We start from the raw sequence: 72089 nt of genomic DNA, 5'->3' as shown, positions 1-72089 counted from the left end.
ACAGAATGGAGAAACAAGGCATAAAGTTCTTATTTTGACATTTATTTTGGTTGATGATTTTAAGACATCATTCACTTACCCAAAATATTGAGCAATGACTTAGTTTCAGAGACTCTTATATAAAAATGTCACGTTCCTTTCTTTTCAAGGAATCATAGAATTATACAGAAGGCAAATAAACCAATAATCACAATGTGTTAATCTGTACTATTTTTAGAATACACTTTGCTGAATTTAAATCTTAGCAGGCTACTTAGTTTTGAAGGCAGTGGGGAGCATTTGAAGATGTTTACAAGGATGTGATTATAATTATGGAACATGGCACCCATTGCCTACTAAATAGATTTAAAACTCCTTAGCATATTGTAATTGTCATTTATGATCTGTTCCCTCATCTCCCATTCACATTTCCCCAGCTGTGTATTCTTTCCCATGCAGGGAATTATTTTTCTTGTTTTAATGTGTTTGTGTAAACTGTCTGTCCTGCTCTGTTCCTTTCTCCTCTTCTGCAAGATTCAGTGAAGCCCAACTCCTACTCATTCATCCAGACTAAACTCATATGTCATCTCTTGAGAAAAGCGTTTCCTGACTCCATTGTTTCTGCCTGCTTTGCCAAGCTTAGTGAGTCACTCCCAAATCTGGTCCCACAGAACTTGGGACATATTACTATCAACACTCATCACATAGCCCTGTAATTATTGAATCACATGTCAAACTCAACAGACTGTGAGACAAAGGCTCTTATTAATCTTTTTGTCAAAACATATCAAAAACATAGGCACTCAGAAATACTTTTTACTCAGAGAAAAAATACATATATTTTGCATCTTTGTTTACAGTATTACATTACAATACCATGAATTTGCATTGTGTTCCATAAGCAGCAGCCAGCCATGGGGACTTTTGTAATGTATCAGATTTTGTGAATTCATTATTCTAGCAATGAGATGTGAGAGTGGGCTAAGAACATTTGTCAAACACTGATTGAAAAAGTAGATGCTGTCAAATCAAGTTATTTAGTCCAGGAATTCCCTTATTCCCCTTACAAACCAGCATGATCTTTCAAATAGTGTGACTTTCTATTCAGCCAAGGATGCAGCATATACACGAAAGAATGACTAGACCAGGAAACATTAAGTAGTCACCATGTTAAGTACTTGAATGCCTCTCTCTACCCATAATGTCTCTGTTATCCCATTTTTTTCTCCTGGGGCCTCCTTCCTGCTAATAAATGAACAACCACAATGTTAATATGATACTCAGCAAGGAAATTCCAAGATTCTGTTCCAAAACCCCAGGCAGCAACTTTTCTGAGCAGTACATGCCAAAGACTCCTCAGTGTTAAATATTTTAACTATCACTCCTGGTTATGTAAGTAATTCGGACAACATAACACTGTACTGGGGGCAACAGCTTTGTATATGTTAGGTTATTGTAATACACAAGAAAGTGACAATAACCAAACTGACACATCAAATGAGGTGGAGACTGTAGAGTTAGAAATGAGATGCAATTCTAGGGAGAGAAAAAGGTGCTAAATATCCCACACTTAAGGACAAAATACTAGGTTCAGAATGAGGCAGGAGCTTAGTTAATAAGAATGGGATATAATATGTCTTGATAGGTTAGCAACTTATTGTCTGAATCTTAAAATGTCAGGATAAAGTTCCAAAAATAATTCTAAATTTAGATATGGTCCTTGAATATGAAGTGGGTGTAACACTATACATATAGGATGAAGTATCAAACTGCTTTGGGAACAGTAAGATGAGGATATAAGATACCAAGCAAATTCTGACAGTGATTTCATGAGAAGAATTTTAATATCCATTTGTAGAGATAAATATAAATCCTTTCTGTTGTAGAAGTCAGTAAGCGAAAAAAAATATTGTCCTAGCTAAAGGGGTTATGCCTGTCCTTTCAAATAACCAAGTACATAAGTTTTTAAAATATGTATTATCTGACCAAGAGAGAGAATTTAACATGCAGTATCTGAACTGAATAATAAACTGCTGCTGCTAAGTCGCTTCAGTCGTGTCCGACTCTGTGCGACCCCATAGACGGCAGCCCACCAGGCTCCCCCGTCCCTGGGATTCTCCAGGCAAGAACACTGGAGTGGGTTGCCATTTCCTTCTCCAATGCATGAAAGTGAAAAGTGAAAGTGAAGTCGCTCAGTCGTGTCCGACTCCTAGCGACCCCATGGACTGCAGCCTACCAGGCTCCTCCGTCCGTGGGATTTTCTAGGCAAGAGTACTGGAGTGGGGTGCCATCGCCTTCTCCGAATAATAAACTATCTACTATTAAATATTAGACATGTTTTAGCATGATTCCTTTTTTTCTTGTTTCCTTTTTCTTAATGGGCTTCCCTGGTGCCTGAGAAGGTAAATAATTTGCCTGCAATTGCAGGAGACCTGGGTTGAATCCCTGGGTAGGGAAGATCCCATGGAGAAGGGAATGGCCACCCACTCCAATGTTCTTGCCTGGAGAATTCCATGGACAGATGAGCCTGGTGGGCTACAGTGAATGATTTAATATAATTGATATCTCTATTCTAGTCATACTAATTCAAAGTTTGAGAATCATCATGAATTCTTTTTCCTCCTTCACCTCCTGTATCATAAGTTTTATCATATCTTACTGCATGTGTATCCAAAAGTGTATGGCCACCACTCCTTTTCAGAGCTATGTGCATTTATGGATCTTCATATATTTCCTGACCTGTTGCATTTTTCTTTTAGGTGAAGGTATTTGCAACAGGTCCCACATATTCTGATTACTTTTCATCATAGTAGCAGACTCATTTTGCTAACTAAGCTCCAGCTCAAATTATATCACAATTCTGAACTCTTACCGTTGAAAAGTTTCTCCAGCCCTGCTTGGAATCCTCAAATGTATTCCTATTTTAGGAATAGGGAGGTTTAGGGTCCATATCTTTACTAGTTCTTATCCATATCTTTCTCACTAAACTAGCCATAATTTCTGACCTCTTCAAGTGAAGCTGAGATAGAAGGAGGAGAGTGAAAAGGATTCTCCTTGACTGGTACAGTTACAGTATGATTCAGGTTGCTTCTGATAACAGATGTACAATTTCAGGCTCGTTAACTTGTAGGGCATTTTTAAAGGCTCCTCATAGAAACTTCTACTGGGAAACTCCAACAGAAAATGATTTGATATAAATAATGTGACTCTACTGGCTGTGCCTACTATTGATTCTCCACTATCCCCAAAGCCACAGAAGGCCCTTACATGTGATTAATCATCTTGTGTGAGATTACTTTTTAGATACACAATAGGCAGCATGGTTCTGATCAAGTTAGATCTCCCAGTGCAAAACTCATCATACCTAATCCATCTCCAAGCCATCTAGCCTCTGCAATGTCCCCTAAGAATAGTCTCAGTAAAGTTAGACCCTATCTTTGTGGCCCCCTGAAGTCCAAAGTTCAAATCAAGTTCTCTAAGCATTTTTGTTGAAGCCCCTCAAACTTATGTTGGAGAAAAAGTACTCCCCTTTCTTTTATGAGGGAAGGTATAGTCTACTAAGAACATTCTCCAAAGAACACTGTTTTCCAATCATTTCCACTTTATTTTCAAACTTGAAGGCAGATGAAGAGCTAATGTTGTTAGAACTATGTTCATCATCTTTCAACATGTTCCTTTCGAGTAATCTGATGCTTTCCTTTACGTGTATTGTTCTCGGCCTTTGCTCAAAGCTCACAGGAGAAAGAATCTCATTTCAATATTGTATTGCAAATATATCTTTCTCGCCAAGTACAGTAGAACTTCTTGAAGTCAAGAATGAAGGCAACATGGAGAGCTGGTTAGTAGCATAGATACAGAGCCAGATGTGCTTTGATTCAGATCCAAATTCTGTTACTTGTCAGCTAGGGGACCTTGACCATATTTATTTACTTTCTCTGGGATCTGTTTTCTTTATCTGTAAATGGGGCTGAAAACCTTACCTTATGTAATAGACATAATTTGTTAAATCCTTACTAAAATAACACTTATTTAGCACCGTGTCAAAAAGTAAGTAGGCAAGTGTCCTTATATCTATTGCCTCATGTGTACAAAATGGAAATTGTAATTTTCCTGGATTTGCTAGTGAGGTATGTGTGTGTGTGTGTGTGTGTGTGTGTGTGTATATATGTTAATATATATTAATTAACCATGCCCATATTTAAATAACCTTTTTAGCTTGCACAAATGACAGAGCCTGAATCTAGAAATTTCTTTTCCAAAATTCATGCCCATTATGATAGATACACTGATAGCCAACCTTACTGGACTGTTGAGAGAAATTATATGAGATAACTGCTTGAAAGTGTTTATCACTGTGCCATTAATAATTGATAGCTACCATTATATAATTCAATTTTATTCTTCTTTCAGTCTTTCATAGTTATAAGCCTACTGTCTTTTTATGGCTACTAACAAGCATTAATTAAATAGGTAAGTAAAAATGTAGTAATCTAGTATTAATATATGGTGATAAAATTTTAACCTTGTATTTTTCCCCTTTTTAATATAATGCTATTACTATAAACATTAAAGCTCCTTTTTGTATATGAAATTAATAATGTTACCATCATACCTTAGCTTCAAGTTTCAGTATTATTTCATAAATGTCCTCCTCAAGGAAGGAAAATAATTGAACTTCCAAATAAAAATAGAAAAAAGTAGCTACCATATTCATTTTGTTTTAGAATTAGAACTCCTCTCTCACATGTTTAGCTTATATAATCATTTTTTTCAAGTTTATAATAATTATTTTGTAACTATAGTACCACACCCTCATTAACACAGTACTTGCTGTGAAGTAAATGTTTAGTTAGCAATTAAGTGAAATAAAAATATTTCTTATTATCATTTTACATAAGAGGAAATTGATGTACATAAACATTAAATTGTCTTATTTCACAGATCTAATAGGCATTTTTCTCAGACTTCAAAAACTAGCTTTTCTCACAGTATGTTGAAAAGTGTGAGGATTCAAAATAGTGGCTGAGACTGGCAGGGGGCACAAGTAGGACTTCTGAGGTGCTGATTCTGTTCTTTCTCCTGAACTCAATTCTGGTTATATCACAGTGTTCACTTTTTGAAAAACTACCAATTTACACACTTAGGATTTGTGTACTCTTCTGTATTTATGCCATATTTCAAATACAAACTTTACGTAAACTATCTCTATTGATCTCATATCTCCCTCCAGCTACTGATGTTGGAAGAAACCACAGTAGAGAGGGAAAAATGGACATATACATTTTTCACTAGAGAGAAAAAACATTGTCATAGCAATGTCCTTCAACAGATGAGAGGAGACAGAAGTAGTACAGAAGAACAGTTTGGCCATTGATAGCAGCATGGGTAAATCATCCATTGTGTCTGGGGAAAGTGACAGTGCACAGATACAGGTACAAGTATGAGAGTGGATTCTTGTTGTGGTGAGAGCTTTCAAATGTCTATATTGATCGCTTTTATATTCAACATGAAATCTGAATCATGATTAAATCAGATTAAAGTTAGTTAGTTCAGTCACTCAGTCGTGTCTGACTCTTTGCGACCCCATGAATTGCAGCACGCCAGGCCTCCCTGTCCATCACCAACTCCCGGAGTTCACTCAGACTCATGTCCATCGAGTCGGTGATGCCATCCAGCCATCTCATCCTCTGTCATCTCCTTCTCCTCCTGCCCCCAATCCCTCCCAGCATCAGAGTCTTTTCCAATGAGTCAACTCTTCTCATGAGATTAAAGTTAGGAAAGGGGAAAATATTGATTATTTAATAAGAGAAAAGGTAAAAATATTGTGTTCAACTTTTTGCAACCCAATGGACTGTGTAGCCTGCCAGGCTCTTTTGTCCATGGAATTCTCCAGGCAAGAATCCTGGAGTGGGTTGCCATGCTCTCCTCCAGAGAAATTTTGTGACTCAGCAATCTAACCCACATCTCCTGCATTATAGGCAGATTCTTTACTGCTGAGTCACTGGGGAAACCCCACAGCTATATGTGTATATATATATATATATATATATAGGCAAATAAATTTAGTGATTAAATATAGAACTTAATCTACATTAAGTTGTATGTGAGGACATGAACAAAGTAGTAGTGAAAGGGTGCTAAAACAATGGAAGCTTCTTAAAACTTAAGATGTGAGATAAAAGACAAGGACATGATGGTTAGGAAATCAAAATTTAAAATACAGATATTGGCACTTAACACTGTAATGATGAGGTCACATGTCATGCCATGCTAATAAGTTAGCAAGAAAGATGAGATCACAGGGACAGAAGAAGTAAAAAATTTGGAAATCAGAATTTTGGTAAAATCATCTATTTGACTTAGAATTTTGTATTTTATAAAAATGGCTTGAAAACCAAAAACGTACTGTCTCAATGTATTTTTTACTTAAATGGTCATTTTACTTTGAAATCTGAAATGCTTTCATAGTTACAGTGTATTAGACTTATTCCTTTGCTTTGATTATATTTATGAGGGAAATTTCAATTCTGTTCAATATAAGTTTATATGAATGTAAATGTCCATTGAGTAAAGATTTCTCAGAAATATACAATGTATATTTTTTAAATAAAAGTAACATTTGATATAATTTTCCCCAAGAAGAGGAAGTTTATCAAGATAACAAGTAGAAAATCATACTAATATTTAGGAAGATAGTTTGCTTCTCTTATCTGACTACAACTATGGCAAATACCTTCAAAATGTCCTTAAAATATTTCAGTTTCTTTTCTTAGCATGTGTTTAATTTTGGAGGCTTATTTTTATGAATTTTTGTGAGATAATTAAATCACTAGACAGTTGTTTCATCCGATTATGATATCCTTGCAAATATACATTTCAAACAGTATTCTGAATTCTTTACATATTATACTGAGATGTTTAAATTTATATAAAATGTAGACCCCTTCAGAAGAACAGTTGAAATATACTATTTATTTATTCTCAAGGTCTTTTCTAAGAAACAGTGAAAGACTTCTGTACAAGTTTAATGCATTTTAAACTACTCCAACTTTTTACAAAGTTTATTAAATTCCTCTTCCATTAAAGCTACTGATAAATTACAGAAGCTATTCAAGGATTTCTAGGACTCTATAGAGGTTCCTCAGAATGCTGTAGGTTGAGCAAAATTGGGCAACATAACTCTTGGCTATCACATCAGCCTTAACAGCCTGTTTTATCTGTTTTGCATATTGGCATTTTGCTTAAGGTTATGATTGAAACAATAATTTATACTAATGATAAAAATAGCAATTAAAAATACCTGATATTCCAAAAATTGGCACTAGATCCCATGATGGGTTTTGTCTGTATACAAATTCTGCCTCTTGTGAGTCTGTTGGACAGCAGGAAGATCAAACCAGTCAGTCCTAAAGGAAATCAACCCTGAATATTCATTGGGAGGACTGATGCTGAAGCTGAAGCTCCAAAACTTTGGTCATCTGATATGAAGAGCTGACTCACTGGAAAAGCCCCTGATGCTGGGAAAGATTGAGGGAGGAGAAGGTGTGACACGGGAAGAGATGGTTGGATGGCATCACCGACTCGGTGGACATGAGTTTGAGTAAACTTCAAAAGAGAGTGAAGGATAGGGAAGCCTGGCGCACTGCAGTCCATGGATCACAAAGAGTCAACTTAGTGACTGAACAACAAATAGCTCCAAGAATTCCATATTTTTCTCATCAAGATCCAAATAACTGAGTGTCTTTTGTAAAGTGACTTAAGCATAAAGTGAAAGATAAGAAATTCAAATTCCACTTTTGCCAACTCTAAAATGTGGTTCATTCCATTTTGGAAAATGGAACTATATCCAGTAAAATAAATAAATAAATATGGAAATATTTTGGCAGAGCAATAAAATTAACTTTAAAAAACTTCACTACAAATAAAATCCCTGTAGCAAGAAAATAATATTAGCATAGAATACCACCATAATTCTGATCAATGGACACAGAAAAACAGAGTTTCAACAAAGCAGATTATTTTATTATTAAGAAAATACTGGAAATGCATACTATAACCCCAATACAATGTCATTGTCCATATCTGTGCAATTATTCTAATAATGACAGGTTACATAAAAATGTAATTTTCCTATAATAGATTTGCAAACCAACTTTACAAGTCAATCATATTTAACTCATCATTTTATGTCTTCCTAAAGTTTCAATTTCAAAAATGCCCTGACTTGCTGAGTAAATATAGCAGAGCCATAGAAGAATCATTCTCTCTTGCTAGGAACTTTTACACAAAATCAACGATGAAAATAAAGTCCTAGATCTGCTATGATTGAGGGGAGAAAAAAGTCCTAAGCAAAAAAATACATATTTCAGATAATAGTCAATATTAAATAAAATTCACCATCAAAGTAAATGTCAATTTCAGACAGCATTAACAAAACTACTGACCCTGGAGTGCAGACACATAACCTAACTGGTGATAAAGCAGTGGAGACAGAGTTGTAGAAGAAATTTCTCCTGGGCCTGATTTGGCTCAGACAGATACAAGGAAATATAGAGTGCTACTTGTGTGAAGACAGTGTCTGTCTTTGTAGCATATTAGGAGGAATTCTTGGATTTTAAAATCTAAAAAGCTACTACTCCTTCATCCACTATTGGAAAATATTGCAAATGGCATATTTGAACAACTGTCATCTTGCTTATTTAACTTACATGCAGAGTCCATCATGAGAAACGCTGGGCTGGAAGAAGCACAAGCTGGAATCAAGATTGCCAGGAGAAATATCAGTAACCTCAGACATGCAGATGACACTGCCCTTATGGCAGAAAGTGAAGAGGAACTAAAAAGCCTCTTGATGAAAGTCAAAGTGGAGAGTGAAAAAGTTGGCTTAAAGCTCAACATTCAGAAAATGAAGATCATGGCATCTGGTCGCATGACTTCATGGGAAATAGATGGGGAAACAGTGGAAACAGTGTCAGACTTTATTTTGGGGGGCTCCAAAATCACTGCAGATGGTGACTGCAGCCATGAAATTAAAAGACGCTTAGTCCTTGGAAGGAAGTTATGACCAACCTAGATAGCATATTGAAAAGCAGAGACATTACTTTGCCAACAAAGATCCATCTAGTCAAGGCTATGGTTTTGCCAGTGGTCATGTATGGATGTGAGAGTTGGACTGTGAAGAAAGCTGAGCACCAAAAAATTGATACCTTTGAACTGTGGTGTTGGAGAAGACTCTTGAGAGTCCCTTGGACTGAAAGGAGATCCAACTAGTCCATTCTGAAGGAGATCAGCCCTGGGATTTCTTTGGAAGGAATGATGCTAAAGCTGAAACTCCAATACTTTGGCCACGTCATGCGAAGAGTTGACTCATTGGAAAAGACTCTGATGCTGGGAGGGATTGGGGGCAGGGGGAGAAGGAGACGGCAGAGGATGAGATGGCTGGATGGAATCACTTACTCGATGGATGTGAGTCTGAGTGAACTCTGGGAGTTGGTGATGGACAGGGAGGCCTGACGTGCTGCAATTCATGGCGTTGCAAAGAGTCAGACACGACTGAGGGATTGAACTGAACTGAACTGAATTCAATTTTGAATGGATGCTATAACCTTCATACATAGGTAAAATAATCAAGAAAACAAATGTAACACTTTTCAAAGGATTAGAAAAAACACAACCTCATGGGAAAATGTTGCCATACAGAAGATGAAAGTTGTAGACATTTCACTATTAGTGCTGTGCAAAGTGTTCACTCAACCAGACCACTTAATGATTCTGTGTCAATTACAATAATATTTCTCTCACTGTTTATGAATATTCATACAGTGGTATTTTTCTGTGTTACGTCTGAACCACCTGATGCCTTCTTCTGGTATTTATAGTAAGAGATATGCAAGCCAGATTTATGGATGAACTCAAATGCAGATCTCAGTTTATGTCTTATAAGTAAAGCACCTAACTCAGTGAACTTTCCCAATCATTTTCACAGCTAGGAGAAAACCAGCTGTTTTCTTAGATGGCAATCATTTACATGATTATTGGGTGTTCTCTAGCAAATTTTTCACAGTGGGAGACTTTTTATCGATAAGAAATTCATCAGTGATAGAGGAATAGATTGCAAAGCAGTCTAGTTAAATGTTATTATAGGGAAACTGCACATTTTGTCTATTTAAACATTATTGCTTTGTTTAGGAGTATAGGTCTGAATAAGTTTTAGAATATAAACTTTCCCAAGAAGTCATTTCCTTTAAGAAACTAGCTGGGTTAAAAATAAACTTCTGTCAGCAGAAAAACTGTTTAGCTGTTTGTAATCCTTAACAGAAGAAGAGCAAGGGGAATCAAATTCCATCAATTGTGTGATAAATAACCTGTGCTATAGAACTTTCAAGCAGAGGGTAGTCGTGTGAGAGAAGCACACATGCTAGACAATATTTTTATTCTTTAAATTAGACTCATGAGATTAGGGGGCCGACAAGTTGAAGTAGAGGGCAAAGTCTTTAGACTTTAAAAATGTCCTTTTAGCTTTATTTTTACTTTAATTCAGGCAGTGAATAAATTCAGAAAAGCTCCTCTTACCCAATTTGTATGGGTGTAAATAGCTGAATCCTAGGGAGATAAGTTCAGTTGAGCAGCTTAGCTAATTGAAAAACATTGACACCCACATTGACCTGTTCCTTCTTACCTCTGAGGCCACAAGCCTCATATTGGCAGGAGCAGCTGGGATGGCACATAGAACACATCAAGTTTGTGTTTGAGCATAAGTAGTTTTTAGAGAAAAGGAACCAAGGATAAATAGCAAATTATATCATGTAAAAATGATCAGTGGTACTTTGGAGTACCCATGATGTTATTTTTCTCCAAAATTTGCATTTAAATAACACCCAGTTTTAAATAATTAAAAAAATAATGTACATATATATTTATGTGTATGTTTAGACTGCAATTTTGGCAGAATAGACCATAAGCTTTTGATGTATTTTGTTACTTTTAGTAAATTTGGTTGACTTAAATTTTGAAATGTTTCTTAGATTTTTAGAGCCCTCTGTATTCAAAAATGTTTGTTGTATATATTGTTATTCTTATTTGTTAACTAAAATTTTGTTTTTAGGACTTTCATTGAATTCAGTTTAACATTCTGAACAAAAAGTATACAATAAGGTTTGTAGTATATATGCAATTATAATGAAAATTATTTTTGTAAAGGGCAGAAAAAAATGTAAAAAAAGTGAGAAAAGAGAATGAAAAAGAGAAAAAAATAATTTAGCAGTGACACAAATAGACATTAAAATATAAGAATGCAAAGAAAATGGGAATTTTATTCTCAATATATCTCCTTCAACCACTGATACACACTTAGCACTGTGATATGTCTCTCATTTTAAAAAGAAATGTGAGCTTGAGACAGAGAAGTGGAATTTTTTTATGAACTTCCTCCAGCTAATTTCCGTTACTTTAAAATTTTATTTTATGGAAGTCAAGTGTTCTTCCTCCATCTTTCTCTAGAGCAAAATGCTTTAAAATGTGACCGATACTCATTTTCCCAGTTCCTCTTCTGTGATTGTCTCTTGGAACAATTACAATCAGACTTCCATTCACATCATTACACCCAGATAGCTCTTGTTAAGGTTACCAGTAAACCTTCAGTTAAATAAACCTACTGGTAATATCTCAGTCTTTATTTGATTGACTGATCTGAAGCATTTGACAGTTGATAACATGCTTTTTCTTGGAAATGTATACTTAATATGCCTTCATGGCGTACACTACTACTATCTCACTAGTCCCCTTTTCTCAGTCCCTTTTCCAACATAATTCTTATCTCCTATTTTTCTCTTAAGTGGGTTACATCCTGCAGGTTCGATTCTCTACCATTTTATTAGAGTAGGTAGTACATTTACAGTTATTATAATGTTTATATCATTATATCATGAGTTTGAGTAAGCTCCAGGAATTGGTGATGGACAGGAATACCTGATGTGCTGCAGTCCATGAGGTTGCAAAGACTCAGACACAACAAGTGACTGAACTGAACTGATTATCTATTCCTTTTAGAAATTATAATGTAAATCCTTAAATATATCCTTGTATTTAATATTAAACCATCTTATAAAATTTAAAATGCTAAAAACAATAGCATGATTTCATTAAAACTCTCCCTGTTTTTTTGTTTTATCTATATATATGGCTGTTTTATCTAATCTATATACATCGACATTCTAGGAATCAGCAAACTAAAATGGACTGGAATGGGTGAATTTAACTCAGATGACCATTATATCTACTACTGTGGGCAGGAATTCCTTAGAAGAAATACAGTAGCCATCATGGTCAACAAAAGAGTCTGAAATGCAGTACTTGGATGCAATCTCAAAAACAACAGAATGATCTCTGTTCGTTTCCAAGGCAAAGCATTCAATATCACAGTAATCCAATCCTATGCCCCAACCAATAATGCTGAAGAAGCTGAAGTTGAACAGTTCTATGAAGACCTCCAAGACCTTTTAGAACTAACACCCAAAAAAGATGTCCTTTTCATTATAGGGGACTGGAATGCAAAAGTAGGAAGTCAAGAAACACCTGGAGTAACAGGCAAATTTGGCATTGGAGTATGGAATGAAGCAGGGCAAAGGCTAATAAAGTTTTGCTGAGAGAATGCACTCGTCATAGCAAACACCCTCTTCCAACAACACGACAGAAGACTCTACACATGGACATCAACAGATGGTCAATACTGAAATAAGATTGATTTTATTCTTTGCAGCCAAAGATAGAGAAGCTCTATACAGTCAGCAAAAACAAGACTGGGAGGTGACTGTGGCTCAGATCATGAACTCCTTATTTCCAAATTCAGACTTAGATTGAAGAAAGTGGGGAAAACCACTAGATCATTCAGGTATGACCTAAGTCAAGTCCCTTATGATTATACAGTGGAAGGGAGAAATAGATTTAAGGGACTAGATCTGATAGACAGAGTGCCTGATGAACTATGGACAGAGGTTTGTGTCCTCTATGTACAGGAGACAGGGATCAAGACCATCCCCATGGAAAAGAAATGCAAAAAAGCAAATTGCCTGTCTGAGGAGGCCTTACAAATAGCTGTGAAAAGAAGAGAAGCCAAAAGCAAAGGAGAAAAGGAAAGATATAAGCATCTGAATGCAGAGTTCCAAAGAATAGCAAGGAGAGATAAGAAAGCCTTCCTCAATGATCAGTGCAAAGAAATAGAGGATAACAATAGAATGGGAAAGACTAGAGATCTCTTTAAGAAAATTAGAGATACCAAGGGAACATTTCATGCAAAGATGGGCTCGATAAGGACAGAAATGGTATGGACCTAACAGAAGCAAAAGATATTAAGAAGAGATGGCAAGAATACACAGAAGAACTGTACAAAAAAGAGCTTCACGACCCAGATAATCACGATGGTGTGATCACTGACCTAGAGCCAGACATCTGGAATGTGAAGTCAAGTGGGCCTTAGAAAGCATTACTACAAACGAAGCTAGTGGAGGTGATGGAATTCCAGTGGAGCTATTTCAAATCCTGAAAGATGATGCTGTGAAAATGCTGCACTCAATATGCCAGCAAATTTGGAAAACTCAGCAGTGGCCACAGGACTGGAAAAGGTCAGTTTTCATTCCAATCCCAAAGAAAGGCAATGCCAAAGAATGTTTAAACTACCACACAATTGCACTCATCTCACACGGTAGTAAAGTAATACTCAAAGTTGTCCAAGCCAGGCTTCAGCAATATGTGAACCGTGAACTTCCTGATGTTCAAGCTGCTTTTAGAAAAGGCAGAGGAACCAGAGATCAAATTGCCAACATCTGTTGGATCATCAAAAAAGAGAGTTTCAGAAAAACATCTATTTCTGCTTTATTGACTATGCCAAAGCCTTTGACTGTGTGGATCACAATAAACTGTGGATAATTCTGAAAGAGATAGGAATACCAGGCCACCTGACCTGCCTCTTGAGAAACCTATATGCAGTTCAGGAAGCAACAGTTAGAACTGGATATGGAACAACAGACTGGTTCCAAATAGGAAAAGGAGTACATCAAGGCTGTGTATTGTCACCCTGCTTATTTAACTTCTATGCAGAGTACATCATGAGAAACGCTGGGCTGGAAGAAGCACAAGCTGGAATCAAGATTGCTGGGGGAAATATCAATAACCTCAGATATGCAGATGACATCACCTTATGGCAGAAAGTGAAGAAGAACTAAAGAGCCTCTTGATGAAAGTGAAAGAGGAGAGTGAAGCAGTTGGCTTAAACCTCAACATTCAGAAAACTAAGATCATGGCATCCAGTCCCATCACTTCATAGGAAATAGATGGGAAACAGTGGAAACAGTGTCAGATTTTATTTTGGGGGCTCCAAAATCACTGCATTTGGTGATTACAGCCATGAAATTAAAAGACACTTACTCCTTGGAAGGAAAGTTATGACCAACCTAGATAGCATATTCAAAAGCAGAGACATTACTTTGCCAACAAAGGTCTATCTAGTCAAGGCTATGGTTTTTCCAGTGGTCATGTATGGATATGAGAGTTGGACTGTGAAGAAAGCTGAGCACTGAAGAATTGATGCCTTTGAAGTGTGGTGTTGGAGAAGACTTTAGAGTCCCTTGGACTGCGAGGAGATCCAAGCAGTACATCCTTAAGGATATCAGTCCTGGGTTTTCATTGGAAAGACTGATGCTAAAGCTGAAACTCCAATACTTTGGCCATGTCATGCGAAGAGTTGACTCATTGGAAAAGACCCTGATGCTGCGAGGGACTGGGGGCAGGAGGAGAAGGGGACGACAGAGGATGAGATTGCTGGATGGCATCACCGACTCGATGGAAATGAGTTTGAGTGAACTCTGGGAGTTGGTGATGGACAGGGAGGCCTAGCGTGCTGCAGTTCATGGGGTCACAAAGAGTCGGACACGACTGAGCAACTGGACTGAACTGAACTGGTATGTGGCTGCTAAGTCGCTTCAATTGTGTCTGAGTCTTTGTGACCCTATAGACCATAGCACTCTATGGTTTTCTGTCCACTCGATTCTCCAGGCAAGAATACTGGAGTGGGTTGCCATATATCTATATGGGAACCCCAGGTGGTGCAGTGGTAAAGAATCTGCCGACCAATGCAGGAGATGCAGAAGATGTTGACTGGAACCCTGGGTTGGGAAGATCCCCTGGAGTAGTAAATGGCAACCCACTCCAGTGTTCTTGCCTGGAAAATCCTATGGACAGAGGAGCCAGACAGGTGACAGTCAATGGGGTCATAAAGAGTCAGAGATGTTCTTTTCTTCTCATCAAATTAAGTCTTATTTTATTTATCTGTCTTTATCTTTTGGGTCTTCATGTATTTATTTATTATGTCTATTTTTTTATTCAAGTAATTAGTCATATTTATAATGACTGTCAAAAAGTCCTTGCTTGTCCTTACATGCAGTCATCTCAAATTTCATTTTAGTGACTTGTTATTAGTTTATAATGGGTCATATTTTTCAGCTTCTTTTCATATATAAAGTATTTTATGCTTGACATTGTGAATTATACTTTGTAGGATATCTGGATTGTGTTGTTTTCCCTCAAGAATTATTTTTTTGTCAATCTTCTTGATCAAATCAGATTTGGTTTTCTTCTTTGCTTCAGCATGCCTATTTGTTTCCTTTTTTTTTTTTTTTTTTTCCTAATTCTGTGCTTTGTCTTCAGTCAAGGACTTTGTACTAACTTCGGGTTGATATGGATTTTTGGACTCTCAAGTGAGAGGTGAACTTCCTAGCCAGTCTAATTGTCATTGGAAAGTTAAGAATTCTGTTATTTTTCCATATGTCATGACCTCTGGATTCTTTGTTCTGATCTCAGCTTCCTAGCAGCTGCTCTCTCTTAGATCTCATAGGAGCCTTGCCCTATATATGCATAACTCAGCCCTCAGACAAATAAACCCAGGGAATATTTGCATAGTTCTGTGTCTCCCTCCTGTGTACCTCTCTACTCTTTAGTAATTTGTTCCACAAATTTTAACCACTTCAGCAGATTTTGCCTTCTTAGCTCAGCAAGCCTGTCATTTCTTTAGGCATACAGAACATACCCCCAGGCAGAAAGATTGGTTGAACTCAGGGTTCATAGGAGTTATTATTTTATTATGGATCACAGCTCTGTGATACATATTGTCCAGTGCTTGAAAACAGGTTCACATATTTTTTTCATTTTTATATAGTTTGCTTTAGGAGTATGGGTCTCATACCAATTACCCTCCCATGACTAGAAACCAGTCTGACCTTACACATCTTGGCATGCAGTTGTCTTCTCAGTTACTTTTAATTTCTCATCATTATTGGCAAATGTACATTCTTCACAATTAATGGCAGTGCTTTGCTTCTAGTTGCTCAGACAAAATCTTGGAGTCATTTTAACCCATCTCTGTCTCTCATTCTCTGCATCTAATTTGTCAGCAAATTCTAGTTTTACCTTCAAAATATATCCATAGTATTTCCACTTTTATGGCCTTGATTACATCAAGGCAGTATATTGTCACCCTGCTTATTTAACTTATATGGAAAGTACATCATAAATGCTGGGCTGGATGAAGCACAAGCTGGAATCAAGATTGCTGGGAGAAATATCAATAACCTCAATACACAGATGATACCACTGTTACGGCATAAAATGAAGAGTAACTGAAGAGCCTCTTAATGAAAGTGAAAGAGGAGAGGGAAAAAGGTGGCTTAACACTTAGCATTCAAAAAACTAAGATCATGGCAAATAGGTGGAGAAACAGTCACAGATTTTTTTTCTTGGAGTCCAAAGTCACTGCAGCCATGAAATTAAAAGACACTTGATCCTTGGAAGAAAAGCTATGACCAACTTAGACAGCCTATTAAAAAAAGAAAAAGAGAGAGAGAGACATTGCTTTGCCAACAAGGGTGCATCTAGTCAAAGCTATGTTTTTTTCCAGTAGTCATGTACAGATGTGAGAGTTGAACTATAAAGAAAGCTGAGTGCTGAAGAATTGATGCTTTTGAACTGTAGTGTTGGAGAAGACTCTTGAGAGTCCCTTGGACTGCAAAGAGATCAAACCGGTTAATCCTAAAGGAAATCACTTCTGAATATTCATTGGAAGGACTGATGCTGCAGCTGAAACTCCAATACTTTGGCAACCTGATACAAAGAACTGACTTATTGGAAAAGCCCCTGATGCTGGGAAAGATTGAAGGCAGGAGGAGAAGAGTATGATAGAGGATGAGATGGTTGGAAGGCATCACAGACTCGATGTACATGAGTTTGAGCAGGCTCCAGGAGTTGGTTGATGGACAGGGAAGCCTGGTGTGCTGCAGTCCATGGGGTCGCAAAGAGTCGGACATAACTGACTGATTGAACTGAACTGCACTGCAATAGCTTTCTAACTGGGTTCTTCCTTCTGTCTTTGATCCTGTTACAGTTGCCATTATCCTGTACAGCATTTTTGCTCTTATTAGAAAAAGATATCACCTGTCATGAAAACTTTCACCAGTTTTTCATCTTAGGAAAAAGTTCCGAGTTCTTTCAGTAGCCTGAGAGGATACAGAATCCGACACATGGGCTACAGATGCATCTTCATCTCCTATCACTCCTCCCTTTGTTTACTCTCTTTTTGTCACACTGACTTCTTTCTTGTACTTACAGTGGGTAAGTTTATTTCTACCTCAGAACTTCTGCATAGAATGTTTCCTTTGACTAGAATTATGTTCTCCAAATATGCACATTGGTCTCTACTTCAATACCACTTTTTAATGTGAAGCTATATCTGATCTACTCATTTAATGTGAAGCTATATCTAGTCGACTCATTTAAAAAAGACTCTTGAGTGTCCCTTGGACTAAGTGTTTTCTCCAATCAAATCCCAAAGCCATAAACACCACCTGGGAATCACTGTCCCTTTATCACAGTCTATTAAAAAAATAATAAATAGACAAGTAAGTAGTATGGTAAATAACATCTTGTTACTTTTGATATATACATTTTTTTCTATCTGGTATAAGATCTTTAATTTTTCTTTCAAAGAAACACCTTTCCAAATTGGGCATTGCAAGTTCTGGAGCCCAGCTCTGTGTTACAGACTGCATAATACTATCCTTTACTCAGTATATTGCTAGATCTATTTGTAAAGTCATCATTCTCTTACGTCTCTTGATTCTCAACATATGCAGTTTATTTTAACAACCAGAAGCTCTATAATTTTAAATTTCATTGCTTTTTATAGAAGTACTTATTTTCTTACCATTATGAAGTGACTCCTGTCTCATACATGTGGGCTAAAGTTCCCTCTTCTGACATCTTGTCTTGATAAGATAAGCCTTATCTAAAATATATACCAAAAGTATCTCTCAATATTGATAATATAGTCATGCAGAAGCATTAAATTAAGAATTTATTGTTTTCAAATATTAACTAATTTCCCATTATTAAACATTGTAAACATTATAATATTTAATGTAATATGCCTTATACATTGCTGTTTTTCTGTGTCTACTGTGCTTTAATTCCTCAAGGACACATTTAGTTCTAATTTGCTGTGTCTGGCACATAGTGTGTTTGGCTTGCTAAATATTATTGAGATACCCACAGAAAATGACAAGATCTGGGTTGAGTTGTTAAGAAAATATTTGATGATAGGTCAAGGAATTTAAGGGTCTATTTGCCTATGTCATGGCCTAGATAAAAGTGACTCTAGAAAAATAAATTAGTGTTTTATGGGGAATAAAATAAAACATAAAAGTTTGTCTTGGTTTAATGTGTTTAAATAATAGATAAATATTAAAAAGTACAACATTTTAAAAGGACATTGGAAAATAGATCACCTTAATACAACCTGTTGTCAACAATATATGAGAGAGATGAAATATCTAGTCATTTAATATTTTAAAGATATGATAATGAAAAGAAATAGCAGCCAGAAATTAATGTATATACCTATGATGCGTGTACTATGAAAGTGCAGAAGAAACCTCCATGGATAGAACTTATGGAACTTCTGGAAAGCAAATAAGGAAGGGATTTTGATTTTATGAAAATATGTAAAAACTAGCTAAGAGATTATTGTATACGGGGCATGTAATTTTTCCTCTGGCAAACCCACCAATAGCATAAATAAACTGGAGTAAGCACTCAGCATTTCCTATGTCTTCTACTTGTTAGTTTCACTGAACTTAGCTGCACTGACAGGTGTCTAGAGGGTAAATAGCACAACACATCCCCTTGATGTCTGCCCTCTTTATTAATTACCTGATTTAGGATTTTTATGGCACCCCACTCCAGTACTTTGCCTGGAAAACCCCATGGATGGAGGAGCCTGGTAGGCTGCAGTCCATGGGGTTGCTAAGAGTCGGACATGACTGAGCAACTTCACTTTCACTTTTCACTTTCATGCACTGGAGAAGGAAATGACAACCCACTCCAGTGTTCTTGCCTGGAGAATCCCAGGGATGGGGGAGCCTGGTGGCTGCTGTCTATGGGGTCACACAGAGTCGGACACAACTGAAGTGACTTAGCAGCAGCAGCAGCAGGATTCTGCTACATCAGCTAATCATCCTTGAACTTTACTCTTGACAACATAAGTTGACATAAAACTAGTAAGGTATAGAGAAAGGCCATGAATTTGCATCTATGGTATAAATAGCAGTTCACAAAGTGTGATCCTCAGACCACTGGGAATCCCTGAGACTCAGGGCATTCATAAAGTCAAAATGCATTATTTGCTCATTTCATTGTGTTGACATTTGTATGACAGTACAAAAGCAATTTTGGGCTAAACTTTTGGCATCTTAGTACAAACTGAGTCAGGGGCAAAATTTGTGCTGATAGTATTGATATTCTTCACTGCCATACCTTTGCAGTAAACGAAATGCCAGTTTCACTTAAGAACATCTTGATAAAACAGTAAAAACAACATTGATTTTGTTAAATCTTGGACTTTAGGCACATGCCCCTTTTTAAAAAAAATATTGTGTAATGAAGTGTGACGTAGTCCAGTATCTTTTATATATTCAAAAGCACATTTGTTTCCACTATGCAAAGCCATTATGCAGTTCTTATATTGGTGAGCTGAACTAGCCACGTTTGTTACAGAACATCATTTTTTCTTGCAACAGTTACTGACACACAAAGTATGATTAACCAGTCATTTGAACTTATTAAAAAAATGAACATATGGTTTTAAAGAAAACCATTGAGGAAACTTGATGTCAATAATGAAATTCACTTTCAAGCAAAAATTTGAATTTTGGAAAAGGTATATCTACCACTATTAGGTTGACAGCTTCCTGATATTTGAATAATTTTTCTGATGAAATTAATGATGACATTAACAAGTATGATTTTTTTGATATCATAAGTGAAATGCATCAGCATTTCAAAGATTTGTATAACTCAGTGTACCAATAATTTTCCAAGTAATGCTTAATGTCATTAAATTATGCATACTTAAAACGTGAATTCAAAGGGCAATCTAGATAGATTCCACTGTAATTGCATGAAATGTTCCTCACTTCCTTTTGGCCCTCATCAACAGGGTTCTCAAGTCCAGAACAATCTTTTCAAGTCAATTTAGGTTCTCTTGTATGCTTCCAAAATCTCATCTACATGATACGCTCCTACCAACACCTAACCAAACAACTGGGCATCTAGTCTGGCCCAATAGACATGTCAAATTTAACCACTGCACTTTCATACTCTTTTGAAATTGGTCCTGCACATTACAGCAGACATTGTGAATGTTTTAGTGATGATAAATGTGTTTTAGATCCCGGCCAGCCATACGATGTTGCTGTCAAATAATTACTTAGAGATCCAACATTATTTACAATCCACAACAATACTTTTCTCAAAGTATAACCAGAGTGCTAGGATATTAGGATTCATTTGCCCTTCTAGTCACATAAATGGTCACAACACCTTCTCACATGGCACTAGGTCTGTCATACTAACTTGGAGTTACTAGCTTTTTGTCTTGATTTATTAATGGAATTTTATTTCAAGAATCTCTTTGACTCCACTTGTTTTTGATCAGAGAACCCCTTTATATATCACAGCAAATATGCTTAACATCGAATTAGTTCCTTCAGATAGGAAGCTCATTTCTTCTCCAGTCATTTCCATAGACAGTGTTTTTTTGTCTTTTCTATGGACTACTTTTTCCATTTCCATAGACTATTTTCTCTGACTGGAGAAGTTACCCTTTTCTTTGTTCCCCATCTTTTACTTAGTTAACTCCTTACATGTCTCTCAACTGTTACTTTGTCATAGCAGCCTTTCCTGACTACCCAGTTTAAGGCAGACTCCACATTCTTATATCCACCATTTTATCCTCTCCTATTATCATGCACTTCTTTCTTAATCACACGATTAAGGAGTTTCTTAATTTTGTGTTGTTTTGTTGTATTTTTTGCTTTTTAGATAATGATCTATTTAGCATCTGTATTCTGGGTCCAGTACAATGTTTAGATTCATGTAAGAAAGGTATTCCATTGGATCCCTGCTGTAAAGGTTCCATTCTAGTCTTCCTATTTACATTTGTGTATAACTAAATATTCTTTAAGTGCACTATTTCATATCTAAATGTTGTTAGATGTCATTTATATGAGAAAGACTAAGACAGAGACACATAAATAGAGAGTAAAAATAATAAAATAGAAATTTAGAATTCAAACAGAGAAATATTCAACAGTGAGTGGAAGCAGCCAAAAAGATTTTCTTGCCTTGAAAATATCAGTATCCATATTCAGAAGCTTGTTTCTGATTAATTTCATAATTATGTTACCTAAATGAGGCATTTTTATTTATTTTAATTTGATGCTTAGAGGCTTTTCCACATACTCTCTTTGAATTCTCCTCAAATGTTAAAAGCAAACTCTGAGACCAAATTACAGTGTCAGGTTTGCTACTTTATATAATTCCATGACGTTCTGGTAATAATAAAGGAAATTTATCTCCCATTCAGCTAACCAGTCTCTCCATAGATTACTTTTTTAGCATTAGTTACCTTTACATAAACTTGATGTGATAGTGATTAGGGTTGGGCATGGATAGTTGAGGCAGAATGAAGGGAAAAAAATCACAATAATCCCTTCTCCTGTTGGAACTCTAAACTTATTTTTCTGACAAATTGACTTCTTTGCCAAATTAAATTAAAAAAAAAAAGATAAACAGGGAAACATATTGCTATAGACATATATATTGAAATATTATTGGATTTTTTGTGTTGGTGAAGGGAATTTCAGATAAGTGAGAAAGGAATGTTTTATAAACATAAATTTATGTTAATTTAGTTACCTACACATAATAGTTTTTACTTATGTCAAATAACCCTTAGAAAACTTTACTAACTAAACCCAGATTACATTATTGGGGTTTTTATTTTTCACCATAAAATGTTTGGCCTTCGAGTACAGAATGAAGCAGGGCAAAGGTTAACAGAGTTTTGCCAAGACAATGCACTAGTCATAGCAAACACCCTCTTCCAATGACACAAGAGAAGACTCTAGACATGGACATCACCAGATGGTCAACACTGAAATCAGATTGATTATATTCTTTGCAACCAAAGATGGAGAAGCTCTATACAGTCAGCAAAAGCAAAACAGGGAGCTGACTGTGTCTCAGACCGTGATCACCTTATTGCCAAATTCAGACTTAAATTGAATAAACTAGGGAAAACCACTAGGCCATTCAGGTATGACCTAAATCAAATCCCTTACGATTATACAGTGACTGTGACAAATAGATTCAAGGGATTACATCTGATATACAGAGTACCTGAAAAACTATGGAAGGAGGTTTGTGACATTGTACAGGAGGCAATGAACAAGACCATCCCCAAGAAAAAGAAGTGCAGAAAGGCAAAATGGATGTCTGAGGAAGCCTTACAAATAGCTGAGAAGAGAAGCTAATGGCAAAGGAGAAAAGGAAAGATATACCCATTTGAATGCAGAGTTCCAAAGAATAGCAAGGAGAGAGAAAAAAAGCCTTCTTCAGTGATCAGTGCAAAGAAATAGAGGAAAACAATAGGCAAGGAAAAACTAGAGATCTCTTCAAGAAAATTAGAGATACCAAGGGAATATTTCATACAAAGATGGGCACAATAAAGAACAGAAATTATATGGACCTAACAGAAGCAGAAGATATTAAGAAGGCATAGCAAGAATACAAAGAAGAACTATACAAAAAAGGTCTTCATGACCCAGATACTCACGATGGTGTGATCACTCACCTAGAGCCAGACATCCTGGAATGCAAAGTCAAATGGGCCTTAGGAAGCATCACTATAAAGAAAGCTAGTGGAGGTGATAGAATTCCAGCTGAGCTATTTCAAATCCTGAAAGATGATGCTAAGAAAGTGCTGCACTCAATAAGCCAGCAAATTTGGAAAACTCAGCAGTGGCCACAGGACTGGAAACTGTCAGTTTTCAATCCAATCCCTAAGAAAGGCAATGCCAAAGAATGCTCAAATTACCACACAATTGCACTGATCTCACACACTAGTAAACTAATGCTCAAAATTCTCTAAGCAAGGCTTCAACAATATGTGAACCGTGAACTTTCAGATGCTTAAGTTGGTTTCAGAAAAGGCAGTGGAATCAGAGATCAAATTTCCAACATCGTTTGGATCATCAAAAAAGCAAGAGAGTTCCAGAAAAACATCTATTTCTGCTTTATTGACTATGCCAAAGCCTTTGACTGTGTGGATCACAACAAACTGTGGAAAATTCTTCAAGAGATGGGAATACCAGACCACCTGACCTGCCTCTTGAGAAATCTGTATGCAGGTCAAGAAGCAATAGTTAGAACTGGACATGGAACAGCAGACTGGTTCCAAATAGGGAAAGGAGTACGTCAAGGCTGTATATTGTCACCCTGCTTATTTAACTTATATGCAGAGTCCATCATGAGAAACGCTGAGCTGGAAGAAATACAAGCTGGAATCAAGATTGCCGGGAGAAATATCAATAACCTCAGATATGCAGATGACATCAAATTATGGCAGAAATTGAAGAAGAACTAAAGAGCCTCTTGATGAAAGTGAAAGAGGAGAGTGAAAAAGTTGGCTTAAAGCTCAACATTCAGAAAACTAAGATCATGGTATCCAGTCCCATCACTTCCTGGCAAATAGATGGGGAAACAGTGTCAGACTTTATTTTTTGGGGCTCCAAAATCATTGCAGATGGTGATTGCAGCCATGAAATTAAAAGACACTTACTCCTTGGAAGGAAAGTTATGGCTAACCTAGACAGCATATTAAAAAGCAGAGACATTACTTTGCTAACAAAGGTCTGTCTAGTCAAATGTATGCTTTTTCCAGTGGTCATGTATGGATGTGAGAATTGGAATATAAAGAGGGCTGAACACAGAAGAATGGATGCTTTTGATGTTGGAGAAGACGCTTGAGAGTCCCTTGGACTGCTAGGAGATCCAAGAAATCCATTCTAAAGGAAATTAGTCCTGAATATTCATTGGAAGGACTGATGCTGAAGTTGAAACTCCATAACTTTGGCCACTTGATGCAAAGAACTGACTCGGAAAAGATCCTGATGCTGGGAAAGATTGAAAGCAGGAGGAGAAGGGGACAGCAGAGGATGAGATTGTTGGATGTCATCACTGACTCAATGGAGATCAGTTGGATATACTCCTGGAGTTGGTGATGGACAGGGAGGCCTCGTGTGCTGTAGTCCATGGGGTCGCAAAGAATAGGGCATGACTGAGCTACTGACATTATTGGGTCTTTTATTTGTCATCATAAAACGTTACCTGCTTCAAATGCAACACACATTCTAAAGCAACACTGCTCTTCACAAAGCTGTGTACTTTTTTTCCCCCTGATCTAGAAAGTTCTCTCTCTGGGGACTTCCAAATATTTGGCAAACCTACTAAATTTTGCATTCTGTATACCTGCTATACACTTGTAAAACTTTTTCTTGTATGATGATCATTTAGAGGTGACTCAATATCTGATTTAGATCTTGCATTAAGGATTATATCCATTAAAATTATGTATTAGTGTCTTGGTCAAAGATCTATCATTTTTGATAATTGCTGTAATCTAAAAGACCAACGGCAAAAAGAAATTGCATATATGAACTGTATTCTAGTTGATTAAAGTTATTTTTCATGAGGACAGTGATTAACAATTTTGAAAGCAATAAATATGTATATATGAAAGCCATATATGCATATAAAATTAAATAAATGAATAAATGCATAGTGAACAATGGGAACCAGGTTTATCATTGTTGAACTGAGAGGTTACAGATAAGCGTGGAGGAAAGATTAAGCTATTCCACGTGTTTTGAGATTCAGTTCAGTTCATTTGCTCAGTCATGTCCGACTCTTTGCAACCCCATGAATCGCAGCACGCCAGGCCTCCCTGTCCATCACCAACGCCCGGAGTTCACTCAGACTCACATCCATCGGGTCGGTGATGCCATCCAGCCATCTCATCCTCTGCCATCCCCTTCTCCTCCTGCCCCCAATCCCTCCCAGCATCAGAGTCTTTTCCAATGAGTCAACTCTTCGCAAGAGGTGGCCAAAGTACTGGAGTTGATAATTTAGTATGAACTCATGTTTAGCCTAATATAGATACAGATGGAAGCTGTATCTAAATATTTATAGACATGTAGATATGAATATGTTTGTATACCCACATATATCTCTTTGCTCTGCCAGCTGAGAGTCCCTAGAAATAAGAACACTCCAGTAGCAGTAAGTACACCTAGCTCTCAGATCTTGGTTTCTAATATCATTCTTTAATATAAGAAAGCAAGACTTCTTGAAGAAATACTTGATTCTAGGACTGGGGAAGGAAATAAATAAGATGTGACTGAAGTTTTTTTTAGTACCAAGGGAAAAGAGCCAAGAAATACTCAATTAAAATATAATAGTGTTATATAAAAGAAACATGAGATTCAACTAAGAAAACTCCCAAAAGATAATGCTTGAAAAATCTGAATGACAATATAAAAAACACAATATTATTTCATAATCCAAGGAATAAAATAAGTAACCATAAGGACATTCTGATATAAATAAGTGGTTGATTTAATAATGAAGAATACGCAAATCTGTGCAGAAGAACTCCAAATTATTATCCCTGTATAGGTACTCCATCCTCAAGGAAAGGAAGAGTAACTCTGTATTCCTAAGTCTGTGCCTCTTATAGTTGCTTCCTTCCAAAAAATACAATACAAAGAGAAGGGTAATAACAAACAAAAGAGCCCCCAAACACTTTATAGTGTGAAAACTGTCCTGCAGAACCTCATCTAAGTGTTCAGGGTTGACACCAACAGTGATAAAATATGTTGACAATATGCATCCTTGATGTGAAGTGATAAGAATGGCTTTTTATCTCTGTCTTCCTCCAAAAAAACCCTGCATACCTGAGTACTAAGTTGCTTCAATCATGTATGACTCTTTGCAATACTATAGAACTGTAACCTGCAAGGCCCCTTTGTCCATGAGATTCTCCAGGCAAGAATACTGGAGTGGGTTGCCATGCCCTCCTCCAGGGGATCTTCCCAACCCAGGGACTGAACCTGGGTCCCTTAGGTCTCCTGCATTGGTAGAGGCGTCCTTGCCACTAGTGCCACCTGGGACGGCCACCCCCTCCCTCAAAATAAAATTCTGTAAGCATTGCCTAATCATGAGAAAAACATCTGACAAATTCCAATAGAGGACCATCGCACAGAATGCTTAACCAACACACCTCAAAACCGTCAAAGTCACTAAATCTGAGAAATTCTGAAAATCTGTTATAGCTAAGAGGAGACATGATAACTATGTGTCATGTTTTCTGGGATGAAAAGACAATAGGTAAAAACTATGAAAAACTGAAGAAACCATGTACTTTAATTTACAATAAGCTAGCAATATCGGTTCAGTGGTTTATTAACTGTGACAACTGTACCATACTAAAGTATGATATTTGTAACAGGATAAGCTGTGTGTTGGTTTATGGAAATTCTCTGCACCATCTTTTCCACAGATTTTCTATAAATCAAAAGTTGTACTAAAATTAGTAGTTTATTTTAAAATCTGCATTAAAATAAAAATAAAAGTCCAATATCCTTTCATAGAACTATTTCAATGGCAAATCAGTTTTGATTTACATAGCTCCTACCTACAGCAACTTTTCAAAGTGGCGTTCATGTAGCATTAAGAATGATTTATTCTGTAACTCCTAACAAACAATGTACTCTTTAACTAAGCTTACAATAGCCTTCCAAAAAGAAAATACATGAGGGAAAATTTTGATATTATAATTTTTGTTATACAATTCAGATCCCAGTGTTAGAAATCTAATGTTTCATTAATGTTTTAATCATTTATGAAACCATAATATCGCTTATTATTAATACAATGTTTAGATATAATGTTTAAGAGAAATACACTTTTGTTCCACAAGAAATGGAAGTTATGCTTTTACTGTGAAATATATCATCAGTTCAGTTCAGTTCAGTCGCTCAGTCATGTCCAACTCTTTGCGACTCCATGAATCGCAGCATGCCAGGCCTCCCTGTCCATCACCAACTCCCAGAGTTCACTCAGACTCACGTCCATCAAGTCAGTGATGCCATCCAGCCATCTCATCCTCTGTCGTCCCCTTCTCCTCCTGCCCTCAATTCCTCCCAGCATCAAAGTCTTTCCCAATGAGTCAACTCTTTGCATGAGGTGGCCAAAGTACTGGAGTTTCAGCTTTAGCATCATTCCTTCCAAAGAAATCCCAGGGCTGATCTCATTCAGAATGGACTGGTTGGATCTCCTTGCAGTCCAAGGGACTCCCAAGAGTCTTCTCCAACACCACAGTTCAAAAGCATCAATTCTTCGGCACTCAGCTTTCTTCACAGTCCAACTCTCACATCCATACATGACCACAGGAAAAACCATAGCCTTGACTAGACGGACTTTGGTGGCAAAGTAATATCTCTGCTTTTCAATATGCTCTCTAGGTTGGTCATAACTTTTCTTCCAAGGAGTAAGCATCTTTTAATTTCATGGCTGCAGTCACCATCTGCAGTGATTTATATACCATTTATATATAGTATAAATAATAATAATCATAAAATGTGCCTGCATCCTTAGTCTCAAGATTAAAAAAGTAAAAACTTTTAGTTCCTTTACAAAAACTTTTAGCTTCTTCCTTAGCTTTTTCTGATTAAATTTCTACTATCTTAACTTTTGTGTTAATCACTGCCTTGGACTTTCTTTTAATTTCCATCTATCATCACGTATACCTCAAACCACATAGTTCAGTTTTGTAAAACTAAGTACCTAGCATGTACCTCCATATTCAAAGAAAGTTTGATATTGTCAGTATTGGTTGGAGGCTTCTGTGCTAAGTCACTTCACTTATGTCTGACTCTTTGTGACCCCATAGACTGCAGTCTGCCAGGCTCTTGTGTTAGTGGGATTCTCCAGGAAAGAAGAATGCATTGGAAAGCAGGTTCTTTACCACAAGTGCCACCTGTGAGGCTTCTAGGAATAATAAATTGTATAGTCGTTGCTATTCTAGCTAGTTCCGTGTTTCCTAAATGGTTATAGGAGTCCTTTCTGCATTTCAGTGGCAAAAGCATGAGTTATTTGAGAGAGAGTGCTCATCACAGTTGACCTATGTGTCAGGACTGCAGAGTGGATTATGGGCTAGATGACCAGTAGGAGTCTGGTCCATGGGAATTAGCTAGCTTCTGCTTTCTGCCCTCTAACTTCCTCCTGAGTCATCCTCAACTCTCAGGAGAAACCAAACCAGCAAGACAATTAATCAACCCCTGATAAAGATAAATCAAGCATGGAAAAGAACCACTATGCAAAGTTTCCTAGAAAAGAGTATTTTATAGCCTCAGGGATAAAGGTCTAGACTAGGAGCCAGGAGAGAAGTCACCTGGTGCCATGACTGTGGAAGAGGTATGGAGACTTAGACATTTCTCAAACAGTTTTCAGCCAGTCTTTATTTTAACCCCATCCACTCCATTCGTATTTCTAGAGGCACACAGTATGTGAATTCCTCATCATTTTGTGGATATTTACTCTGTAGAAATGTCCTCTTGTGCTGGGTGTGGATTTAACCTTCTTCAGAGATCAGATCAAATTAGTCGCTCAGTCGTGTCCGACTCTTTGTGACCCCATGAATCGCAGCACGCCAGGCCTCCCTGTCCATCACCAACTCCCGGAGTTCACTCAGACTCATGTCCATCGAGTCAGTGATGCCATCCAGCCATCTCATCCCCTGTCTTCCCCTTCTCCTCCTGCCCCAATCCCTCCCAGCATCAGAGTCTTTTCCAGTGAGTCAACTCTTCGCATGAGGTGGCCAAAGTATTGGAGTTTCAGCTTTAGCATCATTCCTTCCAAAGAAATCCCAGGACTGATCTCCTTCAGAATGGACTGGTTGGATCTCCTTGCAGTCCAAGGGACTCTCAAGAGTCTTCTCCAACACCACAGTTCAAAAGCATCAACTCCTAAGCGCTCAGCCTTCTTCACAGTCCAACTCTCACATCCATACATGACCACAGGAAAAACCATAGCCTTGACTAGATGAACTTTTGTTGGCAAAGTAATGTCTCTGCTTTTGAATATGCTATCTAGGTTGGTCATAACTTTCCTTTTACTTTCCTTCCAAGTAAGTAATTAACCTTCTTAGCTGTAGTTAATCAGTCCCTATTCAACTATCTGTTTTGCAGAATGAAAAATATTTGCTATTTTTTCTTTTCTCCCCTGCCTAATAATACACACACACACACACACACACACACACACACGCATGCACAATTTTAACTCAATCATTTGATAGTAGTGTTTATGAGATTCCAGATCAAAACTAAACTAAAGATTTAGTTTTATTTCAATCCATCATCTTAAACCAGAACTTAAGAATTGAAATTTCTCAAATGATAAAAGCACAACTGACATAATATTTTGATTCATTGGTGGCGAGTTGTATGCTACAGTTGACCAGACAGTAGTATTAAAACTACTTGAATAAGTGATGCCCATTTGCTCATATCTTTCATTTTCTCCTAAGTAAGTGTTAAATGTGAACCAAATCTCACCAATAGATGCATAGCTATTTAAACTTATAAAGATTAGTAAGTAGATCCTTAGGAATCAGTTTTTCAATAGCCTCTCATTCCCAATCACCAAGTCACAATATTCATTATATTTGAGAAGTCAAATTTTATTCTGATCTCAACCTAAGATTTTGAAAAAGTAGAAAGGCACTTTTATTTTTCCAAATAACTATATCAGCCCTGACTGGTATTCACAACAAATCATTAATAAATTAACAAGGAATTGGAATTTGCCAAGTTTATGTCATCAACATTGTAGTTATATTACTTAAAATCTAATAGAAAATTTGGAGAAAGTTATTACTACCCATTAGATAACATCTTCTTTGTGGCAATGTATTACCTGACTTCTGTCACTTGGTTATAGGACCACCTTATCCTGAATTCCCACATGTTGTGCCATTTATATTTCTTCTGTGAACAGGAGAGAGTGGTAAGTGAGCACATAATTTTGACTCTGTGGTAACCACAGTGGCAGAGGTATGCACTGAATGCTATCTGTAAGGAGGAAAAGGGCCAGACTGGAGTCACAGGTGTCAGGGAAGAGGCAAGGACAGATTGAGTCTTAAGGCATTAGTAGAAGGTAGGCAGGTAAGAAGAAAAGAAAGTACATTCCAGAGAGCAGAAATTAAACAATAGCAAAAGAGCCTTACTCACATGTCTGGGCTACTTAGAACAGATGAAATATAAAGTAGGGAGTGGAAAGAGATTATGGTAGAGAAATCTGTAGGGGACAGATTAAGAAGACTTTATGCACCATACTGTGGAGGGCAGTCTTCTCACAAAGACAGAGTGAGTTATTAAAAAGTTTTAAGCACTGAGGTGCAATAGTTAAAGTTTCAAACTATATGCATCACCCTGGAGTCAGAGTAAAGGATGGCTTCGTGCATCTTTTCAATGTACAACTTTGAGCCATTTTTATCTCTTCATAAATGAACATGTAACTTTCTATTGACAGTTACTTCTTAGGATGAAACACATTTTCTCTTCAAAGTATCACTTTGGGCTTAATTCAGTGAACATTTGAACTGCAACCCATAATGTATATGTATTCTGAGACCAGACATTATGAATGTCTGAAATCTTGCTATTAATTACAAAACTGATTAGTGAAATTATTGAAAGATGATGGCCAAGAGGTTAATATCCGAAGTAGGAGGTTGGGAGAGAGAGAGAGAGAACTAACAATTCTGGAAGATAGAAGTCTTAATATAGTTTAACTCTATCAGTAATAGCAAAACAATGCATTTCTCTCTTGTTTTTAATATTTTAAACAAATTTCCATTATCATTTATGTAGCTTTATAACAAACTGTCACCCAAATTAGTAGTGAGATATATTACATGACATTTTGTAGGTTGACTGTGCTCAGCTAGGTTCTTCTGTTCCACATTATGTTGGTTGAGATCACACATGCCTCCTTCACTTGGGAACTCAGCTGAGGCTGAACAGGATGGGTGGCTTCACCCATTGGTGAGCTTTCACCCTCGATGGTAGCAAAGACAATGGTTGGAGACTTCCATGTGGAAGCTTTTCTCTCCACAGGGTTGGGACTGGGACTCACTCACTCAGTAATATACCTTGAAATTCTGTACGTGAAGTCTAGTTCCCAAGAGGATGAAAACAGAAGTTTCCTTGGCCTAGAAACTCTGTAGTGTCACTTACACAGAATCCACTGTTATAAGAAAATTACACAGAAATCTCATATTCAATGGGTGGAGAAATAAAATTTTATCTTTTGATGGCAAGAGCCGCCTATGTGTATAGAGATTGAAGGCAGCCATATATGGAAATAATCTGTCATATTGCCCCTTTAAAATTACGAGAAAATGAAAAAATATTTTTGATAGATATCAATGCAATAACATACATAACTAAAGAATCTCAAGTTTCACAGGAAAATGCCTTTATCATTTCATACAAGTTTTGTTACCAAATGTTACCTGTTAGATTTTCTAAGGCAGTTTGGTTTACATATGATCTACAACATAGAGTGCCATACCTTTCTGAATTTCTTTTTTGGTAAGAACAATATATTTTTCACCTATTAGCTTCATGTTTAATCAACATAGGTTGTGCAAAAAATTAGTTCATTAAACATTTCTCATTTACATGACTAAAATATCAAATATGTACATTTCTAGCATTCAGATGTACTCTTTTTTCTGAAATCAAAATGTCACCCATAAGAGATAAAGAAAGAAACACTAAAAGAGGTTAATAGCAATTATAAATTTACAACTTACTACACACTGTTCAAACTAATACAGATACAGCACCATTTACAGTTAGAAACTGTGGCCAAAGGAATTATTCTGCTCTGCATGGAACTGGGTTTATTTAATCAATGTTGCTTCCACTAGAAAAGTGGATTAGTTTTTCTTTAAGATAGAGTTAAAAGTTTTGCAGCTAATTTATTTTAATAAGTATTCTTACTGCAGAATCCAAAAAAAGGTGAGGGAGGGGGCATGTTAAACTGTAATGAAGCACTGGGAAAGAAAGCATGACTTAATTATTTTTCTGGGGTGGATAATGAATAAATTAGCCACACTGCCAGCTTGCCATTTGTATGGAATTTATTACTTTTTCCTTTAAGAACCATATCATGACTAAGTCAATTTTTCTCCTGACTGCAAACTGATTGATGAGACAATGTCTGGCTGTGAAAGACTTCCTCCTCATCATTGTTTTGGCAATGTTGATATCATAAAGAGAGCCTGAAATTTTCTTGAGTTCATGCTTTCCTACAAATTATAAACAAGTATGTTAACACTTTTTTTACAAGCTGTCTGATCATGTAAATTACAAAATGAGTAATTTACACCATGTGACCAAGAGTATATATGATTTTGGGAGGCTCTTATTGTTTTTCTTGGAAGATTACACAGCTATGCTGGAAAACCGATCCCTCCATTGGGACTAGATGTGAGTGAGTTATATTGGGTATTAGTTTTTGTTTTGTTTTTTTTTTTAGTGTGAAATGTAACAAATCAAGTTTTTAAACTGGAGAAGTTGATTTACCATTTTTTATCATTTTGGATCATGCTAGTGACTGCGATTCATCGGGTGCGAAGAGTTGGACGCGACTGAGTGACTGAACTGAACTAAACTGAACTAGTGACCGATCATGCTAGTGACCTATACATTGAAAAATGATCATGATTTCCTCTTAGAATCACTAAAATATTCTGTATTTTTAAGTTAAAAATGGTTGCATATTTAATTAGGTAAACATTTAATTAGGTAAATGTTTCTGTATATTAAATGTGTTTTTCTTAAATGGATTTAACCTTGCTGCCTGCTTACATCTAAGATATCAGCTTCTGATTTGGGTGGAGGGGAAAGGCACAGCATAACACTGAAATAGCACATGGAAAATAAAAATAACAGCTAATCCTAACTCAGCATTGCAAAATGCAGTACCAGGAAATTTATTTATTTATTTTTGCCATGTGAGATCTTAGCTCCCCAAGTGGGGATCAAACCCATGCCCCCTGCTTAGGGAGCACAGAGCCTTAACCATGGGATTGACAAGGAAGTCCCCCAAGAAATAGTTTTAAGCACTTGAAGTTCTTGGTGGTTAAGTATCTTCTAGGAAAGAAGATAACCCTGTCCTTCTTGGTCTGTTTGTTTCAACTATCTCTTCAGTTCAGTCGCTCAGTCGTGGTCGACTCTTTGTGACCCCATGGATGCAGTACGCCCTCTTAATTAATTAAAGAGACTCTAAATGCTTTTCTCTTTAGAAAGTGAACTTCTTTTCGTACAAACTAATTATGATTGTGCAATAGGTGAAAGCCAATCGTTTTTAAAACTCTTTTACATAAATGTGTGCCTGCTAATTTGATTCAGTTGTGTTTGCTCTTTGCAACCCCATGGAGTGCAACCCCATGGAGTGCAACCCCACTGAGCTCCTCTGTCCATGGGATTCTCCAGGCAAGAATACTGGAATGGGTTGCCATACACTTCTCCATTTACATAACATGAGTTCATATTAAATTTAAGAAATACAAATCTTTTAATCCCCACAGTTGTGTGAATCTTTTGAGCAAATTTCTTGTAATAAGTATTTTCATAAAATAATATATTGACAAAGTGTAAATTTCAAGGTCAGTGCTTTACAATGAAATGCATACTTTATGTGCATATTCCATAATTAATTGCATTGTTAGAATACATTTTTACTCTGTCATAGATAAGTCAGTGAAGGCCTTTTGAACATAAAATGCAATTACATATATAGGCACCATTGGATAGATATGCAAACCATATATGTACAATAGCACACATAAAAGTACATCTTGAAGCTTTATTACCTATGTCTATTCCAGTTTGTATATTTTGCTTTGTATTAACAGCAGAAACTAATATCCTTGCTTTAATTGAATACTATAAACAGAAACACACTTCCCTGATAATTTTGCCTTCGAGGTAATAATTTTTAAGTGACATAGAAATGTAATATCCTATTTGAAAAGAGCAATCTCTAATGATATGAAAAGGTTTTACTAAAAAGGTACAGTGATGAGAGAAAGAAGCAAGGGACATTTTTAGTTTGTGTCTATTATTGAGAATTAGACAAAGACTGACAATGTCACTAGTACCTCAAACCAACTCAATAACTGAATCAATGAATATAGTTTATGAGTATCTCCACCTGAGAATCTGTACCACTTTCCAAGAATTAAAGTCTTTTCTCCTGGGTTATGAATAATTTTTTGATCTCTGATTTTTCCTTCAGCCCCACAACCCAATTCAACCCTGAGTATCTGAAGTGCTCAAAAGGTCAGGTTGATTCAATGATATTTTATTGGATTCCAGTTCTGTAGGTAGTTTTTTTTTTTTTTTTCTTGATTCTTGTTTTTTTCTCTCAGACAGGTCCCCACTTTCTTTTAAAGCAAATGCCCCACTTTCAAGGTCGCATTTGATTTCTTTGCTCTCAGATTTATTTTCTGTCTTTTATGTATTCTTCCAGGAAGTTGCTTCCCTGCCCTGAGAAAATACAAAGTTAGAAGAAACATGCAAGCCAACACACACACACACACACACACACAAACTAAGAAAAAATCAATTTTAGAATGTTTAGTGTAAAGTTTATAAACCTGAAAGTGAAGAACTCTCATCCCAATTTAATTTCACAAACTATTTTATGATAAATATCTCTTCACAGGAGTAAGACTAAAAATATGAGGCACAGTTGGTGATATAATTGACAAAAGGATAGAAATTAGGACTAGCTACATGAAAGTGAAAGTGGAGAGTGAAAAAGTTGGCTTAAAGCTCAACATTCAGAGAACGAAGATCATGGCATCCAATCCCATCACTTCATGGGACATAGATGGAGAAACAGTGGAAACAGTGTCAGAATTTATTTTGGGGGGCTCCAAAATCACTGCAGATGGTGACTGCAGCCAGGAAATTAAAAGACGCTTACTCCTTGGAAGGAAAGTTATTATCAACCTAGATAGCATATTCAAAAGCAGACACATTACTTTGCCAACAAAGGTCTGTCTAGTCAAGGCTATGGTTTTTCCTGTGGTCATGTATGGATGTGAGAGTTGGACTGTGAAGAAGGCTGAGCGCTGAAGAATTGATGCTTTTGAACTGTGGTGTTGGAGAAGACTCTTAAGAGTCCCTTGGACTGCAAGGAGATCCAACCAGTCCATTCTGAAGGAGATCAGCCCTGGGATTTCTTTGGAAGGAATGATGCTAAAGCTGAAACTCCAATACTTTGGCCACCTCATGTGAAGAGTTGACTCATTGGAAAAAACTCTGATGCTGGGAGGGATTGGGGTCAGGAGGAGAAGGGGACGACAGAGGATGAGATGGCTGGATGGCATCACTGACTCGATGGACGTGAGTCTGAGTGAACTTCCGAAGTTGGTGATGGACAGGGAGGCCTGGTGTGCTGCGATTCATGGGGCAACAAAGAGTCGGACACGACTGAGCTACGGAACTGAACTGAACTGAATATGCATCATAGTACAAAATGAAAAGTTAAAAGAACACTCTTTTCATAAAATTTTGAAAAGTTCTATATGGTAAGATTATAGTATTAAATCCAACATGAGGCCCATCTAAGTACAGTGCTCTATGTGACGACAGAAATCACACACCCCGGAATCTGGGCTTGATTAAAATCTTTACTTTGTAACTTCATATTTTTCTCTTTTGATTAGCTGGACAAAAACCTTATGTAAAACTGTTAATGCAATAGTTGGTATGTAACCCTTAATTCTGGTAGCTAATGACAAGAAGAAAATTGTAAGTTTGATTTTTCCTTTTCCAAAACCTCCCATGGAAATCTGTTGTATTCTATTTAATGTTGGGACTTTGCCCATAAGCTTTCTCTATGGACTAAATCTATTTTTACCTTTTCTTTCATGGAGCAGATACCTTTTCTTATCTATTTTCTTTCACATGCAGGGATTCCTTTGGCTTCAGTGATGAGTAGAAAAAGCCTTAAATAATTTTGGCTACCTCCAGGAAAATGAGACTCCTTGTAGTGCTTAAATTAGAAACCTATGCTTTTTATATCTCAAGATCACCTACAAAAATTGGTATTTTTTTGTAAGTTCAAACTTTGGAATCAAAAAGTATAAATGTACTTTCTTATTATTCTAGGTAAAGGAAAAAGATAATTATCTTTTAATTTAAAAAATAGAAGTACTTTTTAAAATTTTTATCTCCTGAAATCCAACCTATTTCCTTAAAGAAAAAAAATACATTCAATACAAATAAGTTCGTAATTAAATTGCTATAAACTGTAAGAAATTCTGTGCTTTTGCTCTTCTGAATATATTTATTTTTTGAATACAATGAAAAAACTTAAAGTGCTAGACCCTTTGCCCTAAATTGGAAGTTTTTCATTTACTAAAATTACATCTTTTTTTCAGATTAGTAGAAGAAAGTTAAGTTAAAAAGCATGTTTAGCTAAATGCTGTTTTGAAGAAAATATCTTTATAATATAAGTTATCCCCAATTTAAAAGAAAACCTTTTTTGGTCCTGGAAAGTGTAATTTTAAAGCTTAGGTATCATTTTCCCTAGAAAAGCAAGACTAACATGCTATTTTTGGATATATTTTTCACTTCATTTCAGTATCAAACTTACACAAAAGTTGTAAGAATAGTAAAAAAAGAGCTGATATAACTTTTGTATTATTTTGCATACAATGATCACAATCAGGATATTTAAGATTAATAAAATATAGTAATCTAATCAACAGTCTATATTCAAGATTTATCAGCTGTTTTAATAATATATTTTCACAGATTATTTTTATTTCCTGAGTTCAGTCTAGGATTAGGCATGACTATATTGTTCCTTTTTTGATAAAGCAATCCTCAGCACTTCTTTATTCTCCTTGACTTTAATGTTTTAACATCAGTATGAACCATTTATTCCATAGAATGATCTCAAGTTGGATTTGTGTGATATTTCCTTATGAATAGATCCAGGTTTCACCCTCCCCACAATTTGAACTGAGCCAAGTCTCTGGAGACAGCACAAGATCGAAGATATTGTAGGCATGGTTTAATTCTACATTTTTGCCAATTTAAAAACTATTCCTGCATCATATTTACTAACTGATTGACAACTATTTTTAAAAATATAAAATTTAAGAACATACTAAAGAATCAAATTAAGAGTCAACCTTTTAGTATGTGATGACAAGATAAGTGAAAATTGTAAACTGACATAAATTTGGGGTAATTTTAATCAGCACACAATTGGCATGACTTGAGGTTGTTGATACTTCTCCCAGCAGTCTTGATTCCAGCTTGTGATTCACTCAGCATATCATTTCTGCATATGTTAATAAGGAGGGTGACAATATACAGCCTTGTCATACTACTTTCCCAATTTTGAACCAGTCTGTTGTTCCATGTCTGGTTCTATTTGTTGATTCTTGACCCTGCATACAGTTTTCTCAGGAGGCAGGTAAGGTGGTCTGGTGTTCCTATCACTAAGATTTTTCCACAGTTTTTTTGTGATCCACACACTGAAAGGCTTTAGCACAGTCAATGAAACAGAAGTAGATGTTTTTCTGGAATTCCCTTGCTTTTTCTATGATCCAACAAATGGCAATTTGATCTCTGGTTCCTCTGCCTTTTCTAAACCCAGCTTGTACATCTGGAAGTTCTCAGTTCACATACTGCTAAAGCCTAGCTTGAAGGATTTTAAGCATAACCTTGCTAGCATGTGGAATGTTCAGCAGTTTGAACATTCTTTGGGATTGCCTTTCTTTGGGGTTGAAATGAAAGGTGACCTTTTCCAGTCTTGTGGGTGTAGCTTAAGTTTTCTAAATTTGCTAATTAAGTTTTCCACTAACTTTGTTCATATAATGCTTCCTAAGGCGCACTGGACTTCACACTCAAAGATGTCTGGCTCTAGGTAGTGACCACACCATTGTGATTATATGGGTCATTACGACCTTTTTTGCATAGTGTTTTTCTCTGTATTCTTTCCTCTTCTTCTTAATGTCTTCTGCTTCTGTTAGGTCTTTATCATTTCTGTCCTTTATCATGCCCATCCTTGCATGAAATGTTTCCTTGATATCTTCAGTTTTTTTAAAGTGATCTTTAGTCTTTCCCATTCTATTTTTTTCCCCTCTATTTCTTTGCATGGTTCATTGAAGATGACCCTCTTTTCTCTCCTTGCTATTCTCTAGAACTCTGCATTCAGTTAGGTGTATCTTTCTGTCACTCCCTTGCCTTTCATTTCTCTTCTTTCCTCAACTATTTAAAAAAGCCTCCTCAGACAACCATTTTGCCTTCTTGCATTTCTTTTGGATGGTTTTGGTCACTGCCTCCTGTGCAATGTTACAAACCTTCATCCATCCATAGTTCTTTAGGCATTCTGCCCACTATATATAATCTCTTGAATCTATTCATCAATTCCACTGTATAATCATAAGGGAAATAATTTAGGTCAGACCTCAATGGCCTACTAGCTTTACCTACTTTATTCAAATGAAGCCTGAAGTTTTGCAATAAGGAGCTGATGATCTGAGCCACAGTCACCTCCAGGTCTTGTTTTTGCTGTTTAGAGCTTCTCCATCTTTGGCTGCAAAGAACATAATCCTTCTGATTTTGGTTATGTCTGTGTGTAGAGACATCTTTTGTATTGGAAAAAGATACTTGTTATAACCAGAGTGTTCCCTTGACAAAGCTTTGTTAGGTTTTGCCCTGCTCCACAGCCAAACTTGTATGTTATTCCAGCTGTCTCTTGACTTCCCACTACTGTTTTCCAATCTCCTATGATGAAAAAGACATCTTTTCTTGGTGTTAGTTCTAGAAAGTGTTATAGGTCTGCACAGAACCAGTCTTCAACTTTTTTGTAATCAGTGGTTGGGGTATAGACTTGGAGTACTGTGGTGTTGAATGGTTTGCCCTGGAAATGAACCAAGATCATCCTGTTGTTTTTGAGATTGCACCCAAGTACAGCATTTTATACCCTTTTCTTGACTATGAGGGCTACTCCATTTCTTCTCAAAGATTCTTGCTCACAATAATATATATAATGGTCATCTGAATTAAATTTGCCCATCTCCATCTATTTTAGCTCACTGATTCCTTAGATGTTGATGATTATTCTTGCCATCTCCTACTTGACCATATTCAATTTACCTTAATTCATGGACTGCAGATGGTGACTGCAGCCATGAAATTAAAAGACACTTACTCCTTGGAAGGAAAGTTATGTCCAATCTAGATAGCATATTGAAAAGCAGAGACATTACTTTGCCAACAAAGGTCCGTCTAGTCAAGGCTATGGTTTTTCCTGTGGTCATGTATGGATGTGAGAGTTGGACTGTGAAGAAAGCTGAGTATCGAAGAATTGATGCTTTTGAACTGTGGTGTTGGAGAAGACTCTTGAGAGTCCCTTGGACTGCCAGGAGATCCAACCAGTCCATTCTGAAGGAGATCAACCCTGGGATTTCTTTGGAAGGAATGATGCTAAAGCTGAAACTCCAATACTATGGCCACCTCATGCGAATAGTTGACTCATTAGAAAAGACTCTGATGCTGGGAGGGATTGGGGTTAGGAGGAGAAGGGGAAGACAGAGGATGAGATGGCTGGATGGCATCACTGACTTGATGGACGTGAGTCTGAGTGAGCTCCGGGAGTTGGTGATGGACAGGGAGGCCTGGCGTGCTGCGATTCATGGGGTTGCAAAGAGTCGGACACGACTGACCAATTGACCTGACTGACTGACTGACTGAATATTCCAGATCCTTCTTCAATATTGTTGTTGCAGCATTGGACTTTATCACTACCAGATACATCCACAGCTGAGCATCATTTCTGCTTTGGCGCAAACTCTTCCTTCTTTCTGGAGATATTAGTAACTGGCCTCTGTTCTTCCAGTGTACCCTGGACACCTTCCGACCTGGGTGGGATCGTCTTCCAGTGTTGGATCTTTTTGCCTTTTCATATGGCTCATGGGGTTCTCACAAAAAGAATACTGGAGTAGTTTTCCGTTTTCTTCTCTAGTGGACCAGGTTTTGTCAGAACTCTTCACTATGACCCGTTCATCTTGGGTGGCCCTGCACAGCATAGTTCATAGCTTCTTTAAGTTACACAAGCCCCTTTGACACAAAGCTGTGATCCACGTAGCGGTTCTTACTGTTCACAGTATTAATTTTACACAATTTGGGGCCTAATACATTTCAAATTTATCTTTCCAAAATTTTAGTTTAGTGTACCACCATATTTTAAATTTTTCTCTTATTAAAAAATAAAATTGTTGTCTATGTGATTCCTAAACTTTCTTTTCTTCTCCTTTACCCACATATTATTGTTCAAGGAGTAGATTGTTTTAATTATTTATATTAATAGTGTAATCTGATAGACAAAGGGGAAATCCTTCCATTTTTTATTAATTTACTTGCTATTTCCAAATTTTCTGTTTCTTAATTATAAAGGAATTAAATCTATAACTTCACCTGAGGATAAATTGGAAAATGTAAGTCCATTGAGGAAGCTTATATTTTCTTCATTTATTCCTTTCTTCTTTAATAATATCAACTTTTATATAATTTCTAACAATTTAAATGCACAAATTTGTAAAAAACAATTTACAAATAGTATCCCTTCCTTCAGCAATAGTTTTGTGAAGTTCATTTTTAATTGGAGAGACTGGGTGACTCATAGCCACCTGAGGAGAGACTAATGTACACAATTACATAAATAAAATTATTCTGGAGAGACAAATCTGGAAGGAAAAGGAGGAGAAAGCATCCTCTAGGTATTGTTACAGGGAGGTGAATTCTTTCAACGGGATAAACAGGGATGAATGTTTAAGGATCCTAGGAGCTCAGCAACATCAAGCAGCTTTGGAGAACTTTATCAGAAAAAGGATTGTATTTTGATAGCTAATAGAATTAATGACAGTTCTGAAGAACCATTCCAGAAGAATGATTTAAAAAAAAAAAAAAACTATTAGGGAACAGGGGACATTGCTTAAGCTATGTTTCAGGACTCTGTGGTCAGGAGGCACAGCTGGTAACCTGGATGCTGGATGCCTGATTAATTTCTACACCACTACCACTGCACAAATAATCTCTAATTATTCTGTGTAGAAGTCTGTGGAACTTGTACAGACTCCGAGTCTTAGATGAAAGCATCTGATTTTTGTAGTGCAAGTTTAGTGCTCATACTGGCTACCAGGAGACAAGGAGAGGGAATATTGTTGCACTTCCTTCTACTGTGTGCATTGGAGCCCAGTCACCAATCAAGATTTAAACAATATAAGATTTTACCAAATTGAGAGCTCAAATTTTGGCAGCCAAAAAAACCCCCCAAAAAACCCACAAAAAAGACCTCATAATTGGTTGACACTTGAGCTATAACCTAGATGTAGGAAAAGACTGCCCTTCAGAGATTAGAAATAAGTGTGAGGAATGCCAAATACAAAGGCAGGAATGAGACTGAAGCATTCAACAACAAAAATGGAGACCAGAGTTTATAGAGCAAATATTATGTACACTATTTTTGAGATAATCATATTATACGAAATCCTTCTATATTTAACATTTAAAGAGTATTTTAAATAAGAAGTATTTATTATGTATATTATTATTTCCTTATATAAATATAATAAAAGCTTTTTTATTTTGAATCAATTTCAATCATCTATTTGTTTTCAGTTTTGCTCAATAAAAATGGTAATAGGCATTAATATTTTATATTAAATTCTTTGTTTTAAAATACTTTTCAATTTGATTCCCTATTATTTTTTTATACATTAAAATCTAGTCAAAAGAAAGAACAAACTTTATGTTTCTGCTGTATCATTTTTTTAAGGATAATTAAAATGAGCCTGGATTTATAAACTATTTTGAAAATATTTTCTTTTTTGTGATCTGGAGCAAATTCTATAAAATGGGATACACACACACACACAGACACACACACACACATATGTATGTATATACCTATATGTTTAATTTGAAAATTATTTCCCATAAAACTGTGTACAGCGTCCATAATCTAATTCATATGTCTCATTGACTACTGACTGGGAATGATTGACAGGTATGACCTCTAGTGACACCTTCCTATATCCCCCCAGGCAGACCTTAAGGGAGCTTCGAGTAACTGTAGGAGTCACAGGGTAAGTTTGGGGACCTCCAAACTCTCTCTACTTTTAGTAGTACTATTATTGCTATTGTGTCAGGATTCAGTTTTCAGAAGTGGCCATAAGTCTTGCTTGACCTGGATCTATTGACTTACTTAACTGAGGTCTTTCAGAGTATTGCTGCCAGTTAGATGAGAATGCTCATAACTGATTCCAAAGTAATTGCATATTTGATTAATTGTTTCCTTCATTGACTGATGCACTCATTCAGCAATAATTCATGAGGTTTCTTTCTGGTCCATGAGTACAGCCATGGAGTCTGTCTCAGATTGATTTCTGACCCAAATGCTTACTAGATCTGTACCCTTGGGAAAATTACCTAACTTCAGTAGTTCTCAGTTTCTACATCACAAAATGAGGATAAAAACATCAAACTCATAGAGTTTTACTTTAATTTTATAGCAATTATATGGTAAATTACATTTCTTATGGCATATAGTTATAGAAAATTTAGTACATTATAACTACTGTGAAAACTAGAATACAGATCAGTCCCATAATTTCCACTTTCTCTGTTATCTATTTATATTCATACCTTACCCTCACAATGAACTCCTGACAACCACCGATCTTTTTTATAGCCCTATATTTTTGAAAACATACAAATATCCAAATGAAAGGATGCAACTTATAAATTTTTGAGACAGGCTTTTGTGCTTAGCATAATCTTTGAGGTCCATATAGTCTTGTACATCAGTTATTCTTTCTTTTTTACAGATGAATAGTATTCCATTGTTTAGATGTACCACTATTTTTAAAAAATCCTTTAGCTCATTGAAGGACATTTTTGTCATTCCCATCTATATCTAAGAGAGAGATTAGTGAATTATATTGATGGCCCAAACTACTTCCAGAGAGGCTGTCCCATTTTATATTTTCACCAGAAATGGATGGGAGTTGATTTCCATTCTCCTTGCCACTTGGTGGTGACATCATCTTTTTTAGGCATTTTAATAAATATAGTGACAATTCATCATGGTTTAGTTCACATTGATCTAGTGGCTAATGATGCAGAACATCTTTACATGTATTTGTTCATTATCTGTATATTCCTTTTTGTGAATTGTTTGTTCAAATCTCTTGCTTATTTTTAGTTGAATTATTCAATATTTTACTGTGAATTTGTTTTAATAAATGGTCTTTATTTTTGAGAGACATTTTAGATTCACTGGTGGTTCAGTCATTAAAGAGTCTGCCTGCAATGCAGAAGACCTGGGTTCGATCCCTGGGTTGGGAAGATCCCTGGAGAAGGAAATGGCAACCCACTCCAGTATTCTTGCCTGGAGAATTCCATGGACAGAGGAGCCTGGTGGGCTACAGTCCATGGGGTCACAAAGAGTCGGACGTGACTAAGTTACTAACTTTCCATAACTTTTCCTTTTTTTTTAGATTCACAGAAAATTTGAATGGAAAATACAGAGAGTTCCCAAATACCACACATCCATACACATACACAGCCTCTCCCAGTGTCATTGATGCCTATGACAATGGTACATTTATTACATTTAGTGAACCTATATAGACACAGCCTAATCCCCAAAGTCTGTAATTTACCTTAAGCGTCATTCCTGGTGTTGTACATTCTACAGTTTTTACAAATGTATCATTATTGTATTCATCATTGTGGTGTCATACAGAATATATTTAGTGTCCTAAAAATTCTCTCTGCTCTGCCTATTTGTCTCCTCCTTCCCACTGTCCCCTGACAAACACTAATCTTTTTACTGTCTCCATAATTTTGCCTTTTCCAAAATTTCATATAGTTGGAATCATACGGTAGGTACCTTTTTCAGATGGACTTCTTTTACTTAGTAATTTGCATTTAAGTTTTCTCAATGTCTTTTCATGGCTTGATAACTCATTGCTTTTTTTAATGCCAAATAATATTTTAGTTACTAGATGAACCACAGTTTATTTATCCACCCACCTACTCAAGGAAATCATGGTTGCTTCCAAGTTTTGGCAGTTATAAACAAAGCTGCCATAAAGAGACATGTGCATTTTTGTGTGAATGTAAGTTTTCAGTTCTTTTGGGCAACTACCCAAAAGGTCATATGATAACAGTATGATTAAATTTGTGAGAACCACCAAACTATCTTCCAAAGTGGCTGTACGATGGTACATTGTACATTCCCACTAGCAATGGATAAAAGCTTCTGTTCCTTCACTTTATCACAAGAAGTTGAGGTTGTCAGTGTTTGGATCTGTTCATTTAATAGGTATATAGAGGCTTTTCATTGTTGTTTTAATTTGCAATTTCCCAGTAACACACCATGTTGAGCATCTTCACATAGCTGTAGTTATCATCCATGTATCTTCTTTGGCGTAGTGTTTGTTAAAGTCTTTGCCTTGTTTTTAATAGGAGTTTGCTTTCTTATTGCTGAGTTTTAGAGTATTTTGTATATTTAGGATAACAATATTTTATTAAATATATCTTTTGCAAATATTTTCTGCCAATCTGTGATTGTCTTCTCATTCTCTTGTCATTATCTTTCTTGGATAGGTTTTTAATTTTAATGAAGTATAGCTTATCAATTGTTTCTTTCATGGATTGAGTGTGCCCTTGGAATTATATCTAAAATGTCAGTGGCATACCAAAAGTAATCTAGGTTTTATTTAATGTTCATTGCTTTGAATTTAATTAGTTTGTATTTGACATTTAGTTCTGTCATTCATTCTGGGTTAATCTTTTTAAGGGTATAATGTCTGTTCTAAAATCATTCTATTTTATTTTACATGTAGATGTCCAGTTGTTCCCACAACATGTGTTAAAAAAACAAACTATTTTTTCTCCAATATATTGTCCTTCCACCTTTGTCAAGTATCAGTTAACTATATTTATGTAAGATATATATTTTCTATTTTATTGATTTACATTTCTGTTCTTTCTCCAGTACCACACTTTCTTGGTCACTGCTGCTTTGTAGTGTGTCTTAAAACTGCATGGTGTCAGTCCAATTTTGCTCATCTCCTTCAATATTGAATTAGCTGTTCTCGGCCTTTTGTCTCCCGATATAACTTGAAAATCAGTGTGTCAATTACTGTTAAATTTTGAAATCTCTTTATATATGCAGATAATAGATTCATTGTAGATTGTGTAATTTGTAAATGTTTCCTCCAAGTCTAAAGCTTGTCTTTTCATTCTTTTAAGAGTGCCATTCTCAGAGTAAAATTTTTAATTTTAATGGTCTAATTTATCAATATTTTATTTTGTAAATCATGATTATTGTGCCATATGTAGATTTTTGTCCTTTTTTTAAAAACTTTTACATTTTACATTTAAACTTATAATTCATTAGATTTCATTTTTTTTAAAGGTTGTGAGAATTGGGTTGAGGTTATTTTGAATAACCAGTTATTTGAATTCCAGTTATTCCCACATCATTTGTCAAAAGACTATTTTTACTTACTGAATTGTACCTGCATTTTGTCAAAAATCAATTGGGCATATTTCTGTGTATCTATTAATGGAATCTCTTTCTATTTCATTGATCTATATATCTATCTTTTTACCAATTCCACACTGTCTTGTTAACTGCAGTTGTGGAATATATTATAAAATCATGTGGTAATCCTTCCACTTTACTTTTTTTTTAATGGTAGGTAGGCTAGTTTTTTCCTTTATTTTTCATATAAACTTTAGAATAAACTTACCCAAATATACAAAAATCTGGCAAGTTTTTCTTAAATTTGAATTGCATTATTTTTACGCATTAATATGTTTAACTGACATCTTTACTATGTTAAATCTTCCAATTCATGAACACAGTACATCTCTTAAATTATTTCAGCCTTTTTTTAAAAAAAAATATCATTTATCAGTATTTTTTAGTATTTTTCAGAATGAAGATTCTACAAATTCTGCATAATCCAATGAATGTTGGCAATTTGATGTCTGGTTCATCTGCCTCTTCAAATTTCAGGTTATATACCCGGAATTTCTCAGTACACGTACTGCTGAAACCTAGCTTGAAGGATTTTGGTCATAACTTTGCTAGCATGTGAAATGAGAGCAGTTGTACAGTAGTTTGAACAGTCTTTGACCCGTTCAGTTGGGATTGAAATGAAAATTTACCTTTTTCAGTCCTATGGCCACTGCTGAGTTTTCCAAATTTGCTGACATATTGAGTGTGTCACTTCAACAGCATCGTATTTTAGGATTTTAAATAGCTCAGCTGAAATACCCTCACCTCATTTGTTTTGTTTGTTATAATACTTCCTAAGGCCCACTTGACTTCACACTCCAAGACATCTGGCTCTAGGTGAGCAGCACACCATCATGATTATCCAGGTCATTAAGATCTTTTTTTGTATAGCTCTTCTGTATATTCTTGCCACCTCTTCTTAATCTCTTCTGCTAGATCTTTACAGTTTCTGTCCTTTATTCTGCCCATCCTTGCATGAAGTGTTCCTCTGATATTTCCAATTTTCTTGAAGAGATCTCTAATCTTTCCCATTCTATTGTTTTCCTCTATTTCTTTGCATAGTTCATTGAAGAAGATCTTCTTATCTCTCCTTGATATTCTCTAGAACGCTACATTCAGTTAGGTATATTTTTTCCTTTCTCCCTTGCCTTTCATTTCTCTTCTTTCTTCAGCTATTTATAAAGCCTCCTCAGATAACCACTTTGCCTCTTGCATTTCTTTTTATTTGGAATGGATTTTGTCATTGCTTCCTATACAGTGTTCAAACTTCCATCCACAGTTCCTCAGGCATTCTGTCTACCAGATATAATCCATTGAATTTATTAATACCCCCACTTTATCAATCATAAAATAATTGATTTAGATTATACTTGAATGGCCTAGTTGTTTTCCCTACTTTCTTCAATTTAAGCCTGAATTTTGCAATTAACTTGCAATAAAGAGCTCATGATTTGAGCCACTCTCAGCTCCTGTTCTTTTTTTTTTTTTTTTTGCAGGCTGTATAGAGCTTCTCTATCAAATAACATAATCAATCTGGTTTCAGTATTGACCATCTGGTGATGTCCATGTGTAGAGTCTGCTCTTGTGTTATTGGAAAAGAGTATTTGCTATGACCTTCATGTTCTCTTGACAAAACTCTGTTAACCTTTGTCCTGCTTCATTTTGTACTCCAAAGCCAGACTTGCATGTTACTCCAGGTACCTCTTGATTTCCTCCTTCTGCATTCTAATCAGCTATGATTAAAAGAAAAATATATCTGATTTTGGTGTTAGTTCTAGAAGATGTTATATGTCATCATAGAACTCTTCAGCCTCTCAGGCATTATTCACTGGGGCAGAGATGTGGATTCCTGTGATGTTGAATTGTTTGCCTTGGAAATGAAATGGGAGCAGTCTGTTGCTTTTTAGGTTGCATCCAAATACTGCATTTCAGACTCTTATTGTCTATGAGGGCTATTCCATTTATTCTATGGAATTCTTGCCCATAGTAGTAGATAAAATTGTCATCTGGATTAACTTTTCCCATTCTCATCCATTTTGGCTCACTGCTTCCTAAGATGTTGATGTTCAACCTTGCCACCTCCTGCTTGACCACATCCAATTTACTTTGATTCATGGACCTAAAATTCCAGGCTCCCAAGCAGTATTGTTCTTTATAGCATCAGACTTCACTTTCACCATCAGACAGTTTCACATATAAGCATTATTTCCACTTTGACCAGCCACTTCATTCTTTGTGGAGCTAATTAGTAACTGCCCTCTGCTCTTCCTTAGTAGCGTGTTGGACACTTTCAGACATGGGTGGTGGGCTTCTCATCTTCCTGCATCATATCTACTTGCCTTTTCATACAGCTCATGAGGTTCCTGGCAAGAACACTGGAGTGCATTGCCATTTCCTCCTCCAGTGAACTGTGTTTTGTCAGAACACTTCACTATGACCCATCCATCTTGGGTGCCCTTGCAAGGTATGGTTTGCAGCTTTGTTGAGTTATGCAAGGCTCTTTACCAAGACATGACTGTGATCCATGAAGGGGTGGTTTCTTAGGTACATTTATTGGAGATACAGAGAGAAGCATGCTTACACCTTCTTTGTTGTTATTCATTCACTCTGTTGTGTCCGACTCTTTGTGACCCCATGGAATGGACTGCAGAACACCAGGCTTCCCTATCCTTACCATCTACCAGATCTTGCCCAAACTGATGTCCATTAAGTCAGTGACACCATCCAACCATCTCATCCTCTGCCCTTCTCCTGCCTTCAATCTTTCCCAGCATCATGGTCATTTCTATTGAGGTGGGTTTTGCATCAGGTGGTCAAAGGATTGGAGCATCAGCATCAGTCCTTCTAATGAATATTAAGAATTTTTTTCCTTTTAGATTGACCAGTGTGATCTCCTTGCAGTCCAAGGAACTCTCAAGAGTCCTCTCCAACAAAGCAGTTCAAAAGCATTGATTCTTCAGTGTTCAGCCTTCTTTATGGTCCATCTATCACATACATACATGGCTACTGGAAAAACCATCACTTTGACTATACAGGCCTTTGTTGGCAAAGTAATGTCTCTGATTTTAATACAGTATCTAGGTTTGTCATATCATTGCTTTCAAAGAGCAAGTGAATTTTAATTTTGTGGCTGCAGTCACCATCAGCAGTGACTTTGGAGCCCTGGAAATTTTAGTCTGTCACTGTTTCCATTGTTTCTCCCATCTATTTGTTATAAAGTGATGGGACCGGATGCCGTGATCTTAGTTTTTTAATGATGAGGTTTAAGTCAGCTTTTTCACTTTCCTCTTCCACTTTCATCAGGAAGCTCTTTAGTTCCTCTTCATTTTTTGCCATAAGCGTGGTGTCATCTGCATATCTGGGGTTATTGATATTTCTCCTGGCAGCTTGTGGTTCATCCAGCCTGGTATTCCACATGATGTACTCTGCATATAAGTTAAATAAGCAGGATGACAATATACAGCCTTGACATACTCCTTTCCTGATTTGGAACCAGTCCATTGTTCCATGTCAAGATCTAGCTGTTGCTTCTTGACTCACATACAGGTTTCTCAGGAGACAGGTAATGTGGTCTGGTATTCCCATCTCTTGAAGAATTTTCCAGTTTGTTATGAGATCTACACAGTCAAAGATTTTAATGTAATCAATGAAGCAGAAGTAGATTTTTTTTCTGGAATTCTCTTGCTATGATATAATGGATGTTGGCAATTTGATCTCTGATTCCTCTACCTTTCTTAAACCAGGTTTGAACATCTGGAAGTTCTCAGTCCATGCACTGTTGAAGCCTGGCTTGGTGTATTTTGAGCATTACTTTGTTAGCATGTGAAATGAGTGCAATTATGCAGTAGTTTGAATATCCTTTGGCATTGTCCTTCTTTAGAATTGGAAGGAAAATTGACTTTTTCCAGTCCTGTGGCCACGGCTGAGTTTTCCATATTTTCTGGCATATTGAGTGCAGCACTTTAATAGAATCATCTTTTAAGATTTGAAATAGCTCAGCTGGAATTTCATCACATTCACTAGCTTTGTTCTTAGTGGTGCTTCCTAAGGCCCACTTGACTTCACACTCCAAGATGTCTGGTTCTCAGTGAGATAATACTATCGTGGTTATCTGGGATTTTAAGATCTATTTTGTCTAGTTCTTCTGTGTATTCTTGCAATCTCTTCTTAATATCTTCTGATCCAAGAATTAAACTGATATTGTATTAGGGAATAATGTGTTAATACATAAACATTCCTTAGAATTTTGCCTGAAATATAGTTAGGACTTAGTAAATAGAAATTATTGTCATCATTTTTATTATTTTCCAACACTGAGCTAATGCTAAGTTCTCTGTCTTCATGACATTTAGGAGTTAGAAGAAAAGACAGATGTAATATATGGCAAAACCAATACAATATTGTAAAGTTAAAAAATAAAATTAAATTAAAAAAAACATGAATTTGAAAATAACAGAAATTATAGTGATTTAAATATAATCAAAAATTTAATGATGTCAAAAAAAAGAAACACACATAGATAATTATAATTTTTAAAAGTGTTACATAAGAAAAGGAGACAGTGAAGGGTTAGTGATAATTTTTGAGCACATTCATTTCATGACTGTGCATACCTTCATATAATTCACAGTCTTTGAGAGTTGTAGTATATATTTTGTTTATTCATGGAGCTATACACTCAGTGATCAAACTAGAGATCAAATTGCCACCATTCACTGGATTATAGAGAAAGCAAGGGAATTTCAGAAAAACTACTATCTCTGTTTCATCAGTTACACTGAAGTCTTTGACTGTGTGGATCATGACAAACTGTGGAAAGCTCTAGAGAGATGGGAATACTGGACCATCTTACCTGTCACCTGAGAAACCTGTATGTGGATCAAGAAGCAATAATTAGGGCTCTGTATGGAACATCTGATTGGTTCAAGATCAAGAAAGGAATACCAGAGAGATGTCTTCTTTCACCCTGTTTGCTTAACCTGTACACTTAGCACACCATGAGAAATGCTGGGCTGGATGAGTTCCAAGCTGGAATCAAGACAGGTGGGAGAAACAACAACAACCTTAGATATGTGGATGATACCACTCTAATGGCAGAAAGAGAAGAGGAACTAAAAAGCCTTTTGATGTGGGTGAAGGAGGAGAGTGAAAGAGCCCACTTAAGACTAAATATTAAAAAAAACTAAGATCATGGCATTTGGCCCCATTACTACATTGCAAGTAGAGGGGGAAAAGGTAGAAATAGTGACAGAATTCCTCTACTTCAGCTCCAAAATCAGCACGGATGGTGATTGCAGCCATGAAATCAGAAGATGATTGTTTCTTGGCTGGAAAGCAATGACAAACCTAGACAGTGTTTCTCAGAGATATTACTGCCAACAAAGGTCTGTATAGTCAAGTGGTGTACGGTTGTGAGAGCTGGACTGTGAAGAAGTCAGAACACCAAAAAATTGATGCCTTAAAACTGTGATGCTGGAGAAGACTCCTAAAAGTCCCTTAGATAGCAAGGAGATCAAACCACTCAATCTTAAAGGAGATCAACCTTGAATATTCAGTGGAAGGATTAATGCTGAAACTGAAGGTCCAGTATTTTGATCCTCTAATCTGAACACATGACTCATTGGAAAAGTCCCTGATACTGGTAAAGATTGAGGGCAGAAAGAGAAGAGGGTGTCAGAGGATGAGATGGCTGGATGACATCACCAATGCAATGAACATGAATTTGGGCAAACTCCGGGAGGTGGTGAAGGACAAGGAGGCCTAGCATGTTGCAGTCCATGGGGTTGCAAAGAACCAAACACTTCTAGGTGACTGAACAACAACTGTACACTCAGTATATTATCAGTATATTTTGGAATTACAAGAAAGTCTCTGAGCAGTTTTATTTATAAGACATTTTACCTTTTAATTAATAACTAAATCCATGGCTTTATTTTAATGTCTACTCTCTATCAACTGTATTATTTTTTATTCTGGTTATCTTATTTTATTACACCATCTGATTCTCATCTTTTGCTATTATTTTATTAAGTGGCAAGATATGTTCCTGGAACGCAGCCAGTCCACCAATATTAAACATTGCCTACTGCCTCTCAGAGTGCTGAGCTGGGCATGTTGGGAAGAAGGATAACAACAGGACCCCAAAGCAGCTGCTCTGTGGTGACCTGAAAAGGAAGGGCCCTGTGCAAATCAAGTAGAAGGGATGCTGCTAGCAGACGGATGAGAGAAATTTCAGGATAGATCCTGACTACTGGATAGAGACAACAGCAGAAATTAGGTCTCTTAGATAGGAATGATCTTAGTCTGCCTATATGCATCTCTTGGAAACCAAATAGCACTAAAAAGCCAAAGAGAAACTCTTCATATGCATTGTAACCACTAACATGGGTTTTCAGTATTGCAAAATAGTAAGACAGAAGATTTCAGCAGAATTAATCTGCTGTAGTTCTTATTTTGCAAGCTGAATTTAAAATAAAAAAGTTTTTAAAATCTGTTCAAGTCAATGTTTCCTAAGGAAACCATGTCTCTTTCCTTTCAAGGCCTTTGGAAATGCTCATTACTTATTACCAAACTTATTACTCAAATAAGTTTCACATAATATTGACTTTGTAACTGAAAACTCACTTCCTCAGGGAAGATTTCCCTGAGTGACCTCCAGAGTCAGAGATTTAGCTTTCATAGGTTCTTAACTCTAAATGGTGCTTAAGCCATGTCTATTTTGCTCACCATTGTATTTCCAGAGCTTAGTACTTCATAAATGCTTATTAAATAGTTAGCTAATAATGTAATTAGATAAAATAACTACAGAGCACTCTGTAAACATTAAACACCCTCTCACAAGAATAAATTAATATGATTTGTGTTCTGGAGATGTTTATGATCTAATATGTAAAGGTACACATGCAAGAGAATAAATAAACACACATGAGTTCTATCTTTACCATCATTTATAAACACAAACTGGTGGGAGTAAGATTGCTAAGAAGACAGTGTTCAGTCTTCTGGGAAGGCAAAATGAAAGAGGTTGACAATAAAGGCATTTTAGAAAAACTGTTATTGAATTGAAACATGAAGAACAATTTTCCATATCCTGGGCATAAGTATGCTTTTCTGAGTGTAAGTATACACACATACTGTGTATATGTATACACACATACACAGTATATGTATATACACACACATATATATATTCACAATATATAAGTATTACAGTGCTTACATGTTTTATATTGTGTGTGTATATGTATAATAAAAGGTATCCATCCATATGTATTTTTTAAATACACATATATAACACGCAATTTTACTATGACTGGACTAACAGAGTTATTATAAATCGCCTCCGGCTATACACACAAAGTGGTATCATAGATTAATCATGACATCGTCAATATATGATTTCAATAATATTGCCCATGCATTATTTTGCTATTACCCCTAACTTAACCATGTATAAACATGGCTTTTACTTACTATAGGCAAATTTTGCTACAGTGAATTCTAGTATTGAGAATATATTTCTAAAATACATCATTCTGTGACCCAGTAAATATTATTTTGGCACCCTCATTCACATTTTCCAATTCTTTGTAAGATTATATGGATATACACTTTTAATCATGTCCTAAAGAAAACAATATAACTATGTTATTTGTAATGATTATTTAGAGCCATAGCCTATTGACAAGGCATACTTGCTTAAGACTTAAATTGTCAGTCTCTCATAACCTTTCTCACTATTCTAATGTCATAGTGTCTCACACATAATCTCAAAGTTCTTGAATTCTAATTCTCTTGTATGATGATAAGATTTATTCATCACTTTGTAACTGAAGCATTCTGTATAGCACCAACTGAGAATATTTTTGTTCCTGCTTCTGAGTACCATAGAAATGGAGTGACAGCACTGTAATTGTAAAGCAATGTATCTTCACTCAACTTAGTTGTTATTTACCCTGTTCAGAGAACTCACATGTTATTATGGCTCACATAAGTTTACCCATGAGTCCTAAAATGTCACTTTTTCTCTTATACTGATAACAGAAGCTCATTGTTGAGGTAAAAAGTCCAACTTTAAGAAGCAGACTGTCCCTGAGGCTTATCCTTTTTTTTTTTTATTTTTTAAACCTCATTAAGCCAGAATAAATGCAACGTATTCAAGTAAAACTGTGGGGAAGGCATTTTTTTTTATTGGCCTGATGGTGACCCACAGGTGCAGGGAAATGCAGCCACATTTAGAGGAGCTTTAGCATCACACCTGTGCTGGCAGAACGCGCTCTCAGAACAGTCAAGAGGACAGTGAGGCTCTGTCCACTTTGTGGGCTTGCTAAGGCCATGGGTTAAAGTTCGGTTTTTCTTTCTTTTCCTCCTGCTCCATTTGATGGTCTATATAAAGTCCTGGCTGATTAAAAACATATCTTCCTTTATCTTTGAATTGCAGTGTCTTTTAAAGTAAGCCTCTATTTCTTAGGATACTGATTATAAAAATAACATGTTAAATTACCTTTTTTATATTAGAAAGCATTTTGGCAGAAGACTCAGCAGTTCTTCCATCTTTTTTTGTTCTTTAATCACTGATGGTGTCCCAGTGGTTTCCTTATTAAATTGTATAAATAATACAATAAAACTTTAAAGTGGCATATGGATACTTCAACATTTATTCCTTTTAAGAGCTTAATATTTGAATAAATTATAACATACGGACATTAACTTTGTAATAAACTAACAATTTTTAAGTATGAGAGCAGGAGCCAAAAGAAGAGACTATTTATCAGTTTTCTGTGCAGTGTCTGGAAATTTGACAGAGCTGAAACCCAGCAATCATGGTTAAGGTTACCTTAGTTTACAAAGTTTGATCTCTTTTCAGATACTATCTCTGTTTGTACATTTGCTGACTCTTAAATCCTCTTTCACTGGACAAGATGTAAATAAAGTTGGGATTCCAAGTTGGCACAATTGTAAAGAATCTACCTGCTAATGCAAGAGACACAAGAGATGCAGGTTCAATCCCTGGGCCAGGAAGATCCCCTAGAGGAGGAAATGGCAACCTATTCCAGTATTCTTGCCTGAAAAATTCCATGGACAGAGAAACCTATATCTATGGGGTTGCAAAGAGACACAATCGAGCACAGATTCATTCATTCATACAAGCTTTGATCTCTTTTCATATATTATCTCTGTATGTACATTTGCTGACTCAAACCACCTTTCACTGGACAAGACGTAAACAAATTACATACAATTTGAAAGAATTGTTTTGTGTAAAGAGAATCTTATTCCATACTTATTCTATAAAAATCCTTTACATTTATTGACAGTGTTTCCAGTTTACCAGGTCTTTGTCAGGAAGAAATTTGTGAAGGCAAATTTTCTTAATGGACTCCTCAGTCTAAGCACAAATATATTCATCAAAACACCAACTTGAAGTTCATATTTTAAGAATATGCCTAGTATATATTTTAACTTTGATTTTATAAAGAAAACATTTTATTACATATTAAGAATTCTTAAACTAGCTCTTCTTATATATTAACAAACATAACATATAAAAATATATGTAATAAAAGTGAAAATGTATAATAATTACTATAAGTTACTTCATACACCATTATAGATAATGCACAGATAATATACACTGAATTTTGTAGGTTCCAAATCCTCTTTGTAAGAGAACTAATAAAACCTTGATCCATATGAAATATCTCAATCTTGGTCCCACCCAGATTTATTTCTTGATATTCATTTGCTGCCTATCCTGCTTATCCTAATCTCTGTCCCATCCTTGCTCGTCTTACTGTCCTTTTTATTAGAAATACCTTTTATGAAGTAACAGAAGATCTAGTCTATCTGAAAGCAAATTTTCAAGATTCATACATAATCTCCTGTCATTTTTTACTTCTGATTTTTCTACTGCATCATAATATCTTGGACATACTTCATAAAAAACACATATCCATTAACCTTATATATACTCAGTGATGGAGATTCTGGTCAACATTTTTGAAAAGGATGCAATTATTCTGAAAACAACAGTAGATTATAATCATAAAAGTGCTTTCTTATTATAAAAGATACAACACATAGAAAATTGAAATAAGATTCATATCTGTTTCACATTCACAACCAGACATTTATTGGTAAATTCTTTCAAAGCTGTACAATTGGTTCTGTTTTACAGAAATTGCCAATATCCAATAATATTCTGGACATCAGTCGGCTGTTTCGTATGAGTGTATTTCATTCATATATTCTTCACCTATTGTGAAGACTTCTTTTCCTCTTTGTTTGAAATAATACAATTGACTCAGTATCAATATTCTTTTCTCTCTGACATATATACAAAAAGCAGATTTTGCTGTATTTAATTCCCTTGGTGACAATTCTTCTTGATGGAGACCTGGGTCACCTTTCTTATTTTAATATAGGAGATTTTCTGAATACATATTGCAAATTATGGCAGTGGGGATGAATTATCCAAATTTGAGATGACATGGAGAATGTTATAAAAAGTTTATCTTTTTCTTGTTTTTTCACACTTTAATCCAGCTGACATATATACATATATATGTTTATATATTGTAAAATTCTACAGAAATCAGCTTGACTTTGGTCACCTGTCCATGAAAATTATATACCATTTTAAGCATTTTTGTTCATGCCCATTCCAGAATCTCCAAAGACTCACAAAAACCCTTGGATGCACTTTGTAAAATCTCTTTCTCTAGTGACCTTTCTCTTTTTCACCCTATTTCCCTTTGAAGATTGATTATTGTTTTCATCAAAGTCATAGTCTACCTTCTACTGAGACTCTGATCTTTAAGCTTTAATATACCTGAGGATCACACAGGCTTATTTAAATAAGAGTCCTATGCTACATGTTTAGAAATTCAGTGCCTTAGTTGGAGCTTAGAGACCTGATGTAATGATTTAACTGTAGATTTCTTAAGTGAAGGATGAGGGTTTATTAACATGTGTATTCTTGGTACTTGGCACCGTGCCTGACAATAAACAATGTAATAATTGCTTGTTGAACTGAATTAAGAGAATTAATTTGAAAAAAATAGCTTCAGGTATTTTATTAATATTTCCTGCTAGAAAATTTTATTATCCCAGCTAGAATGTGTCAAACTTTTGAGGCCAGGAACTGGTGAAAACATGGACTCAAAAAGCATTCTTCTCACAACACACACACTTTTCATATGTATCTATGAATTCACCTGACATCTATTATACACCTAAGTCCTAGGTCTGTAGTACATGCTGTGATATTAAATTGCATGGGGTTAATTCTTCACCCTCATGGAATCTAAAAGTTAGGGAAGAGGTATATCAATAGTCCTAAAATAACATAATGGTTTATAACAGAATGAACAAAGCATTTTAAAAGCATTGAAAAATGAAGGTTGAATGCTGTTAAAGATTCTCTCAATGTTAAAACCTCAAGAATCAGCATCCTATAATATTTTTATGCTCATGCAAATCATTCTCTATGCCAATTTTTCGAAGAATTTGATGGCATTAGAAATTGTCAGTGAGCCAACACTGTTTGTCATTACAAATGAAAGCAATCAGAACAATCCTCTGCCACTGAGTCCTTCTCATCTACTTTCTCATTTATATGCACTCATATATATTGTGCCTTTGATTTTACCTTCCTTTTTCTGTAAGAATTCATGATTTTTACTTTTATTTAAGTATGGGCTCAATCATCTATCCTTTACTCAGCCTCCATTTGATTAACCTCTCAGCAGAAATGTTTCCTTTCCTGGCCCACATACTGGAACCGTTTCTTTATAATCAAGCTAATGTCTGTTTTTTGTTGAAATGTGAACCATCTTTCCTGTCACTGCTGCTTTTCCTCCAAGGATCCTTTCTCTTTCCAGTATTGGAGTTATCTTTACATCTCAGCAATGTTTAAATGTTCCTTAAGGCCCTCGTGGACTTCCCTCATAGTTCAGTCGGTAAAGAATCCTCCTGCAATGCAGGAGACCTGAGTTCAATCCCTGGATTAGGAAGATCCCTTGGAGAAGGGTATAGGTACCCACTCCAGTATTCTGGCCTAGAGAATTCCTTGGTCTGCATAGCCCATGGGATCACAGAGTTGGACACAACTGAATGAATTTCACTTTCAAGGCCTTCATGAGTGACATTCATAATTGTAATTCCTGCTCTGATGAACCTGCATGATGCCTGGTTTTATGGAAGGCAGTCATATACCTCCTATGGTAGAGTAAGTAGAAAAAACAAATCCATCCTGCTCTCAACCTTTGATGACTAAGGAACAGGCTTGTGACCCCAACTTAGTCATTCAGATTCTTCCACCTTGGACACTGAATCTTCAGTGAGTGAAGCAGAGATAAGAGGAGTGGAAGGAAAGTGTTGCCCCATGGCAGCATCCTGACCAGATTATCTGCTGGACAGGAGCTTCTGGTGAATTGTCTTATGTTCCTGCTTCTTGTGAGCTCTGGCTCAAAAATTACTTTTAGCTTAGAGCAGCTGAAGTTAGATTCTACTACTGCAATTAAGAACTCTGAGTTGACTTCTAATTAGTGAGAATAAGAAGCAAATATTCTCAATATTTTTCCTCAGTGTTGCATATTTGTTGGCAAAATATATAATTTCATGGCAACTTAGCAATGCTTTTATAGTGAAACAAATGTTTTACTCAACTACATTGAAGTTTTTAACTAAATATATATTCTTACATCAAATATACTATGAACAGATAAACTATAAGTAGACATATTGATACAGAAGGACTAAAGATATATGCAAACTCAGCATTCCTATGCCAAATAATATATATTTAAATAATATGTGTCATCTTCAGTCTTAATGGTATTTTATTTTAATTCCCATATAACAGTATGGTCTATTCATTGCAGTCAGGATTTGCATTTCCCATTTTTTTAAATTGTGTTTTAGTGTGCCCTTATATAAATTATTCTATTTAAATGATAATGCTATGTCTGGGCTATTTTCAGAGTCCAATTTCCCCATAAAAAATTGTATTTGACAAGGCAGGTTCAGGATTAAATATAAAAATTATCTACAATCTTAAGAAAATTTCATGTTATTCAATACTAAGGAATCTATTCAATGATATAGTTAATTTCCTATAGGTAGGCCATTGCAGCATTGTTCTTACTTTTGGGATTCCTCATATTGTTGCACCTTGAGAACTATACATAGATTTTTCTGAAATATAACTTAATAGACTTGAGTGCAACTCTTAAATACAAGTCCCAAATAGTCCATAAACATTTGATATTTATCAGGTCACTTCAGTTGCTCAGTTGTGTCTTACTCTTTGCAACCACATGGACTGCAACACAACAGGCTTCCCTGTCCATCACCAACTCCTGGAGCTTGCTCAGACTCATGTCCATCGAGTCAGTGATGCCATCCAACCATCTCATCCTCTGTCATCCCTTTATCCTCCTGCCTTCAATCTTTTCCAGCATCAAGGTCTTTTCCAATGAGTTAGTTCTTCACATCAGGTGTCCAAGGTATTGGAGCTTCAGCTTCAGCATCAGTCCTTCCAATGAATATTCAGGACTGATTTCCTTCAGGATGGATTGGTTGGATCTCCTTGCAGTCCAAGGGACTCTGAAGAGTCTTCTCCAACACCATGTCTCAAAAGCATCAATTCTGTGGCTCTTAGCTTTATTTATGGTCCAACTCTCACATCTATACATGACTACTGGAAAGACCATAGCTTTGATTATACAGACCTTTGTAGGTAAAATAATGTCTCTGCTTTGTAATATGCTGTCTAGATTGGTCACAGCTTTTCTTCCAATGAGCAAGTGTCTTTTAGTTTCATGGCTGCAGTCACCATCTTCAGTGATTTTGGAGCCCAAGAAAATAAACTGTAGCTGTCTCCATTGTTTCCCACCTATTTATCATGAAGTGATGGGACTGGATGCCTTTATCTTAGTTTTTTGAATGCTGAGTTTTAAGCCAAATTTTTCACTCTCCTCTTTCAGTATCATCAAGAAGCTCTTTAGTTCCTCTTCACTTTCTGCCATAAGCATGGTGTCATCTATATATCTGAGGTTATTGATTTTTCTCCCTGAAAATTTGATTCCAGCTTCTGCTTCATACAGCCTGAAATTTCACATGATATACTCTGCATATCAGTTAAATAAGCAAGGTGACAATATAGAACCTTGATGTACTCCTTTCCCAATTCGGAACCAGTCTGTCATTCCATGTCCAGTTCTAATTGTTGCTTCTTGACCTGCATACAGATTTCTCATTAGGCAGATAAGATGGTTTGGTATTCCCATCTCTTTCAGAATTTTCCACAGTTTTTTGTGATCCATACAGTATATTCTTATAGGAAGTAATCACACTGCATATAGAATAAGAAAGAAAAAAATATATTTCCTGTCTTCTATTCATATTTTCCACAGGACTGAATAATTTTTCATCTTGTTTTATTTTTTTTTCTGTTAATTCTTTACCTTTTCTTTCACGTATCAGGGCTTCATTATTTCTATGAAGTATTTGAGCTGGTTGTAGGGAATAGAGTACATGATGGGCCTAAAAATATTTCACAAGTTGAAAAGAGGAAATTAAGGCTGTTATTTTACTATCTGAAAATCTAAGACAACATCAAACTTGACATAATAGTAGTAGTTACAGGTTTTTGGGGTTTTTTTCTGGAAAGAGAACCTGATACATAGTAGTTACTCATGAAAAGATAATCTTTTTTCTCTAGGTTATATTAAGAAAATGATAAAAAATATCTGTGGTTTGTAACTGCTTATATATAATAGAATTACATTTCAAATATCTGGTTACTATTCAAATATCCTCATATATATTGTAAAAAGCAGTTACCTTATATTATAAAGTGCACGCTAAGCAAAGTTCAGTTGTTTCTCTTGATTCTTCTTTCCTACTTCAATTGTCTGTGATATTGGAGAATAGAGTTATAACAGTTTCCTTATAAGTAGAATAGAATCAAGCCTCTGCTGTGTGTCTGCTTAAATTTGATAACCTAAGGAATAAGATTAAATAAGCATTTTCTTTTACTATTTAATATTTTTCTACTAAATTTGACAAAATTGTCCATACCTATAATGATTAAATTACATACTTATTTGATCAAAATAATTATATGAAATTAAGACATTTAAGCTTAAAAAATTTCAAGCATCATTTAATAAAAGTACTATTTTAAATAAAAATCAATTCTTTTTCTAATACTTCCTGGAAATATCTTACATATCTAAGGTAACTGAGTATTATAAGAACAGTAGATTATACAGTGATATTCAGAATTATATACAGTAGACTTAATAACACCACTTGTACACAAACACTTATCAATAGATGATACTATTAGGCTGGTGCAGACATAATTGTGATTTCAGACTGTGAATTTTAAATCATTATAACTAGGCTCAAACACATCTTTGTTAATCAAAATAGGAACCATTGCAATTAATACATTTTTGCCAACAAGAAATAAGTTTATTTATTCTTACAGCATAAAAATCCATGCTTTGGGATTTGATTAATGCTTGGAAAGATTTTCTACCACCTGCTGGTTGCAGAAGAGTTCCCTACACAAAGTTGTTTAATGCTTGAAGAAGTGGTGGTTGGTGAGCAGTCAGGTGAATATGGTGGATAAGACAAAACTCAGTTTGTTCAATTTTTGAATCATTGGTTGTGTGATGTGTGCTTGGGCATCGCACAGAAGAATTGGGTCCATTCTGTAGATCCATGCTGGCTGCAGGTGTTGTAGTATCAGTGCATCTCATGATTTGCTGCGTATACTTCTCAGATGTTATGGTTTCATCGGGATTCAAAAAACTGTAGTCAGTCAGTTCAGCAGCAGGACACCAAACAGAAACCATGACCTATTTTTGGTGCAAGTTTGGTTTTGGGAAGTGCTGTGTAGCTTCTTCTTGGTCCAACCACTGAGCTGGTTGTCGCTGATTGTCATATAAAATCCACTTTTCATCACATGTCACAATCTGATCAAGAAATTGTTCCTTGTTGCATACAGTTAGAGAAGACAACATTACAAAGTGATAATTTTTTGATTTTTGCTCCTCTCATGAGGCACCCACTTATCCAGCTTTTTCACCTTTGCAATTTGCTTCAAATGCTGAATTACTGTAGAATGGTCAACACTGAGTTCTTTGGCAACGTCTTATGTAGTTGTAAGAGGATCAATGACCCTCTCAATTGGTAGTTGTCAACTTCTGATGGCCGACTACTGTGCTCCTACAGGGCTTGCCTCTCATTTGCAAATCTTGAACCACCACTGCACTGGACATTCTTAGTAGTTCTTGGGCCAAATGGGTTGTTGATGTTGCAAATTGTCTCAGCTGCTTTACAACCCATTTTGAACTTGAATCAAAGAATTGCTCGAATTTGCTTTTTGTCTAATATCATTTCCCTAGTCTAAAATAAATATAAAATCAACAGCAAGTAATAAGGCACTTGCAAAAAAACCCCACAAAGTAATAAATGCACATTAAAATGATGTATGACATACCCACATTTATTTAAGAATGTATCCAATATCAAGTGGCAAATTTCAACAATGTAAAACTGTAATTAATTTTGCACCAACCTAAGAGGAGGCTTTCACTTGAATGTCAGTATCAAACTGTAGCATTCCAAAAGGACATAATGGGAAATGATCTCATATTCCATATTCTTTCAGTTCACGTATTTTGAGCATTATTTTGGTACAAGACATTGTCCTAGGTCTTAGGAATACAAAGATAAACAGAGCATAATCTCTATTCTTAAGAACTTTAAAATGCATTGAGATCAAGGAAATAAAGGCAAGTCAAATGGAATATTCAGGTGCTGAATAAGCGACATGTGTGGAGGTAAAGAAAAGGAAGTAAACCTCAAAGAGACCGAGACATTTTAAATTCTAAACAGGTGTATCTGATAGTGATTTTAATAAAACAATAGAGAAGGAAACAAAATACACTTAAGAATGATTGAAAATCAGGAGCAAAGTCAGAGAACTGAGGACATGCCTGGCAGGAAAGCGTGCAAAGTATGAAGAGGACTGGTGTGGGCAGGAGGAACTGCAGTTCAAAGGAAGAGCAGGCAACACTCTAAAGGTCATTTTAAGGAGTTGCGCTGCCCTTTTTGGGCAATGAGGAGTCTTGGTAGCTTTTTGATTCATACAATGATACAATCTTTGTTTTGGAAAGGTAACTGCCACGAAGGATGAAATTAAGAGTCAGATGACTAGAGGACTGGATTGGTACCAGGGATAATAAAGAGTTGAATGTGGACAAACTGATGACTTAGAGGAAATGATTTTACATAGCAAGTGGCTAAGATGATGCTAAATTTTAATGATATAATCTTATAACTGCATTTGTCAGAGGTCAAGCTCCCTAAGAGCAGCACACATTTAGAATATTCATAAAATTCTTTGATTGGAGCATAAATAGCAGAAAATGAAAAATTATATTTTTAGGAGAGAATCATCGATGTTATGATGTGGAAGATAGGAAATTATATTTAATAATAATTATTAGTGACTGGCAAAAGAATAGTAAATGTTTGCTTCTTGCCCTAGAGTGTTTTGTGCCAACCTATATACACGTAGCTCTCTAAAACTACTTTTTGAGAGCAGAGCACATTAAATGCATTCATGATTTGTAATTTAAAACTACAGTTGTGCGAAATTGCAGTTTAAGCTTGTATGGATCTATACCCATTGAGTATGAATTAAGATTTACAAATATGTATTAGGTTTGATAGGACAGTCATTGAATGAAAAATAGAATTTGTGGTATTGAAATGCAACAAAAATATGAAAATTTAAAATATGTATAAAATCTTTCTCAACAATATGCTTATTAGATCTTAGGTGAGGCATATAGCACATTTCAGAAGTCAATTGGTGTGTATAGTGTGAATGCCATGATTCTAAGCTTCTTAATTTAAAAATAAATTGGAGGAACTTATTCTAGAGGTAATTATTTCAGAAAAACATCATGTCCTACAAAACTCATTCATAGTCAAGAGACTCATAAAACAAATCAACCTTTTAAAGTCCCTGGTTTTAAGTGGATATGGCTGAAAACACATTTTTTTTTTTTTGCCATTATTGTGCATATCTTCAATCAAAAGATAGTTCTAGAATTAGTCAAATCCATGCAAAAAGGTGAAAAAGCAAGGTTAAATGTTGAAAAAATCATATGCCATCATGTTGAATAATACAAGAATTGTATTGTCCTATAATGAGTAGACTCAGAGAAGGCAATGGCACTCTACTCCAGTACTCTTGCCTGGAGAAGCCCATGGATGGAGGAGCCTGGAAGGCTGCAGTCCATGGGGTCGCTGAGGGTCGGACACGACTGAGTGACTTCACTTTCACTTTTCCCTTTCATGCACTGGAGAAGGAAATGGCAACCCACTCCAGTGTTCTTGCCTGGAGAATCCCAGGGACAGGGGAGCCTGGTGGACTGCCGTCTATGGGGTCATACAGAGTCGGACATGACTGAAGTGACTTAGCAGTAGCAGCATAATGACTAGACTAATTACAAACTGGTCCAAAAACACACTTAGTGCAGGAATTAGCTCAGCAACTCTGCTTCTCAGCCCTAGTTGCACTTTACAGTAGACATGCACAGCACCATAGCTAGATTGTCTCATTTAGTAGGCCTATTTAAAAATATCCCTAGATCATTTTAATGTGCAATCATGGTTGAGAACCACTGCTTTCCCACAAGATATTAACCAAAATGAAGCACATGATTTTCCAGTTTGGGGATAATTTTTATTCCAGTAAACATCTATTAAGATGTGATCTGGATTCTTATAACTTTCATCCATTGAAATTGCATCAGCATGTTTTACTTTTGAAAAGTGCTTCCTCATTTTTACTTATTTTATTTCCTAATAAAGTATGCATTATATAGCAGAAGGACTATTTGCATTCATTTTTATTACTGTCAATAATCGTTGATACATAATATAGGCTTTCTATGAAGCTGACACTAACTTAGGTGCTTTATGATAATAATATTAACCTTTTAATTAGTTCTAGAATGTAGATATCATAATTATCTCCATTTTAAATATAAAAAATTGAAATAGAGGAGATTTTTAAAACATACCTCAAATTACATGACCAGAGAGTTTTGAAAGTGGGGATTTCACCCAAGGATTTATATTCTCAACCACTCCATGCTACCTGTCAGTATGCTTAACACAAATCTGTTGAGTTAACCCAATTGTACCTATCAATCACTTTAAGATTTAAAGAAAGTATTATCTTTTCTCAACATTTTCAGTAACCCAAGAACTTTTGTTTCTTTTTTATATAAATTTATCTGCTCAGATTTACTTGTCACTAGGAAACCCAGACAAATTTTTCTTAAACACTGAATTCTAACTTGCCAATATCACCACTTGTGAAATTTAAAATGATGAACTTTAAGAATTCTTGGAGCTTAGGCCTTTATGATTTCCAATGTATCCAACAACTAAATTGTCATTAAAAGTCTTTATTTTATGTTGAATGTAAAACCCCTCTCTTTCATAGGATTATATACGCATCCCAAGATACTAATCTATTAATATCATGACTTTTATAAAATCAGTTTGATTTATTAAATTTTTTTTAATTAAAAAAATACTCTAAGTGGAACAAAGCCTCTAATATCTTGTGGGCCCCATGTGCTCTGTTTCCTCTTTTCATCTCTGCATCTCATTCCTTTCCTGAAACCAAGCATCCCAAATCCATTAACTAGCTCAGTAGGAAAAAACAAATGGATTGCCAAAAATCCTAAGAATGCAGTTAAGGTATAAATGCTTTTCCTGTTAAGTATCAAATTATTTGCTTCATCCCTCACTGTCTAATGCTCAAAATTCTCCAAGCCAGACTTCAGCAATATGTGAACCGTGAACTTCCTGATGTTCAAGCTGGTTTTAGAAAAGGCAGAGGAACCAGAGATCAAATTGCCAACATCCGCTGGATTATGGAAAAAGCAAGAGAGTTCCAGAAAAACATCTATTTCTGCTTTATTGACTATGCCAAATCCTTTGACTGTGTGGATCACAATAAACTGTGGAAAATTCTGAAAGAGATGGGAATACCAGACCACCTGACCTGCCTCTTGAGAAATCTGTATGTAGGTCAGGAAGCAACAGTTAGAACTGGACATGGAACAACAGACTGGTTCCAGATAGGGAAAGGAGTACGTCAAGGCTCTATATTGTCACCCTGTTTATTTAACTTATTTGCAGAGGACATCATGAGAAACGCTGGACTGGAAGAAACACAAGCTGGAATCAAGATTGCCAAGAGAAATATCAATAACCTCAGATATGCAGATGACACCACCCTTATGGCAGAAAGTGAAGAGGATCTAAAAATCCTCTTGATGAAAGTGAAAGTGGAGAGTGAAAAAGTTGGCTTAAAGCTCAACATTCAGAAAACAAAGATCATGGCATCCAGTCTCATCACTTCATGGGAAATAGATGGGGAAACAGTGGAAACAGTGTCAGACTTTATTTTTCTGGGCTCCAAAATCACTGCAGATGGTGACTGCAGCAGTGAAATTAAAAGACGCTTTCTCCTTGGAAGGAAAGGTATGTCCAAACTAGATAGCATATTCAAAAGCAGAGACATTACTTTTCCAACAAAGGTCCGTCTAGTCAAGGCTATGGTTTTTCCTGTGGTCATGTATGGACGTGAGAGTTGGACTGTGAAGAAGGCTGAGCACCGAAGAATTGATGTTTTGAACTGTGGTGTTGGAGAAGACTCTTGAGAGTCCCTTGGACTGCAAGGAGATCCAACCAGTCCATTCTGAAGGAGATCAGCCCTGGGATTTCTTTGGAAGGAATGATGCTAAAGCTGAAACTCCAGTACTTTGGCCACCTCATGAAAAGAGTTGACTCATTGGAAAAGACTCTGATGCTGGGAGGGATTGGGGGCAAGAGGAGAAGGGGATGACAGAGGATGAGCTGGCTGGATGGCATTACTGACTCAATGGACGTGAGTCTCAGTGAACTCCGCGAGTTGGTGATGGACAGGGAGGCCAGGCATGCTGCAATTCATGGGGTCGCAAAGAGTTGGACACAACTGAGCGACTGACCTGATCTGATCACTGTCTAAATGATAATTTTCCAAATATCTTTCAACTAATTATCTAGTTTGTTTTCCAATCTAGAAAACTAGCCTGCTATTTTTTATTAGTGTACCCTTCCCAACAAATCAAAAGTGAAGAATTTATTGCATCTTTCTTCTCCTTTGGCTGTTGCAGTTACAGTTATAAAAAGAATAGTTCATTAGCCCTACTCTTTGTCATATAAAGGAAATACCAATTTCTATGTCTCTCATTCCAATGATCATGTCTTCAGTCTACTTTAAATGTGTGGCAGTGTCAATCTAGCACCAATTTTTAACAAGATAGAAGCTCAAATAACATAATAGATACTTGGCCTGAAAAAGTCGTCATGGCTTTGTCACCTTGGAAAAAAATAATTGCAATCATTTTAGGGGGCTTTGTTGGGTTTTGTCTTTTAATATTTTGTTACAAGGGAAGAAGTCACCTTACTGAAAATGATTACAGAAATATTTGAAGTTTAATGGATGAAATATTGTAATTATCAAAAGAACAGCAAAGGTCTTATGGTAAAAGACAAAGTTTAGGCAATGTGGACCAAATAAATGAGCTGAGCTGCTCTGCGCAGTATTAAAAAAAAAAAGTGGGTGAGGTATATGTACAACATATGTTTTCTTTCAGAAATGTTTGAACATTCAGTCACATTATTGGTTTTTCCCTTTGGTCAACATGCGTGTGGACATGTATGTGTGAGTGTATATCTGCATTACGTACTTTTCTCTAAGCAGTTACCCACAGGGTTGCCAATGAGCGCTTATGTCTATTGGAGAAGGAAATGGCAACCCACTCCATTATTCTTTCCTAGAGAATCCTGTGGACAGAGAGCTTAGTGGGCTGCTGACCATAGGGTCGCACAGAGTTGGACACAACTGAAGCAACTTAGCATGCATGCATGCATTGGAGAAGGGAATGGCATCCCACTCCAGTGTTCTTTCCTGGAGAATGCCAGGGAGAGAGGCGCCTGGTGGGCTGCCATGGGGTCGCATAGAGTCGGACACGACTGAAGCGACTTAGCAGCAGCAGCAGCTTATGTCTATTAGCATACACAGACACATAGATATTCATGTAGTCCTATCATTTATGGAATTTGGAGTATTAGACCAATATATGACTTCCCTGGTGGCTCAGATGGTAAAGAATATGCCTGCAGTGCAGGAGACATGGGTTCAATCCTTGGGTCAGAAAGATTCCCTGGAGAAGGAAATGGCTAACCACTCCAGTATCCTTGCCTGGAGAATTCTATGGACAGAGGACTCCTAGCAGACTAGTCCATGGGGTCGCAAAGAGTTGGGCACAACTTAGTTGGGCACAACTAGATCAATATAAACTACTTTGGGAGATATTGAAAAGGCATTGAACATATTGGGAAGGGAGGGAATGATGTCAAGAGGCTTCTCATGGGATGTTGTTTGGTTTTCACTTACCTCACTTTTCTCTCCTTCAAACCACCCTCAATTAAATATACTCATACTGGAATGATAGGGCTCAGCCCTAGCAGCTATTCATTTTTATCTATACTTTCCTCCCTAGGAAACTCATTCAGTATTGTGACATTAAATCTATTTTCACTTTTTATACTATCAATGATTCAAAAATGTATATCTTTAGTGCTAATCTTTCCTCTGAACTCAAGACAAGGGGTGTCCAAATATGGACATCAGGATACCTGTATGGGTCAGGTTCTTGCAGGAGATGAATTGAACACATAATTAGATACTTTGAGGGAAATTGAATCAAGGGACAAATTTGAAGGCTTGAATAAGGTATAAAGACACCACAAGTGAGAGTGCTGGGCACTGTGCTAGGCTTGGAGGGGAAGTCAGAGGGAGAGGTTCCTAGAGCTCAGAGAGGCGGCTGAGAGGGCTGTTTTGTAGAAGCCAGGATTTTGGTTCACGGGAAGGCATGAGAGGCAGCCAAGTTTACAGGAACTCTGCAGAGAGGGAAATTGGGGAATACAAACTTTAACTTCATTCTCTTTCCTCCAGCCTTTTGTCATTGGTGTTCCCTGTTAGCTGAACTGTACTAGAAGGTGGAAAATAAGAGAGGTATAGACATAACTTGCAAAATTAGCCTCCCTGGGGCACAAAGCAAAAGGAAGGAGAGTAAGTGTGAGGGTGAACTAGTTCTGTGTAAGTAGAAAGAGAATATTCCAGGGAACAGTGCATGAAAAAGCCACAAGAAGAAAGCACTCAGTCCAGTAAGTAGTTCAATATATCTGGAATAATAAAAAAAAAAGTCAGAATAACAATTTATAAGGTAAAAGAGATAAACATCAGCCAGATTATGAAGAGTTTTTTAAGCTAAATTAAGGACTTTGGATACAGAATTTTAAAGCAGAGGACTGTCTTGCTAATATTTATGTTTTAGAAGCAATGTCCTGGCTTCTGACTGGAGTCAGGATTATAAACAGAGGAGGGCTTGAAATTGAAGGAGCTGTTGAAGGATTGGTAGTGAAATCACCAGATATAATCAGCAGTGTGATAGGATAGAAAGAAAAAGACAAATTGATGGAAGATTTAAAATGTAGAATTCGATAGGGTTTGGTGATTATTCAGATGTTGAAGCCAAGAGGAAAAAAAAATCAAGGATGATATGAAATTTCTGGTATGTATTACTTAGAAAATGGCAGTACCATTTCTAGTGACAAGAAAGAGACTAGAGAGAAAGGAGGAGGAAATGATGAGTGAGGTATTGCACATACTTTAAAACACTAAGTTAAAGATGCTTTTGGAACATTTTAGTAGAAATGCCCAATAAATAGGTGGATAAGTATTCTAACCCATAGGAGAGAACAGTGATACAGATGTAGTTTGGGGAACTATTGGCTTATTAATATTTACTAATGAGAAGGAATGAATGAGGAAATTATGTGATTTAGCCAAAAATTAATTTTTGTATGACTGACTTAATGCTTACATGTTTTTCAGTATACTCAACTAATGACAAGTTTAATAATTTTGCTAAAAATGACACTTAATGCCAAGAGTGAAATACAGCTTGTTTCTAAAGCCTATCTTTCAATTCTAACTAACTTCTATGGATATTCCCTTACTATCATTTGTCAATATAATGTTTTCTGAAGTAAAATCTTCTTAAACAAGCTGTAGAGAAAATATTCTTGCAAAATTATTGGGAAAAAGAATTCTAAGTATCCAAATATTACAATAAGACTTTGAGTATTAGAATGCACATTCAAGGTCACATAGTGGTCTCAGAGGTCTCATGTTTTAGGTGAGAAATCAAAGGACCAGATATTTATGCCAATGGGTGAATCATTCCAAAATATAGTAAATTATAATGAGAGTAAATATTTAGTTAAAATAAATAATGATTATACATATATGTGTATATATATGTTGATCAACAGTTTTCACATAGACTGTACCTATGGTGTAAGACTAATGGGGACTAGGGAAGAAGGGAGATGCTAAACAATAGAGAGGATATACTACAGATAGACTTTAATTAATATGCAAGTCTCAAAAGCTCAATCTCCAATGCTCCCAAGAAACTCCATAAAATACAAACATACTGATGTTTAAAGACTGAAATATGGGAAGGCGCTAAAACATGGATGCTGAAATTGCTAACATTACATAAGGGATGACAAAAATCTCATTGCCTTCATGGAAACTGAATCAAATCCATAGAGAACCAGATGTTTCCCTTTAGCAAACTTTCAAAGCAGAAGGAACTTGCATTCAGTCAGGAAACTGGCAGAGCCTCTGGAGTCATTTCTAAGTGGCTGTGAGAGTTGAGAGAATGTCCTTGAAGACCTGTGTTCTGGTTAAAATGGAAGTGGAGGCTTTGGCAGACTGTGCTTTCGGCTGCCTGCCAGCGACTTTGAAAAGTATGACAGCTAATACAGCTGCCCAGATAGTTCTTTGGCTGCACCTCTGGTTGGAAGACATGATTTTGAAAGAACTCCACGCAAGGAATTCCATTTGGCAAAGACCTGCTTTTTGGCAAGCATGTGGAAAGTCTTCTTGCATAAGCATTGAAGAATAAATTGTGTCTGCCTCAGGATAAAACTTCTGGGAGATAGGAAAAGAGGCAGAAACTTTTCAGACTGACAAGAGACACTAGAAATTTGCAGTTAGTAAAAATGAACCAATTGCAAAAAGAACAACAAAAAACCGCAAAGTTCTTCAAAGAATCCAGAAAAAAATGGAGCTGGCTTGGCTGCTCAGTCACTGCTCTAGATGATGCAACCACATAATAAAGATCACATGTGAGTCAGAAATGGGGAAATGTACACTTGAGAAAACATTTATCTAAAAATATTAAAAAATAGTTTGCATTATGTAAAACAGATTTCATAATGTAGAAACCTGGCCCCATGCTAATCATGAGTTCATAAAATGCTGACTTAAATTTGCAGACTTGGATTCCTCTGTTACCTACTGTCTGAGATCTTTTGAAGGAAGACTTGCTACATATGCCTTATTAGCATGAAATCTGACATTTAGCACACAGTGCAGTATCCTTGTGGGGCCAGAGTGTCCACAGGCTTCCCCAGCATGAAAACTGTCATCAAGTCTTAAACTTCATCAGTTCATACACAGCTTCTGATGTGTGAAAAGCAGTATAATGTTTTGCCATTAGTTGATAATAAAAACTCATATTGACTATCTTCTTTCTTTTTTAAAATATGTAATCATGACTGGTTAAACCCTATGAAAGAAAGGCTGTTTTCCCTCAGGCTGTCAGGTAAACTATAGGATCTTGGTTCAATTTGAATTTCAGATAAACAGACCCTATTTTTTTTTTTCAGGGTTCAGTTCAGTTCAGTCACTCAGTCATGTCGGACTCTTTGCAACCCCATGAATCACAGCACGCCAG

The sequence above is a fragment of the Bos grunniens genome, chromosome 3 (genome assembly GCF_055505025.1).
Source record: "Bos grunniens cultivar Pamir isolate PY7600 chromosome 3, Bosgru_T2T1.0, whole genome shotgun sequence".
Taxonomy (NCBI): domain Eukaryota; kingdom Metazoa; phylum Chordata; class Mammalia; order Artiodactyla; family Bovidae; genus Bos; species Bos grunniens.
Note: the sequence above shows the minus strand (reverse complement) of the source record.